Source organism: Urocitellus parryii, unplaced genomic scaffold (assembly GCF_045843805.1).
Source record: "Urocitellus parryii isolate mUroPar1 unplaced genomic scaffold, mUroPar1.hap1 Scaffold_91, whole genome shotgun sequence".
In the NCBI taxonomy this organism is placed as follows: domain Eukaryota; kingdom Metazoa; phylum Chordata; class Mammalia; order Rodentia; family Sciuridae; genus Urocitellus; species Urocitellus parryii.
In genome coordinates this window covers 464,424-536,512 of record NW_027554225.1, presented here as the reverse complement: position 1 = coordinate 536,512, position 72,089 = coordinate 464,424, and the positions used below count along the sequence as shown (strand labels likewise).

General features: G+C 46.0%; 1 pseudogene; it reads right to left on the bottom strand.

Moving 5' to 3' along the window:
- Nucleotides 1–25,780: 25,780 nt before the first annotated feature.
- Nucleotides 25,781–61,605, bottom strand: LOC144253087 (ankyrin repeat domain-containing protein 60-like; annotated as a pseudogene).
- Between the last annotated feature and the right edge of the window lie 10,484 nt (nt 61,606–72,089).

Here is a 72,089-nt window from a genome sequence, read left to right as displayed (position 1 = left end):
GAGTCACAGCAGGTGACTGGGCCCATTGTCCCAAGACCTCAGCCAGAGACCCTGCTTCTCGGCCGGCCGTGAGCCAGGAGGGAGCGGCAGGGAGGACGCGGCCCACTGCGGACGCACGCACGGTCCCACGCCGCCCCCTGCCGGGCACGCGCGGCGTGCAGGGAGAGCGCGGGGCGCCCTGGCTCCGGCCCAGCCATCCTGCCCGCAGCCTCCGGCAGCCGCCCCAGGCCGCCCAAGTGGGTGGGAAATTCAAGGAGGTGCGGAAGACTATCCGTATTCAGAGAAATAGTATTTTCAAAATACGAAATCACTGCAAGACTTATCCACGATGCACTAAATATTGAACCTTTAAATGGAGACAGGATCAGTATTACCGATTTCCCTCACCTGGCTCAGCACAGCACCGTGGCTTATCTGTCTTTATTTAAAACTTTAATATTTGTTATCATGGAGTTTTTTATTTTGGTTTGGTTTGGGTTTTGTGTGTTTGTTTGTTTGTTTGTTTGTTTTTTGTGCCAGGGATTGAAGCCAGGAGCGCTTAACCATTGAGCAACATCCTCAACCCTTTTTATGTTCTATCTTGAGACAGAGTCTCAGTAAGTGGCTTAGGGCCTCGCTGAGACTGAGGCTGCCTTTGAATTTGCCATCCTCCTGCCTGAGCCTCCTGAGCCACTGGGATTGCAGGTGTGCACCACCATGCCGGGCTATCATGAATTTTTTTGCATTGATTTTAATTTTTTTTTTCAATTGCAGTTAAATGTCATTTATCTTAATTACAGGTGTGTTTGTTTTGGTTTTGGCATCCCCTGATATTTTGTATGCAAGACACATAGAGGCTCCCCTGGAGCTCTCGAACTTTGAACCCCCCAGTTTCCTGCTCCCAGGAAGTTCCACCTCCTCTCTTCCGGGCCTCTGGCATATAGAGAAGGTAGGGAAAGGGACTCTTCCTGAGAGCCTCCATGTGGGACTCAGCCTTCTGAAACCTTGATCTAGCTGGACCTGAGTCACAGTGCTGACCTGCAGAACTTGTCTGAAGGATGAGCCGTTGAGTCTATGACAGCAGCCACTGACGCAGTGACCTCCAGTGTCCTTACATAGCCCCAGGACCCCTGATTTGGCTCCAGCAAGGAAGGGGCGGGCAGGCAGGGGAGCAGGTGCCTCAACTTTTGTAAGGGTCACATTAGTCCCCTGTGGCTGCTGTGACAATCACCACAGGCTGGGTGGCTTAAAGCAGCAGAACCCAATTCTCCCACAGTCTGGAGGCAGAGCCTCACTGCCTCTCAGGCTCTCCAGCTTCTGGTGGCCCTGGACGTCTGTCACGTTCAGGGATCCACAGTCTGCCCCAGTCCCACCACCCTCCCCTCTCCTGTGTCTCAAGTCCTTCTACCTCCCTCGTGGAAGGACACTTGCAATGGCGTTGGACCCATCCAGATGGTATAGGAGACCCACTGTCTCAAGACCCTTCTCGTAAGCACTTGACCTTTTCCCAAGTAAGATCACGTGTTCAGGTTCAGGGACTGGAATCTGGGATCTCTGAAGCCACTGCTCAGCCTCCCACGGCCCTGTGACATGCCCACTGCTCTCTGGGCTAGGACAGCCCCTGACCCCGCGGTTGGCACTTCAGCTGCAGACAGACCAGCTGCACCCTACCTACTGGGCCCTTGAGCCAGGAGCACTGGCCCGTTGACCTCAGGGCCCACCCTGTGGGTTATGTGTCGGGAGGCCACAGGCAGGCGTGGCAGAGCCTCTGCACCAGCAAGGCCCCAGGTGGACCTTGGACAACACCATCATCTTCCTCGAGTGTGCACCCTGCTGCCCCCCGGAGGAGGTCATCCCAGGGGTGGGGCGGGACCGGGGCAGCCTCTCTCCTCCAGCCCAGTTCCCAGCTCCCCACAGCCCCAGACACCACCCCATTGTTCAGACAGGAGACAGAGTCCAAGTTCACATGGTCCCATCGTTCCATGGGACCTCTGGTGACAGGAGCCACCCCCACAGGGCTGCCGCATGCTCGGTGGCTGATCCCTCCAGATGAACTGCAGCTTTAACATGGATAACTGGCCGCACGTAATTTATTTATATTTATTGTTATTGCTAGTCTTACAGGGCAACCCTTGTCACGTAGGGAAGCACACAGATCATCTCTAAGTCACGGCGTAGAGCTGATTTCAGAGTTGACACACAGACCCCGCTCGGGGGATTTCATACGCATGTGTACCACCCACAGAAACACATGCATGTTTACATGTTTATCACACACGTACCCACACATATCACTCACATGTGTGTCCAGCTACACAGCTACAAACACATATAGCGTATTTACATTTTCTGTCACCATCTCCAGTCTCCCAGGATCTAGGAGTGTATCTTCAAGGGAAGATTATGAAGGACAGTTTGAATGTCAACTTGTTGAGGCTACGGTCCCAGTTAGTCAACCAAACAATAATTTAGATGTCACCACGGAGGCATTTTGTAGCTGTGATTCAAGTCCACAGTCAGCTTTAAGGAAAGGAGACTGACTGGGTGATCAGGGTGGGCCTGGCTCAATCAAGTGAAGATCTTAAGATCAGGGTTGACCAGAATGGGAGAAAATCCTCACCACATACACCTCAGATAGAGCACTAATCTCCAGGATATGTAAAGAATTCAAAAAACTTAACACACACACACACACACACACACACACACACACAAAAAAAAAAAAGCCAGTCGGTAAATGGACTAAAGAACTAAACAGACACTTCACAGAAGAAGAAATACAGTTGATCAACAAATATATGAAAAAATGTTCAACATCTCTAGCAATTAGAGAAATGCAAAATAAAACTACTCTAAGATTTCATCTTACTCCAGTCAGAATGGCAATTATCTAAAATACAAGCAACAATATATATTAGCAAGGATGTGGGGAAAAGGCACGCTCATACATTGCTGGTGGGACTACAAATTGGAGCAACCACTCTGGAAAGCAGTATGGAGATTCCTCAGAAAACTTGGAAAGGAACCACCATTTGACCCAGCTATCCCACTCCTCAGTTTATATCCAAAGGACTTGAAATCAGCAAACTACAGTAATGTAGCCACATCAATGTTTATAGCAGCTCAATTCACAATAGTTAAACTATGGAATTAACCTAAGTGCTCTTCAACAGATGAAGAAGCTGTGGTATATATACACAATGGAATACTACTCAGCCTTAAAGAAGAATGAAATTATGACATTTGCTGATAAATGGATGGAGCTGGAGACTATCATGCTAAGCAAAATAAGCCAATCCCAAAAAAACCAAAAGCTGAATGTTTTCTCTGATATGTGGATATTAATTCACAATAGGGTTAGGGTTAGGGATGAATAGAGTTACTTTGGATTAGATAGAGGGGAGTGAAGGGAAGGGCGAGGGTGTGGGGATAGGAAGGATATTAGAATGACTCAGACATTATTACCCTATGTACATGTATAACTATACCACTGGTGGGATTCCACATCATGTGCCACCAGAAGAATGAGAAGTTATACTCCATTCTACATGATGTGTCAAAGTGCATTCTACTTTGTGTATAACTAATTAAAACAAATAATAAAGATTTACAAAAGAGAGAGAGAGATCAGGGTTGCGTCTCCCTGAAGGAGGAGGAGTCTGCCTGTGGACACAGCCTCAATCATGCCAGGACCAGCCTGTGCCCAGGACCTGCCCCGGGGTGCCAGACCTGCCCTGCCAGACTCCACTGTCACCTAAGCCAACTCCTTGAGTTAACACAGACCTCCCCACCTGCTCTGGTTGCCCGACTGATAAAGGGCCCTGGAACATTCCCCCTCATAAAACCAGGCTGGGTGCTACTAGGCCAAGCTCTGGTACAAAACATTTTAAATGGAATTACTGAGTCCTCAGGGCCAGTGCGCCCTTCTAGTCCAGGGCAATCCCAGAGAGAGGCACAAAGGCCAGCAGCCTCCTGAAACATGTGCAAGGACCTTGGGCACACCCTCTGGGTGGGAAACGGAGGCACAGACAGGGCACAAATCTCCCAGAGACCACAGGGCTGCCCACTGACAGCTGGTGATTGCTCTACAGCCTGCGGGTCCCTCGAGACTCCCACCCCCCAGTTTGCTCTCCTGCAAAGACCCCGAGAAGGTCCCCACCCACTGGGAAGTCTGGAGGAGGGGACAGCCACACTAGAGCAGGTGGAGGGCGCAGTATAAGAAAGCCACCCCTCCCTGCCACCACAGGCTTGGGACGGCCTGGAAACACTCTCCTACCTGGGTGGAAAGGGAGGCGCTGGCCAAGAGCCCGGGGCAGCCATGCCCTGCTACCAAGGCTGAGCGTGAGATGCCCACAGAGACCGTCCTGCTAGGAATGAGGCAGATGAGAGCTTCCTGAATCAGAAGCCAGGTGGAGGGCCTGAGCCCAGGAGCCCGCTGGCAGGACCTAGCAGAAGCAACTGGGCAGGGCTGCCCCTCAGATACCCGGGGACATGAGAGGACAGCCACAAGGGCCCTGTGCAAGGTCAGTGACAAAACATCTCTGTCACTTGGCCAGGCCTGGCACAAGGTAGGCCCAGCACTCAGAGGCTGAGGCGGGAGAACACTAGAGGCCAGAAGCTTGAGCCTGGGCAGCCAGCAAGGCCGTCTCTTGAAACAGACATGGCAGCCCCTTCACCAGGGGCCCTCACGGGCCACTGTGATATAGAGCCATGGCAGGAGTCTCCACCTGCGTCCTTCCCCGGGTCTCCTGGGCCCACCTGTGGCCCTTGCTGTCCTCTGCAGATGCACCTCATGCAGTCACTTGGCCTTAGAGCAGCAGCAACCAGAGCCAGGCCAGCCAAGTGGACCCTGCAGCCGCCACTTGACCTTGCTGGGCGCTGAGGACAGGCGCTGCTGCCTGGACCTGGAGGGAGCCAAGGAGCCGCGCAAACCAGCCCCACTGGGGTATAGACGAGGAGCCATGGGATGGACTGAGGACTCGGGGGGCTGCAACGACAGGGTTCAGAGGGCCCGTGATGGGCGCCAGGCCAGGGCCCTCACTGTGAAACAAGAGGCAGGTGGCTGTGAGGGACAGGCAGGGCCCTGGCACCATCTGCCCCCTGAAGGAAGGGCAGCCCTAAGAAGGCCTCTCTGATCTGCTCCACACCTGGCTTCCCGCTGTGACACCTCAGCAGGTGGCCTGGAAGGCCCTGGGCCAGGAAGACCAGCACAGGGGAGGTACTGGACTGGATCCTCAGCACCACATGAAAACAAATAAATAAAATAGAGGAAGGGTGACCATCTACTACTAAATATATATATATATATATATATATATATATATATATATATATATATATATATATAGTATTTGTCAGCTTTCTGCCACTACAGTGAGATACCTGCGCTGCTGACTCACAAAGAGAAAAGGCTTTTTGAGCTCACATGTTGGAATTTCCAAGTCCAAGATCCCGCAACCCAATTGGCTTGTCCTCTGGTGACCTCAGCAGAGTGGGTAGGGGTCAGAGGGGAAAGCCCACCACCGTGGCATAAAGAAGGAGCAGGCCACGTCCCAGCTCAGGTGCAAGAGGAAAAGGCCAAGGCAGGAGGTCAGGGGTAGGATTCCCCCTCGGGTGCTCAAAGCACACCACCTTGTTCCCCAAAAAAACTCTGTAGAAGCTGCCAGCCAGAGTGTAGCCATCACCAGGGTGAAAACACAAACCCAAAACAAGGCTCCGTCTCACTTAAATAGCTGCGTCACACAAACCACGGCCGCCAGGGTAAGACTCCACCATTCGTGTAATTAATCATGACCATCCTGTTCGGAGTCCTCCTCCCAAACCTAGGCTGAGAGGGTTCCAGAGGGGACGGCGGGGCAAAGTGATGCTCAGGGCCACCCTCCCGCTCAGGCTCCCACCCCACGGACACTGGGACCAGGCATGCTGGGGCAAGGCCGCAGCCCCCCCAGGGCCATCAGTTCCACATCTCCTACCTGGTTCCTGCTGGTGGCATCTTGCCAGGTGGCCCTCACATCTGGGCCCTGTACCCCTCACCGAGGGGATCCTGGAGGGCAAAATCTCCAAGCCTGAGGACCCTGCACGGCCAGCTCCCGCACAGGCAGGATGAGCAGGCTCCCTCCCCTCCTCTCAGGGTGGGTGGGTCCCGCCTGGTGTTCCCCCCCAGGGACAGGGACCAGCACACATCCACTAGGAAAGAGGAGCCCGTCCCCCATCTTGGCAGCCACGGGAGCCTCCTGTGCTCCTCCTGTGTTTCCTCCCCACAGGGTTTGGGGAGAGGGCTACCAGGGTGGAATCCTGAGAGAGAAGGGAATGGCCTGAGACTGGAAGGTGCCAGGACATCACGCACCCTCACAGACACCCGCTGTGAGCCACTGAGCTGAGTTCCAGGAGGCAGCAATCTGAGGGGAGGCCTGCCCTCTGTCAAGAGCTGCAGAGGAGGAAGAGCCCCCCAGGGAGGCAGCAGCTGGGGCTTCCACCGGGGAGATTATGGGTGCCCACTGTGAATAGGGGCAGCAGGCAGGGTCTGAAGGTGATCCTGCCCACTGGTGTCCAGTCCTCTGTCCCTTCCTTGGAATGAGTGGACCTGGGACTCACTTCCCAGGTGGAGCAAGATTGTGTTACAGTCCACAACAAGGTGAAGGGGCTCTGCAGGTGTCATTGAGGTCCCTAATCAGTTGGTGCTAAGGTACTCAAGAGGGAGCTTATCCTTTGTGGGCCTGCCCCCATCGTGGAGCCTATCAAAGCGTTTAGGAAGGAGTCCCCCTTGTCTCTGGCTGTCCGCCTCCTGCTGGCCTCGTGAAGGCCAGTGGCCCTGAGGAAGGTAACACCCCAGCCACCCAAGGGAGCCAGCAGTTCATCCCCTTCCTAGCCTCCGGATGAGAACACAGCCCTACTGACACTTCATTTCAGCCTCTGCGACCCTGGAAGGGAGCCCAGATGAGCCATGCCCAGACTTCTGACCCAAGAACTGTGGGATAATAAATGATGTTGTTTTAAGCTCCTAATTTTTCGCTCATTTGTTCCACAGCAGTAGAAACTGATATAATGAGCCTATTAAACTCTCTTTAAAATGCAATCAAGTAGGTGATTACACTGTGAGCATCACTGACTAACACCTACAGGACAAATGGGGAACTGTCCTGACATCAGGCAAACGCAGCCGAGGATAAATGTTCAGGGACCGCCTCCTGGAGCCACCTGAACAGCGCTGCACTCCCACAGCTTGGATGCGGGGCAGGTGCCGGGCTGTGGAGAACAGCACTCAGACCCTCGAAGAGCTGGCGAGGACCAAGACCCTGGAGGGGCCCAGGGAAGGGGTGATATGTAGTTGGACCTTGACATCTGCAAGAGATGGGAACAGCTATATTTCCACTTCTGCCCCTCGGGCTATGTACTCCATGACCCCTGACGGCTGGGTGACACACACAGGCCGGCGTTCTACGGCCCCATCCGAGTCTCTGTGTCCAGGCCTTATTAGGAGAGCGGGGAGCCCCTCCCTGTGCTCTGGGAAGTCATGACATCTGTTGTCGAGACAGGAGGCAGAGTCACAAGGCCCTGAAGCAGGGGACCGAGAGAGACAGCCATCACATATCACCAGTGACCCCCTTTCACAGCTATGCCACACCAACATGGACAGGGCCACTGTGGAGGCCAGAGAGCGGGCCAGGGGTCCTCCTGTAGAATCCCAGGTGGCCTCCAGTAGCCAGGCCTCCCTCAGGTCCCCACAAACTTGCCACTTTAGGCCCCAAACTCACATTTCTCCCCCAATGCCTACCTGAAACTCACCTCCCAAAGATAATAACTTGGCTTTCAGGGCAGTTGCAATTGTGTTACTGGACAAAAAATAACCTGCACTAAGGCTCCTTATGACCAGTCACCGAGCTCGCTGTCCCCAGGCCACGGGGAACGGATCTTGTCCATTTACCGTCTCCAGTGATATTCAGGGTAATGTGTCCCAGGGACATGATTTCCGGACGCTAATGGTGGCGAGAACCCATTTGGGGCCACATTTTGAGTTAATACTATACACTCATTTAGCGCACGGCCAGCTAAAAGCTGAAATGCAGCAGTTGGGAAATTACTCTCCATTTCTACCTTTTTTTTTTGTTTTATTTTGTTTTGCTCTAAGTGCCTCAGAGTACATGAACTGTGAAAGTTCTCAAAGTTAGATTAAAAAGTTACAGGTCAACTTTGGTTTCTAAACTAGGTCAATGTAGGAGAAGAGAAGTTGTGTTTGTTAATTAGAAAAGAGTATGAAGAAAAGAAATCTACAGCCTTCTGCTCCACACTGTTTCCTTCTAGAAACCACCTCCCCGTGATTCCCAGTCACATGTCAATCATTTGCCCTACCCCCTAATGGCTTGTACAGGGGTGGGCCATAAGCCAGGCCACCAATAAGAATACTCCATCCTACTGGGCCACAGGGCATGTGACCCAAACAGACGAATCAAGGACTTCCCTGAGATTTGATGCCTGAAAAGAGTTTCTCCTTCTCTCTGGGGTCTTGACCTATGAAGGCCCCATAAGCTGGGTGTCCTGCCACCCTTGCTCCCAGACCCATGTAAAGACCAATCTGCAGGTAAAGAGAATGAGGCAAACAGAAAGAGACACAGATATGAGGGAGGGTCAGGACAGCCCTGTGATATCATTTCACTCCCTTGAGCCCCAAACCCAGTAACACCTCTGAACACTTCAGTTTCATGAGCCAGCGATGTCCTCTTTGGACTTAAGCCAGATTAAATCAATTTTCTGCCAGTCACACCCCAAAATGTCCTGAGTGATACATAGAATTCCTGCCACTCATTCATTTCCTCAAACGAGTCAGACAGCCCCGTATCCACAGAGAACAGAGCTGAGCAGACACGACAGACACTAGACCAATAATTGCGCAGAGAGGCAGTCGGGCTGCTCTGCGCACCACGGGGGACGCGGGTGTGTAGGGACATGCACAGGGGACCTGACCCCGCTGGGGAAGTGAACTTGGGGCTTTTTCCCCGGACAGTCCCGTGAGCAGCCCCCGACACCCTGGCTTTGCTCTCAGGGATCGTCTGCCATTCTCTCCTGAGAAACCTTTGCCCCCTCTGGCATGGAGACAGACGTGTCTCTTACTGGTGGCCACAGCAGCCCAGGGGACCAACTACTGTGAGGCAACTGGGAGGGGCTCCTTTAGTCCTGTGGGACCCACCTCATCTGCCCCCTCCCCAGCACCCACCAGGGTCTTCTAGCAGGACAAGGAGGTCCCAGTTAGCAAGCAGAGAGCTCCTGGCAGCTTCTGGAGCAGCCAGCCTTACAAGGCCCCAGTGCCAGCCAGGAACTGCCTGGAGAACCCCCAGGAGGTCAGCCTGAGGGTCTGAGTGCCTGAAGACGCACCTGAGAGCTGGGGAGCAGATGCCGCTCAGGAAGCACCCCAAGGAAGAGGGTCTACTGCCTGCCCCAAGCAGCCACCCAAGCCCATGGGAGCTCCACCACCCAGCCCCAGGCCCTGCATCCCTGCAGCCCTGCACCCACCAGGGGCTGCCTGGCCCTGGACACCCTATGACAAGTGGCTTGCACTCCTGCCTCTGCCTGGGCCTGGCGCCCCCTCTGCAGCTCACTCCTGAACAGGGGGACATTGCTCCTTGGTGAACCTGTGCACGATGCCAATCTGCCACCTCCTCAGTTCTCTGCCATGCAGACACACACACACACAGAGACACACACATGTGTGCATATTACAAGCCGCACTAGACTCACAACCATGAGCACACGCACAGACACACAGAAGCACACCATGCACAGACATGCACATGCCAGCACACGCACAGGCACACGTAGGACACACAGACATGAGCATGACAGGGGGGTTGTCTGGGGCTAGAGGGAGTGGGGAGAAGCAAGCCCGATGTGTGTCTTCCTGGTGGCCATGTCAAGCCCCCTCTGGGACGGCATCACAGCCCCTCCCTGCCTCGACAACTGACACATCAGATTCAAATCCTGGCTCCTCCCTGAGTCACCCTAACCCTGCGGGGACTCCTCCTGTCAAGAGCTGGTGCAGCAGTGCAGGCCTGTGATCCCAGCAACTCAGGAGGCTGAGGCAGGAGGATGGCAAGTTAAAGGCCAGCCTGGACTTCTTAGCTAGACCTTGTTTCAAAATAATATTTTTAAAAGGGCTGGGGATTGGCTCAGGGGTAAAGAGCTTGTCTAACTTGCATGAGGCTCTGGGTTCAGTCCCCAAGACCACAAAATTAATAAATAGTGGAGATGGCAGTGCCCCAGCAGACAGCGTGAGCACTCCATGAAATGCCGGGGTGGAGGTGCCAGCCCAGCACTGACCCAGCAAGGAGCAGGCCACCATTGCTGGAGTAAGTGACAATGACAAGGACAATCATGCTGGGAGCAGAGAGGACAAGTTGCAGGGAGTGCACCCCCACCAGAGCTCTCAGGCAGGGGAACACAGCACTGCTGGGCCCCCAGCTCCCCTGGGGTCTGGGGTCTCTCCTCCCCTCCCAGCAAGACAGTGAGTGGCCACTGAGGAGCACCCAGGGACACCAGCAGAGGGCAGTGGTGACCAACACACAGACCCTCTCTGAGCACATGTGTGACAAATGGGAGCCCCTAGGAATCCATGGTGGAGGGACGTGGGGGCTTGCGGAGACCCCAGCACAGCTAGTGACAAGGGCAATGCCCGATGGTACTGGGTGGTCAGCACGGCCCTGTTTGTGCCCCTGGGGGGTGAGAAGCGGGAGCTGGCTCCTGCTGACAGCATTCCCAATTCCTCTCTTCAGAAGAAAAACGTGGATCCAGAGAGGCATCTGCTTGTGTGGGGCCTCCCATCCCGAGTGTGCCTGTGCAAGAGCAGCTCCCCACAGCCACGGCAGGGCCCTCGGTGGCCAGGACCTGACTCGGCCACTCCTGACACCCCACCCTGCCCAGCCTGACCACGTGGGTCAGGAGTGCAGTGGGTCCAGCAGGGCAAGGGGAGGACAGGCCACCCTGTCCAGGTCCAGACCTGGAGTCCCCGGAAACTCCAGGCAAGAGGAGAGCATGAACCAGGTCCTGTCTGCACCCAGTCACTGTCCAGGCCACTCCCACACCTGTGAGAGGTGGACGGGTCCCCACCAGGCTTCTGTGTTTCAGCGCACAACCTCCCACCCAAGGCCACTGGCCACCAGTTAGATTCAGGTCAGACAGGAAGCCAGGAGCAGGATTCCTCTGCCAGTCCCCAAACGACCCCCGGACCTCTGGCCAGAGCAGAAGCAGAGCCCAGACCTGGCCTTGGGGACAATGACAAGCTCTCCTCCCAGCTGCAGTGTCTGGCAGCCAGCCCTACCTGTGCTCCTAACACTGTCTCTCCGAGCCTCCAATGCTGTAGTGATGATGCAGCTGCAGGACAGAATAGAGTGGGACTTACATCTGGACACATCCGTGTTCATATAGGAAAATGCCTGGAAATACACAGACTATCAGTTAGGAAGCTCTTGACCAAAAATAGCATAAGAATCCACTAATGGGGCTTTACAAAAAATTGATTTCTTTTTCCTCATGTTAGGAAAAGGTAGCTGGCAGCTACTAGAGGCAGCTCCGTGGAATAAGAGCTGGAGTCTCTGCAATTTCCTTGGTCTTAAAAGTTGCAATGTGGCTGCCTTGTATCCAGCCATCACATCGAAGTACAAAACATGGTGGGATCCAGCTGAAAAGACAAAAAGAAAGGCTGCAGAACAGGAAGGTGACTTGGGATCAGCCTGACAAGGAGACGCAGAAGGAACCTAGGCATCAGATCAGCAAGAGCTCATACAGAGGATCTAATATAGGAAGGAAAAGCAAGGAGGCCACCCTCCTGAGCCCCAGACTCCCAAAAGGAGTCTGGCCCAGAACAAAATCTGCAAAGAAGTCTGTGTGGCTCAGAGAGCCTAAAGGCCTGGGGCTGGGAATTCTGATTTCACCAGAAGGACAGTGGGGAGCCACAGAGGGTTCAAAATAGACATGTGACTTGGGAAAGATCCTTCTGGTGACTTAGAGGGGAGCCGAGGGGAGCAGAAGATATGTCCCCAAGAGCCAGGTGACAGCACCAGTGAGTGGTGGGAGGGCTGGAGGCAGGCAGGACATGGAGTGAGGGAGGACTGGCTGGGCAGGGCCCTATCCTGAGATGGGGCAGGAGGGAGTTGGGTCAGTATTGGGTGTGATTTAGAGCCCAACCTAAATGATGACTTTCAGACCCCGAACCGTGACCTAGCGCAGCTCAGCAGAGGACTTGCCCAGGCCTCTCATCAGCTACATCCACTTCACCCCGAGAGTTCGGAGCTCCCCTGGCCTGCACCTCCACACAGCTGCACCTGGCTTGCCACACCCTCCCCAGCTGGTGCCACGGGGACCTCGCATTCGGCTCCCACACGCTCTCTGTGAGCAGGTGCTCTGTGCTCGTCCAACTCCCTAGGGATCCTCCCACCCGGTTTATCACCGGGGCTCGCGTCCACCAATCCTGGCTGGGCTGCGTCCACAGAGGTAGATGGATGTGGCAAATGCTTCTGGTGTCGTTGGAGGGTCCACTCTTTCACATAGAGCCCCCAACCCCCAAACTCATGAGTCGGGTTCCCTGCAAACAAAGCCAGCACCCACGGTTAAGTGACCGAGCCACAGAGCACCCTCTGGCTCCCAGGGGCCCGCGTAGGTGGGACCTGACCTCAGGGCTCCCTGGAAAGAAAAGTCTCCCAGACGAGGTCGGCTCCACATTCCACTGGCCATCGGGCTCTGGGAGGAGGGAAGGCAGGTCTGCCCGGCATGAAGGGGTCCCGGGGCACTCCGTGGGTCTAAATCAGGTCCTTATCTTTTGCTCAGGACATATGAAAAGAGGATGTTGAGATGTCTTGCTCCCAAGGATTCAGCAAGACTACATCCATCCATCATGTGTCCTGTATGCACATGTCATATATCACACACAGACGTAACGATGCCAGACCCGATGGCAGGGTCTGAGACGGAATCAAAGGGGTCAAGGTCTTCCCCCTTGGACTCACTACGGTAGAGGCACCGTGGAGTCATATTCTCTGGTTCTAATTCTAAACTTCCTGGGGGAGGAACTGCAAGGGGCCCTCTCAGCCTATAGCCTTTCCCAAAATAAATCACCAACCATTGGCGGCAGCAGGAGTTGTGGGAATGTTAAATCACTTCTGCCCTGTGTTCTTTGCCCACCCGGCCCCTAGGCAGGCCTAGTGGTGCCCCGAGTGGTAAGAAAACCCAAGCCATCTTTCTAGCGGTCACAGACTCTGGGGACCAGGCAAGCCCTGCAAGTGGGTGGGACTGGGGAAAAGCCAGGAGGGTGTGGTGGGGACTGGGGCAGCTGCTACCTACCCCAGCCAGTCACTGCCCAGGGGCACCCCAGACACTGGGGGTCTTGCCCTTGCAAAAGACTCTTGGGACCCCAAAATGGGCACATACATCCTGGTGCCATCAGGCCAGGGAAGGACCGAGCGTGCCCAGGACACTGGGCTCTCATCTGATGAGAGGGGCAGAGCCCATAGGTCTTAACAATTTACTGCCTGCCCCAGGGATGAAACTCCAAGGCAATCATATTTGTATCAAATCATACATTTCCCCCTTCTTGGCTCCTCGGTCCCTCTGCTAGTGGGGGAAACAAGCATCACGCTGTTACTCCAGAAGACACCGAGAGTTGGTTCTGGGCTCTGGGGTTCCCCAAGGCTCATGCTCAGAGGGGAGGAGGGTGCAGGGGGCTCTGGGGGAAGGTCTGGGGAAGTAAGAACATGGGCCACTCCCCGGGTGCACTTCCCCCTCCCAGGTGAGCAGAGGCTGCAGAGCAGGGACTCTCCCAGAATGGCCTAACACCACCACAGAAAGGCCCAGAAGGCCTCAGCAGTGTCACCAAGGGTGTCCACAGGGCGTGAGCGCTGGAGAAAGGGTGGATGCTGCCTCCCTGGGGGCTTCTGGAACATTCTCTGCCGTGGGTAGATGAATAGGCACTGTTCCCATCTCAAAGTCAGAGAGTGACGTTCTTCACACTGAACTGCGATGACGATGGCAAGAGTGCTGAAAATTGTTGAGTAGCACCTCAGAGGGCATCAGAACCCGCTGACCCACTGCGGGATTATCCGGGCATCAGTAATAACTGGCAGGTGGAATCCCGCCACCCCAAACAGAAACAGCCACACCCCTAAGGCCAGAGAGCCATGTCCCCTGCCCCTTCAGTCGGAACGCACTTGGCTCCAGACAGTGAAGCCAGCTCCCTGCAAGGATATGGGGAAGGAACTGCAGGAGCGGCAGTCAGGAGGTGGAGCCCACCGCTCTGCAGCTCCGGGAAGCAGCTGGCCCCTCAGGAACAGCAGCTGGCTCAAAGGTGGACACAGGAGGTGAGGTGAGGGGACGCTCGGTTCAAAAGACAGGACAGCGCAGATGACAACGCTAGAAACCCAGGCTGAACGCAAAGTCAGAGGAGGTAATGGACTCTGGTTTGGAAAACAGCTCAGCAGGTGCCCAAAAGGTGACCACCCAGGGGCTGCAGGCCCCTCCACCCCACTCTAGGTATGCACCCAAGATGGCCTGAGCTGTGCGTCCACATGGAGAGCAGGCGCCCCCAGCTCAGGGCAGCACTGTTGAGAGAGCTGAGGAGGGGAGGGCAGAGGACCATCTCCAGACAGACTCAGAGAGAGGAGGCGTGGTCCTGTGGAGGGGCCACTCCACCATGAAACGCAGGAAATGACCTCAAAGACACTCTGCTAAGTGAAAGAGGCCAAACGTAGCCACCTATTGTGTGATTCCGCGGATCTGAAATGCTTGGAACAGGTGAATCCATAGCAACCTAGTCAGTGGTTGCCAGGGGAGTGGTTACCAGGGTCTCCTTGGACAGGAAGTGACTGCTTCCTTCATGAGTGCAGGGTGTCCTTGGACAACACGAACGTTTGGGATTGGTGGAGCGGCCAGCCGCATAGCACACTGAACCCTGCACTCCACCTGGTGGACGGGGACAAACAGGGGATGCGTCAGCACTCAAGGGGGTCCTAGGGTACCCCAAGTCACAGGTAGGAAGTTCCATGGCGAGTGCCAGGGGCTGGGGAAAAGGAGGGATGGGCACTCGTGGACAGTGGGTTTAGAGTTGCATTTGGGAAGACAACAGAGTTCTTGGATGCGGGCAGCTGCCTTCCCAACATAACATGTGTGAATTAGACGCCACTAAACTGCACAAGGAGTTACAAGGGCAAATGCCCTGCGGTGTGTTTTACCACAGGAATGAAAGGTCGAGTAGAACTGGGCCATGCCCACAATTGCTCTGACCCCAGGGGGCTGGGCACAGAGCCTTCCACAGGAGGGGCAGCGGTCAGTGGCTCAGTCCCTGCTGCAGGAACACCCTGGGAGGTGCACCCATCACCCACTAAGAGGCCTGGTGGAAAACGGCCACCCTGAGTCTGAGGTCACCTGTGGAGTCCACGTCCAGATCACCAGAAATCAGGGAAAAGGAAACTGGCGAAGGACCCATGGGAATCACAGGCGCTTGGGATGCGGGTATCACACAGGACTCCGAAACTGGCCTTCCCGACAGGCCAGTGTCACGAAAACAGGGGCCGAGGTGAGTCTCTTCCAGGTTAGACACTCCAGGGACCTCACAGCCAAGGGCAATGGCTCAGCAAGGGGACGCGCCGGGAAACAGCAGCTGGAACGGACATTTGGGGACACCTGGGGAGACGCTACTGAGACTGACCATTAGATGCTTTGGTCTGAGACGTGGCCCCAGAACCTGTGTCACCATGCATGGCAGAGGGAGGCTGCAGGTGCAGCCAGGGATCCTGAGCTGGGGAGACGCCTGGCCCCACTGGTCACAGGGTCTTTACGTGAGGGAGGATGGGCAGGCAGACGCAGGGCAGGCCACCGTGACGCTGCTGACTTTGAAGAGGAGGAAGGAGCAGGAGCTGAGTGGCACCCCAGAGACTGGCAGGCCAGGTGTGGCTCTTGCCCGGAGCCTCCACAGCGGCTGGCCCTGCTGGGTTGGGCCCATGAGCCCCAGTTCAGATTTCTGGTCCCCAGAACTGTGAGATCACAAATCTCACACTACAACTGTGCCCACTGTCACAGCGGCCATAGAGACTCACACAGAGGCTCCCTGGGAACCACCTGACATTCTGGGCTATGTTCAGGAGGAGAAGGCCCTGGGGTGACAGGTCACCTGCTTGGGCAAAGCAGCTAGATAGGGAATCAGAAGTTAGCAACTGCTGGTCAGCCTGGATGATTCTCTGGTTCCACCTTCCTAATGTGTCAGAGTGAAAGGCTTATAAAGCCTCATGAGGAAACCTGGTCTGGACCAGGAAGCCGGGCCATGGGAGGGGATGGGGGTGTCCCATCTTCAAGGGTGCCCCCTGCACCCCACCACGGCTCTCGCAGGACCTCCAGGGGCCTCGAGCTGGCCCTCCCTCCTCCATCATTGGCTGCTCCCTCCTGGCCAGGCTTCCCATTGGCACAGGCGTGGACTGCCCTGTCCCCTGTCCTTCAAGCCACAGTCCCCTCTGGCTCCACGGGGCAGGCAGGTCCTCAGGGGAGTCTCCCCACTTGTAGTCTCATTTCTCTGGCTCTCCAACATGCTCTTCAATCCCCTTCAATAAGACGCCTGTCCCCAGTGTCCCTCAGAAACTGTCCCTGGCAAAGTGGACGGTCACACCTGCCTGCTGTGGCTCAGTGTCTCTGCACCTCCTCGTATGGGCTGCTGCCCCTCTGCACCGAAGCCTCTCCTCTCCTCTCCTATGTGCCGGCTCCCCTTTACCTGGGCTCTAAGTAAAGGAGACCCTGGGGCCTGGGCATGGGCTGTCCTCTATCAAAGCCCTCTGCCCTAGGTCACTGTTTGCTGACATCCTCCAAACATACACACATAGTGAGCGCCTTCCCGTGAGCCCCAGCCAGGTGTGCCCAGCAGGTGTGCCCTGAGGGCTTCTGCTCATCTGCTTGATGGGCGGTAGACATTGCAGATGTAATGGCTGCAGCGGGCAGAAAGGTGGTCCCCAGAGACATGTCCACCCAGAACCTGTAAAGCACAGCTTATCTGGAAACAAGGTCGCTGCAGATGTGACTAAGTGAGGGCCTGAGATGAGACCGTCCAGGATTGGGGTGAACCCTGAACTCAATGGCTCGGAAACAAGACACACGGCACCACGAAGAAGAGGTCACGTGAAGGCCGAGTCAGAGAGTAGTGTCACAGCCACAAGCCCAGGGACAGAAGCCCCTGATGCTGGAGGAGCAGAAGGCTCCCGCCCCAAACCCTTCAAGGAGGGTAGCGCAGCCCTGCGGTCACCTCCATGCAGACCGTGAGAAAGGAAGCTTGCTGTTGAAGTCACGGAATTCATATGATTTGTGACGGGCCACAGGAGACAGAGAAGGCTTGGTTCACCCCCATCTTCCGCTTCTCCCTTCTCAGTAAGCGGCACACCATCCCAAGCTGCTCCAAGGACACGTCTTTCCCAGCCCAGCTTCACCTGCCCCCTCCCCATACCTCTGGCCTCCGTCCCTCTGCCCATCCCCCACCCCACCCCACTCCTGGCCTGGTCATCGTCCTCTCCCCGCTGGACCGCAGCAATCTCCTGTAGTTGGCCTAAAGGTTCCCACTCTTGCCTCCTGCTGACTATTTTTTCTTTATGTTTTTTACTATGGTTTCTTTGTTGACTCATAAGTTTTTTTCTTAATGTTTATTTTATTTATTTATTTTTATGTGGTGCTGAGGATCGAACCCAGCACCTTTGGGTGCTAGGTGAGCGCTGTACCGCTGAGCCCCAGCCCCACCCCCGCTCCTGCTGACTATTGTCTGTAAAACACAGCTTGTAATGCCAGTGACTTGGGAGGCCGAGGCAGGAGGATGCAAGTTCCTCTCTGGCCAGGCCAGCCTTCTCACCCCTCTGTCCTCCACCCCTGCCACCACTCCGCAAAGCTGACCTTCACCTTGGGCTTGGCCTCTGACTTGCTGGACCACTGATCTGCATCCAGAGAAAGAGTGAGTAGTTCTGAGCCTGCTCTGCACGTCCCCCTTGCCCAGAAGGTGCCCACCCACTTGCCCTTGCAAGGACACTGAGAGGCATAGGAGGAGACACACCAGCTGTGCCCACCCTGGCTACAGATGTCCAAGTGGAAAGTGGTCCTTGTTGGTCCGGCCAGGGACTGTTACACAGCACTGCCTGGCCATGGCCACTGCTGCAGCCTCGGGGCTCAGTGGACCTGCCTCACCGTCCTGCCTTACCCACCTTTAACCTCTGCTTCCTCCTTTGGGAACTAAGCTGTCACATGCCAGTGGCTTCTGGAAATTTCTAGGGCTGCCCAGGGTCCTCCGGCTCCTCAGGTTTCAGCTCCATCTCATCTGCTCTGGACAGCCACCTGGCCCTGTCCCCTGCAGCACTGCCCACTGTGGCTCTCTGCCCATCGCTGTGGGTCCTTCCCATAGAGCCCAGCTTCGTTATCCTCCCAGGACTGTCCCATCATTGCCCCAAGCCATCAGCTCTGTGAGGGCTGCTCTCTGGGGACTTTAACTGATGTCCACAGTAAGGACATAGGGATGTGTCCCCACCTTCTAAAGAGAGGGTCTGCCACTCAGGTAACAAGTGGAGCGGGCTGGGGAGGGCGCAGAGGGGTCAGCCCCTTGGCCCTGCAGGGCAGCCCTGAGCAGGGAGGGCCCCCTGAGAGGGAAACACTGGGTTCTTCTGGGCTTTTGAGAACTGTAGAGGAGACTGTCGGATCTGGCACCCTCAGAGGCAGAGGGGAAGCTCGAGCCAGGGCATGGGCATGGGCATGGGCATGGGCAGAGGCGGGGAGAGGGTGAAACCATTTCCTGGTGGGACCCACCCGAGGACCTGGCCTGGAGGAGAGTGGGGGGCTCCGGTGGGTCACCCTGCTGAGAAAACTCCACCCCTGCCCAGGGACAGGGCTCCCCACAGCAGTCCCTATTCGTCTCCTTATCAAAGCTGGGTAGGGGCCTTGGTTCCCCCAGCCCCAGCCCCATCTGTGAGGTGGGAAACACAAAATCTCAAGGGGTATTACAGAACCAATTAAAGAATCGAACACTTCATAGCACAGACATAACCAGGCCTGTACATGTCTTCATTCCTCCCCTGCAATTCTCAAGCCCCACCTGAGGGGAGCCAGGTACAAAAGGTACTGCCATTCGCAGGAAGTTGGAGATACATCATGAATTGCTTGAAGGAAAAATTTGGTAAAAACCGTAATTCCGAGGTGTGCTCCTTTTATATCTCAGTCCTTCTGCCCGTACATGGCTGGGACATTGCTGGAGAGGAATAAGGCTGAGGGTTGTGAACTTCAGAATTCCTAAGACAGTGCTCTTCCTTCTCACCTTCCTTGGTCACCCCTTCTGGGTGGCAGAGACATTAATTAAAATGCTCATTAGAAGTAAAAGAAAGAGCACAGATTTTTCCCCGCCATGGAGGGGGGTGAGAAATAGAATTTGCCCCTAAAACTTACTAGCTCTTGCCCCACAGGCCTGTAGTCTCTGCTTCCAGGGAGGCTGAAGCAGGAGGATCACAATTTCAAGACCAACCTGGATAACTTAGCCAGACCCTGTCTCAAAATAAAAATAAAAAAGGCTAGGGGTACAGTCCAGTGAAACCCTGGGTTCAGTCCCCAGTGTGGAAGGGGAGCGGGAAAGAGCTGGCTAGCTCTCACCCCGGGCCCTGGAGGAGGACTTTGGAGTCAATTGGAGAACCCAGTGCCCAAGTTTTTAGACTACCAGTTTTATGTGGAAATACTACTCACATAAAGCTTTATATAAACATTATAAGCTTTTTATAAACATTATAAACTATGAAAATATCCAGAGAGCAGAAGAGAATCAAGAGTGGGAAGCTCTTGGGGCACAAGTGTCCAAATCGGAGGAGAAAAGCGACGCAGGACCTTCAAGTCAGGTTAATAGCAAGTTTCCGGCTCCGTGAGTCATTTGTGGTCTCGTTGCGCCACCTGGCGGCCGCCAGGGCCGACGCATCCCCCACCTGTGGCAGCGGCGAGCAACAGCGCCACCTATCGGGAGCCGGTAGCTAGTCGGCCCGGGAGGGGTTTCCTTCCAAATCCAGGATCAAGAGAGAAAAAAGGTGTTCCCTAGTGGTGGCTGTGTTCCCTAATGGTGGCTGTCTTCCCTCAGGATCCGGAAGAAGTGTCTATGGGGCCTGAGCACCTGCCCATAGGTCCTGAATCCTGCACTCCCCACTGGTGCCCAGCCAGGACTCTGGCCGGGCACTTCCTCCATGCTTTGAAAATAAGTGTCAGCATTTTCTGAATGTACAAGTGGGAAAGGGGGCTCAGAGGAGAAAGCAGGGCCAGGAAGACCCACCAGCAATATCCAGCCTATCCTCCAGAGGGGTGTGGGACAGAGTTCACCAGCCCCATAGAGAAGGGGCAGTGCTGTGAGCTGGCACAGTTAATGCGGGGTCAGTGACCTCTTGAACAAACCCTCTCTAGGTTCGGTTGCAGACGGTCTGCTTTCCAGGGTTGTTGAAAAGAATGAACGAGAGAATGAGGTGGACACCTGGGAAAGTGTTGGGTGGGGCGTGCTGTGGCTTGCCAACTTGGCAGAGCCGGAGCAAGGGGTTTCTTTGTCCTTCCTTTCCTTTTTGACATCAATTTTTTTAAGAGTGAAAGGGAGATACGTTGTTAGAATCGCCATGACAATTCCCCTCCTAGGTGATCACCTGAAAGAGCTGAAAGCTGGAACGAGCCATCAGTAGTGGACATCACGCTCACCGCAGCTCTACTCCTAGTAGCCAAAAGGTGGAAGCAACTGAATGTTCCCCAGCTGATGAATGCATGAATAAAATGGGGATCATAAAGGGGAACAAAATACTAAGCTGTGATGCAATGTAGGTGAACCCCCAGGACACTATGCTAACCTCAGATACAAAAGGCCTCCCTGGTGTGATTGATTCACTAGAAATATCCCAAACATGAAAATCCATTCAGGCAGAAGTGGACTGGCGGTTGCTGAGGGCTGCAAGGAGCCTTCAAGGTGTGGCTGGAATATTCTGGAATATTTTCTGCTCCCCAGGGTGGTGCCGCAATGCTTGCACCACATGTGGTGCACTGAAGGCCATCAATGGTAAATTTTGTGTGTGTTGACACAGTAGAGAGAAGAGATACCATCTTTCACAATTCACAAGTCTCTATCCCAGGATTTCCCTGAAGCAAGTGACGCTGGGGTTCAGGGCGCATCTTGCACACATCAGCCTTCATGATCCACCCAACGTGCACAGGCGTTGGGTTGGCCTCTCTTTAAAACTGCAGCTCAGTGCACACACACATTTCCTGGGCAACTAGTTCTCTTAATGACACGTCACAGATGCCCCTCCTGCCTTGGCCTATACATACACAGCAGCTGCTAAATGTGCCCCCACGTCCCCCTGGTGGGCATTTGGAGTGTTTCCAGGCCTTGCTGCCAGAACAGCTGTTATGAGCACTCACAAACATGCCCCTTATGTACAAAGGCCTGGTCTCTGTAGGATGATTGACACATGAGGGGTGGCTCGGCCCACTTGCCAGGTTCTAAACATATTGACTGATCGTGATCCTGCAAGGATGTAGGACCTGACCTGCTCCCCCCGTTCGGGGTCAGGACACTTCCAGGCATGCTCACACCCACCACAGCCCAGGCATAACCAGTATTAACCATATTTCAACTGTAAATTTGGAATGCACACCCACCAAATGGGTCGAGAGTGACATCGCGGTGACACGTTGGGGTGTTCTCTTTGGCAGGTGGTGTGGTAGAGCTTCTTGTTACCCTGGGTGGGCTTACTGATTCCTTTGGGATGTCATGAGAGCTGTGTGTGTGATATGTGTGTATTCCCCCTCTGGACAGTTTTGTGGTTCAGGCAGAAATATGTGGCTGCCATCCCCCCATGTGATCCCACCTTTGAGTTTTCAAAGTGGCGCAGACTGCAGCATCTCTGACATTTGCAATGAACACAAACACCGGTGTTTTTCTAAATGTTAATGAGTGTCTGTGTCCCCTGCTGGAGGCTGCCGTAGTTGGTGCGCACTGCGGAGGCAGAGCTCAGCGACTGGAATTTTCCTCTCGCCTTAGAGATTATTTTCCTCTCCTGCAGAACTGGTCCTGGAGTTTCAAGTTCAGAGCGCAGTCTGCAAGTCGCTGACGAAGGCCTCCACTTCATATCAAAATCAGCAAGTCGGAGGGAAATTATTCATCTCCCACTTTGGGAATGATTAGTTCCGGATGGAGACTCTCATTGTATAAGGTTTGCTGAAAATGTATGAGGCTCTCTGGAAACAGAGAGTGTATTGATTCCCAGTGAGTAAACATTTTAAGCAAATTAAGTGGCAGTAGTAATAATAATAATGGCTGACATTTTTCAATTGTCTGCTCTATGCCAAGCATCTAATCCCTCCAGTGACAACAGGAGACAGGTGTCATTACCTCAAAGTAAAGATGAGGAAACCGAGGCTCTGACAGGTGATACTGCCTGGCCCAGAGCCACACGGTAGGAGGCAGAGGGACATTCTAACCAGATCTACCAGGCCACAACCCCTGGTGCTTCCTATGGCACTGCAAGACCAAGGGTCAGACCAGGGGTCTGAGAACACAGTCCACACTGGTCATTTCACCAGCAACACCAGGTTGGGAAGGAGCAGGTGACGTTCACTCCCAAGGCCACACAAGTAGGAAGAGGGAGAGAGGAATGGAAACCTGGCCTACAACACACGGAATACATGGCAATGGTACCAGGTGCCACAGAGCAGCATTGCCCATGGGAGAGCCTGGTCAACCGTTCATCTGAAAGGGTCTAGCCAGGGCCAAGTGCCAAAGAGCAGGTGATGTCCAAGAGACCCAGGGTGCTCAAAGGTCTAGCGGGTCAGCAGGGTAGAATAGCACCTCTGTAGTGATACCTGGAATGGAGGCCACATGGAGGCCAAGTGGGAAGGATATTTAGGTCACTGTCTAAGACCTAGAGTCTGCTCACTGCTTTTTAATTTCCATCACACTTTCACAAGGAGGCAACTTGCAATTACACACGACATAGAGGGAGGTTACATGGAGGGGGAAAGGCCAGGGGGCAGGTGTGCTCCAGGTGGACACTGGCCTTGGTGGAGCATCCCAGCCGCCAAGGAGATGGAAACAGAACAGTGATGCACCCGCCTCCTCATCCTCTTGCAGCCCATGTCCAGCTCTGCTCAGGGCTACAGGTGAGCAGCGTTACTGGCAGTGATGAGACGAGGGGAACCCTCCTGTGCCTCCAAGAGAGGCCAGGTCAGGCAGCCACATCTCCCGGGGTGCTGAGCTGAGTCCAATTCCAGTGGTCACAACTTGAGAGCCCAGGAGAGGCCCTGATGGGTCTCCTCTCTTCTCTCAGACTCCAGCCAGGTTCCCAGTTATGCTCTCGGACAGCAGTGGCATCCAGCACCCTCATGGACCACGAACAAAGATCTCCTCCACACTTCTCTATAGGAGACCCTTGTCTCAGAGCAGCGGGGCCCACCATGGCAGAACTGGCCAGATGCCACCTGAGGCCTGCGCTGGCCCAGCCGCGCAGGTGGCCCCTCCTGCTGGAGATTGAAAGGCCAGCACTCCATGTGCAAAGGTGCATGGGAGCTCCTCTCCAAGGAGCTCCACTTCCTCTGCACATAGAGGGGTGGCCCAGCTGGCCCATGCAGACCACAGCTGCTCCGCCCTCTCCAGGGCCTGGACCTACAAGGATTTTAAGGTCCCACCAAAGTGTTCAGGATCAACTCTCCCCCAATTGTTGTTTGCTCCCTAAGCATGAAAACACACAAAAAATTAACATTTAATGAATTAACTACAAGATGCAACATATAGACGAGTTGCAGCTTTAAATTTTGTGATTATGAACGTATTTCTTATGCTACACGATTCGGGCTTGTTCCCAGGTGAGATGCAGGGGTTGGTTTGGGTTTTTGGGTTTTTTTTTTGTTTTTTGTTTTTGTTTTTTTTTTTTCTTTTTGGTGCTGGGGACTGAACCCAGATCCCTGCACAGACTGAGCTGCACCCCAGCTCCAACACAGGGTGTTAGATTGCCTACAGAGAGGAGCTCTCCCCAGGCCCCAAGTGTGCAAATGACCCTGCCACAGACTGAGCAAACTGGCACCGCAGAGAGTGAGTGTGCAACTTGCCCTACACCTGGCCAAGCACCTAATTGAATTGGGGGCAAGTGAAGCTACAGCACTTCCTCCCAGAACTGTGGGTTCAGGTGCCAGGCAGCTGTCTCTCCCAACAACCAGGACAGCCGAGCAAAGCTACTGCCAGACGCGGACCTGGAGTGACGCCACCTTTTAAGTTAAAAGGCGCACGAGTCACACCTCCGCACACCTCATTAGCTAAGTGCACTGACCCGTTGGATTGGGGTGACTTAATATCTGCCTATTGACTTTAGGGAACGTCTGCCAAACACAAGATCTCAGCTTGGACGTGGCTGACGCGAAGCTATTTCTTCCTGACTCTTATTTGTCAAACAGGTTGCTGAGCTGGGCAGGCCACGTAGAGGAGTACAAGACCCCAGCGTCAACAAGACCTTGCTTGCTGTGACAGCAGGAAATGTGGCCCATTAATTTAAAAGCCAAATCCGGTTTCTGGGATGTAAGTGGGAAGGAAGGGCAGCCAGGACACACAGTCATTTTCCATCACCGCAAAGATAGCCCCTCGATTGTCAGGAGACCTTGGCCACAAGTTCGGATACTGGAGGTGGTGCTGGAATATAGGGCTTCAGGAAAACGTAAACAGCCACGGGTGGGTGGGGCAGCAGGTGCATGACACGTGGCACCTTGTGAGCATCCTGGCCGTTCCCTGGCAGTGGCTCAGAGCTATGCATGGTCCCACGGGTCCTTAGGTTGGTTCCCAGGAGGAGCAGATGAGCTGGACAGCACACAGGGTGTGTGGGTGCCTCAAATCTTCTCACTCTTTCTGTACCATGCCGTCTTCCCCCAAAATTCAAGCCAACATTTAAAAACCAGAAGTTATCTTTTCAAAAAGTCAGGTTTCTGCCCTAGAAAGCTCTAGAACCACCGAGCAGCCTTGGGCTTGAATTTCTACTGTTGCTGGGTCCCGGTGCCCTCTGCAGACCTTCTCTGTTTACTTCCAAGCCCAGGCCCCCATCTGCAGGGCAGGCGCGGCTGCTGCAGGCCCACTCCCAGCCTGACCGAGGTGGCCTGAGTCGGGCGCAGACACTCAGGGTGTCTGCCTGCCTGCAGGGAGGCTGTGGGGCTGGCACTGGCCACAGCAGAAACCAGGCTCTGTCCTGTGTGAGCTCACTCGTCTCCCACCACCCTCCACCGCACCTTGCTGAGGTCCTGAGGCAGCCACGTGGGAGAACCAAGCTCCCCCCTGCTTGGCTTCTGTCCCTCAAACATGGCTTGGCCACGCTTCCTGAACACCCCTAGCCAGGGAGCGCCCAGCTGCAAGGATCTCACGCACTGAACCCTCGCGACCTCCCGACAGTGGCGGGCACTTGCTTTGCAGAGTGACAGTCGCGCTCATTACTGTGATCCGTCCTGGACAGCGCTGCCCTGAACAGCCTGGGTGGGGGGTCTGTTCCTGTCACCCCCTGCCTCAGCATGACGGGACACGAGGCGCAAACAGCTTAGAATTAAAGGCCGTGCGGGCCTGTGGGTCTGTAATGGGTCAGAACATGCGCAGGAACACGCGGCCCCGCCACCCCCTCCCCAAGTCACCCTCCCTCCAGCAGGACGGTGAACTCCGCGTCTGAGTCTGGCTCATCTCCCCTTCCCCACCCTGGCGAGCACTGCCGGGGTCCCACGGGGTGACCTCTGCCCAGGCGCCGGGGTCAGCTTTGGTGTGCAGACATCTCCAGGGGAGCTAACTTGAGGTCTTCCTGGAGCCCAAGCTGGAGCACATCCTCTGGAAGACCTGCCTCAGGATCAGGTCCTTGATGTGCATCTTCCCCGTCCCCTTGGCCAGCCAGTAGAGCAGGAACAGGCGTTGCTCCCCGTCAGCTTGTGGTTCATGCAGCGGGCAATGGAGATGGGGGTCTCCCCCTTGGCGTCCTTCTCCTGGATGGGGGCCCCGTGCTCCAGCAGGAGTTTCATACAGTCCAGCCGGCCCATGGCCACGGCCACGTGCAGGGGAGTCCTGCCCAGGGGCGTGCTATCCAGGAAGTTGGTACCTGTAAAATGAGAAAGCCGGGTCAGCGAGGGCCACTCTCCCTTAGAGACAGTTGGCACCAGGAACACAAAAGGGGCAGGACCGGGCACTGCTGCCCTTCCAGCACCCCTCAGCACCAGCCTGTCCCCTCCTGACAGCCAATGTCTTTCCACAGTGCCATGTCATCTCCCACTTAGACCTCATCATGGCAATCCCCCTGCTGTGGGGTCAATGTCTTGATCTTTGCTGCTCTCTCACCCGTAATCCCCCAATCAGTGCAGCACCAGCCCCCCACATTCTTCCTCCATGACCCTGCCCACAGTGGAGGGTCTAATTTCACCTACCTTCTGTCTTTACCCTTAAACCCTGCTCTGCATCCTGCCCCCGGCCCTTTGTACAAACTGTTCCTGTCACAAACAAAACTCTTGCCTGTTTTCCCCCAGTCCTGGGACAACTCTTATCCTTCTTAAGTGTTCCATTCACCTTCCTGGGAAGCCCTCCTCAGCTCCCCTTCCCCACAGCACCCCTTCATGAATTCAGCAGACATCTGCCACCTTTAAAATACCCCCATGTGACTGACCATGGAATTAATTATTTGTAATCTGATAACTTCCCCAGTGAGCTCCATGAGGGTAGAAGATACTCATTTTGATCACTGCTGTTTTCACCCCAGGCACGTAGCTCGGGCCTGGAGGAGACAGGCACTGGGAAGTGACGGACGACCAGCAGCCTGACTCATGGACAGATCTCCCTTCGATTGAATGTCTCACTGTCTCCCGAAGATGGACGGGCTAATGGCAGGTGTCCAGTGTGGACTTGTTGAATCGAATCAAATTCTGGGTAACAAATATCATGACACAGAAAACAAGGCAATTCAATTAAACTCGGCTGACATTTCCGGGGCCTGTTTTCATGAGCTATGGCTGGCTGGTGAGGTGAAGTCTCCATCAGACTCTGGATGGTGGAGTCCACCCCACATGCCTCCTCCCAGCAGCGTCTGCAGAGGACAAAAAACTTTGCAAAGCCAGCTGTCATTTTTTTAACTGGTGCCCTCAAATACATCACGGTTCCATCAGAGTGAAAATGACTTTTCATGAGCTTAAAGGACTGCTGGGCTGTGAGAAGCCATATTTCATTCTTCAACAGGAAAGAGGCAGTGGAGGAAGGCAGAGGGCACAGTCGCCAACCCTTGCCCAGCTCAGAGGTTCATGTGCCCGACACGCAGCCCAGTCATCTTGCCCAGGAAACCCGGGCTGCTCTCCACCATGCTTGGTGGAGTGGGGATAATAGAGGAGCTGAGAGGAGGGGTCTGACATGGAGCCTGCCCGTCAAGCCCACGCGGCCTCGCCAGCCTCCTCTCCCCAGGGCCCTGCAGCTCTTGCCTACAGGATTCCAATCTTCTGCATCTCAATCATGAGCACGCCCCCCCACACAAAATACCCTGTGTCAGAGGAGGATAAAGAGTACTGCTGCAGAATCTCAAGCAAAACCCTTCAGTTCAGAGGAAATGCGGGCTCCCTGGGGACAGACAGAACAATGGTCACCCCTAAGTGGAGACAAGAGTGAGAAGAGTCTGGGGAGAATGTCACCAGAGGAAGTAACTGCAAGACTTGCAGAAAGAAGGCAGGGCCCGTCCGAGGACCACCCGTGGGCCAGGCCACCTGGGATGTTCCAACTGCAGGTGGGACTAGAATTGTGCAGACAGTGTGGCCATGTCCCCAGCAGTGTTCTGGTTGGTCTCCCTGCAACAGCAGCATCTTCCAGGGTCTGGCCTCGACAGCCTCTGCCTGGCATGAACTGAGACACTCCCAGACACCCATGGAGGCCTGGCACGGACCCAGCTCTGTGAGTGACAGGAATCAGACCCAGAGAATCAGCACTTGAAGGATCCAGGAAGACCAAGATGTGGTCCCCCGAGACTCTCCAAAGTACCATGCTTTCTGCCCAGATTACCTTGTTCTAGAAGGTACTACACCACGTCACAGTGACCTCTGTGGGAGGCAATGTACAAGGCCACAAATGCTCTCTGGGATGTCCACCACTTCCACTTCTCACCCTCCAAGTAGCGTGAATTTGCTGTTCGGTAGAAGGAATCTTCAGTGATTCTGAGACAGGACAGCTGGGGGAGAGAACACAGACTGTTACTCTGGGAAGTGCAGTAGGTGCAGTCAGAGGCTGAGGGTGGCTCAGGAAAGGTCTGTCTGCTTGACCCACACCAAGGTGCATGACGGGAAAGGAGAGGGCAAGAAATGGTAGGAAGCCAGGGAAGGGTGGTGGGGGACACTCTTCAACGCCCCGTGGGTGTTCCCTAGACAAAATCACCATCCATCAACTTGGGGAGGCAGGAACATCCCAGTCGATGTTTTAACGAGAGCAAATAGCTTTTTTGGTGGCCAGAGGAAGGTAGTTGTGGCCTTAACAAAGACACCAACCAGACGGCAGCCCAAGGGGGAAGTCTCCTCGAGACGGCCCGAATTCTGTCCTCCTGTCCACTTTGGTGCCCAGTGCCTCTGTGGAGTACTCTGAACCCCTCTCACAGGGGCCCTGTCATATGGTCACCTCATGGAACATGGGAGGAAGGCTGCAGGATCCACAGGAAGGACTCTGCCCCAGACATCAGGGCCAGGTAGGGAACAGCACAGGAGACAGAAGTGACAGACATAAGGACATGGGTCTGCCGCAGTTCTGACTCGAAACCCCAAACAGGAGAGAGAGAACCCTACATCGTGGCGAGAGCCAGAAAGCTGAGCCCAGACCAAACTGCTGGCAGCAGAAGAAAGGCCCAGGGATGGGGATGCTGGGACACAGAAGGGACAGCAGCAAGGACGGGTCTGGAGGAGGATTGCAATGACCGGGATGGGCCACCCTTCCTGCCAGGGCCTGCGGCCGGCCCTTGCTTGGCCACAGCCCTGCGAGGGAACTGCACCCTCTCCCCCTGAATCTGATCCACAGGAAAACATCCACCAACCCCCGTGTCAGCGATTCATCTTCTCTGATGGGTAAACATCCTGGTCTTTGTCCTTCCCTCCCACCCAGAGTCAGCTGAGTGCCCCACGGGGGAGGCCTGGCAAACAGTGGGTCCTGCTGCCATCCAGGGTGCTGTGGGTGCCCCCCGGAACTGGGTCACCTCCCGCTCACCTGGGCACGGCTGCAGCAGGCAGGCAAGGCCCAGAGCTCTGGAGCCCTCCACCAGGGTCAAGTGACTCTCAACCTCAGAAGGCAAATGGACGTATGCGCTGCCTTGATTGTGGGGGGTGAGGGATGAGTGGGTCCCTAAGCCATAAATAAGTAAAGGCCGTGGAACTGTGCTCCCCGAGAGTGAGGGGAAGCTCCTGAAACAGTGTGCCATCATGGGGACCAAGGTCCTCATCTTTCTTCCTTTCTCTGAAGCCTCCACTCAAACCCGCACAATAAAGATTGTCGCTCTGTGCAACACCCCTGGAAAGAAGCGGGAAGCACCTTACTGAGGTCCCCTTCCATGGCTGCCAAAACCAGTTCTATCCAGCCATTATAATGCCAAATGCTCAGGGAAATCACTCCTCCGGGCATGACGTCATGGAACTTGAGGGTGCCGTCATCTATCATATCTCCTGTGGGGAGCAATGTTTCCTTTTAAAAAAACTGGGCATTAAAGAAAACTTATTACATTGGCTAGGAGATTATCTGACCTTGGGAATCGCAAAGATAATTTTAGAATCTTGAACAAAGATCTCATTTGATGATTCCGCATGAGCCTGTTGTCGTTAATGCTTTTTAGAAAATTAATTTGGCTCAGCTAGGATTGAAGCTGGACCAAAAACACAATGGCAACCATTTATAAAATTCTGCAATTATAGCTTGTCCTGTTGTGAAAAAATACATGAGTCAGTAAAGATGTTTTATGAGGCAAACTCTTACAAAGAGAACTACTTAAACTTGAGACAACTATGTATTGCGGTAAAATGCACTTACACAAGTTACATACATTTAACTAAAAGACCAGCTCTGGTCAATGTTGTCATTTGCTAACCAAAGAGGTGACAGTGAACAAAAATTGTTGGATTCACATGACGACCCTGGGCAGGGTTTCTCCATGCTGGCACACCTGCCATTTTGAATTTGAGTGCTCTCTGCCCTGTGCACTTAAGGACGTGAGGCAGACTCCCTGGTCTCTACCCAAGGGGATCAGGAGCCCCTGCACCTGGTTCCCATAGTCAAAAACGTCTTCAGGTGTTGCCAATGGCCCCGGGGGACAAGATCATCTCAAGGCAGTCCCATGGCCACATAAGGAGCAAATATTGACTTTCACTGTGCTGGGTCTTGGCGTGTTTGAGCTCCTAAGCCTGTCATCACCTGGCACAGAGGCTTATCCACGTGAAGGACACAGGGTGGGTCTGTTCTAAGTTCACAGATCCAGGCTCTGGGGAAGACCATCGGCAGTGGTAACATGAATATTAATAGAGAGCATTTTTTAGATGGTTCAAGTTGTATTTGGTTGACCTTTTCAAATGCATGCGTTTTCTCGCGTTGACCATCTACAGTCTCAAGAATGACAAGTGTGCCTCGGGTCTGCCCATGCCAGGCCGACGCACATTCCCAGGGAGTGGAGCTCGCTGGTCTGCTGGGATCGGGTGGCAGGGACCCCTGTGGGCCTGTGTGTTCAGTCCTTCAAAGTGAGTGCCTTGTGCCTGCACTAAGTTCTTTGATCCTCTCGACAACCTCTTAAGACAGGTGCACATCTGTCTGCTAGGAGCACACAGAGGCTCCCCTGGCTGGAATGGGCAAAGCCATCTGCTAACAGACTGGAGCTTTGTGGGCTTTAGGGGCACCATTTGATCACTAGAAATTCCAAAGAGTGGATGGAAGTGGAGGATAGTGACTAACCAATCTGTTCATCGGGGTCCTGTCTGTGGCTGGAACACAGAGGATCTTTAGCAATCAGTCTAAGACAACTCGACATCCAGACAGCTCTGAGACACTGAGGAAAGCTGTGCTCCCTGGCAAAGGCGGGCAGGTGACACATGCAGAGCACGCCCCTTGACAGGCAGACGGCCGGGCCTTAGGCACTATCGCCAGCTAAGTCAATCAGCAGAGTTGCCCAAGGATAGGAAGGGCGCCCCTCGCCTCACTCGCTGACTCCCTGACCACTTGCTTGGATGGGATGCTCACACACGATCTCATTCGCTCTTCCCTCTTCCTCCTTCGCAGTGGGCAAGAGTAGCATCCCCAGATTATAGACAGTAGCCCAAATTTCTCATAACACTGAAGTAGTACCATCTTCTCTCTCGTTTGCCATCTACAGGAAGGACCACGCAACAGAGAGAGGTCATGCTCCGTAGCAGTTGCTAAGTGGCTGCTGAGTAACAGCTCTGTGACATCAGTGTTAACTCACCCCATCTCTCTCTTTCCCTCTTAACTCTCTTGAATTTATTGCTCAGCAGGGCTCATCCGTGAAAATAAATGAACAGAAGGGGTCCAGACATTTGTAGTTGGAGATACATAATTTTCAAATTACTTGTGGGGGACCCTTAATCAGTCCTTCAATGATTCACCGTCGTTCTTAACATGTGAGGTACACTCTAGGCTCGAGACACTCTTCCTGCTAAATAAGGCCTTGAAAATGCCCAAGAACATCTTTTGAATGTTCCTGCAGAAAAATAAATATGCCATGGAAAAATGTTGAACCTACTTTAAAGAGTGCAAAAGCGTCCGTTTGGAGTTTCCTGAGTCATTCCTGTCCATGGGGGAACAGCACGGAGAATTCCAGAGCTAATGGGGCTCTGCTTTACGGATTAGGAAACTGAGCCCAGAAGGGCAGTCCAGGAGCTGGCTGGTGGAGACAGGCTGCTCTCAGGTCTCGTCTCCATCGCCTCCCGGCCCTGCAGTACAGCTGCAGTCTCTCTGCAATATTGGCTCCTCACATCTCTGTGCAGCAGCCCAGAGATTTTTTTTTAATATCTTCATTTTCTTGAAGTGTTTTGCGTTGATTTCAACCAGGTGGGGAGATGATGGATCTCAGGGGCTTTGATCCTGTTCTCATATTCTAAATACTGTAGGGAATCGGGATAGGGAAACCACTTCCTCAGGTTGAGGGAAGGAGATGAGTGGAGGGAGACCTGAGCCGTGGGGTCTTTGGCCTCCCCCAGGTACCTACCTTCCACATGGGATCTGTATGGACAAAGGGTCTTTGGGGGTCCTGCTTTAAGCATGGTGAGCTTCGGATACTGAATTCTGATTCCGGTTGGGCTAGCTTTGAGCTCCTAGGCAAGAACACAGCTCAGAATTCAGGATTCTGATACAGACTGGGTTAGAGCCAGTACTGGGGTTCAAATGTGGACATGGTTTGCTTTGAGTTTTGGGGTCCTGATAAGGATAGAATTTGCTCTGGATTTGGGATTCTGATGCAAACAAGTTTTGCTGTTTGTTTAGGAGTCCTGGTTTGGGAAGGGTCTTTTGTATGGTATTTGGAGTCCTTGTATGTCCAGGACTTGTTTTGGGATTCGGGGTTCTCATGAAGCCCGTATAGTGTGGAAACTGTAGGTTAGGAAATCAGGCAGGTGTACACTGAGATTTGGGGTCTTGGTGATAGGATCTGCTCCAAGATTTAGGGTTCTGACTGAATTTGTCAGGGTTTGGTCTATAATTGGGGATCCTGGTATGGGTGGGTTTAGCTAAAAGAATCTGAGTTTCAAATATAAGCATAGTTTGCTTTTGAGTTTTGGGGTCCTCATACAGGCAAAGCTTGTTTTGAACCTTGACTTCCTGACATGGACATGGTTGACTTCAACCTTGGAGAGTTGGGGTAGCTGTGATTTCATGGAGGTTTGTGGGTTCAGTACGGGGATATTTCACTTGAGTTTTGGGGTCCTGTTGTAGGCAGGATTTGTCTCATTCTTGGAAATCTTCTGAGGACACTTTGCCTGGATTGGGGTTCCGATGCGGTCATGGTAACCTCAGGGACTAGCTTTAAGATGTGGGCACAGCTGGCTTTGGGTTTGGGGGTCTGGATGAGGACAGGGTTTGTCTGGGGCTTTGACAAAAGTTGTTGATGGTCTGGGGTGTGGAGATAGAGATGGCTTGCTGGAGACGGGATTTAGAATCCAGAGTTTTGGGTAGAGTCTGCTCTGGGATTTAGGATTTCTTGGACACCAGGGCAGCTCCAGGATCTGAGGGGCAAATGTGACAGTGCTTGCAGAGAGATCATGGGATCCTGAGGGAGCAGAGTTCTTCTCCAAGTTTGGCACCCTGGTGTGGACACGGCTGTTGGAGGACTCAGGTTCTGAAGGTCACATGACTCTCTTGGGGAATTGGGGCTCAAGATCTGGCCAAGTTTGACCTTGGTTTTGGGGTCCTGAGGTGGGTAGGGTTTGTACTGAGCTCCAACATCCTTGTGTAGACATGGTTGCCAGAGGACTCCAGGTTCTGAGGTAGTACTCCAGTGTGGGGATCTGGGATTCGGTTCTTGGTTGGGGTACTGAGGTGGTCCAGGTTGGTTTGAATTTTGGCATCTTTGTGTGGACCCAGTTGCTGGAGGAGTCAGGGTTCTGAGGTAATGGTCATTACCTGAAGACTTGGGGTTCAAATTTGGCCATTTGTTCTGGGTCTTGGGGTCCTGGGATGGGTAACGCTTCACTTAGTCCTTGTGTGGACACCATTGATGGAAGTTTTGGGGTTCTGAGGTAGCAATGGTTAGCTTGGAGGTTTGGGGTTGAGTCTTGGGCATGTATGCTCTGTTTTGGGGTCCTAGTGTGGGCAGGGCTTTTTTGAGTTTTGACATCCTTGCATGGACATGGCTGATGGGAGTTTGGGGGTTCTAACATAAGGATGGTTAGCCTGGAACTGGGGCTCAGTCTTGGGCAGGTCTGCTCTGAGCTGGGGTCCCAACGTGGGCATTCAAGCTGTGGCATGCTTGCATGGACACAGTTGCTCGAGGACTCCAGTTGTGAGGTAGTCATCATTAGCCTGGGGGATTGGGGTTTCAAATTTGGCAAGGTTTTTTCTGAGCTTAGGGGTCTTGTGGGGGAAGGGTTGGAATTTTAGCTTCCTTGGACAGACCCAGCTGGTGAAGGATCTGGGGTTTGAGGCTATATTGTTTAGCTTGGAGATTTGGGGTTCAGTCATGGGCAGTTCTGTTCCGGACTGGGGTCCTGAGATCAACAGGGTTTGTCTCAGGCTTTGTGAGCTTGTGAGAACATGGCTGGCTAGGGGACTTGGGGTTCCAATGTTCACAAGTATGACATGAGGACTTGGGTTTGATTGGAGTTTGGGGTTCTGACAGGCAGATTGTCCTGGGTTTGGGGGTACTTCTGAGGATAGGGGGTTTTTTGTTTGTTCGGTTTATGGTCTTGTGTGGACACAGCTGGCTTTGGGGCATAGTTCCCTTATGAAGACATGGGGAACTTGAGGGTCTGGGCTTCTGGGGTACCTTGCTGTGGTGTGGAGATCTGGGGTCCTCCTATGAGCTGGACTTACTAGAGGTTGGCAGATGTAGTCTGACCCAGGCAGGATTTCTGTGGACTAGGGGGCCTGCTGTGAGGTCTGCCTTGAGTTTGGGTCTGTTGTGAATCCAGTGTTTGGGGCTGAAAAGTCCCTATGTGGCTAAGACCCCCAGTGGCTCTTCCATCTGGGGTTTAAAGGTGGCCAGTGTGTGTTAACACCCGGGGTACCCTCGCAGGCAGGCCTCCCTTTATAACTCAGGCAGGAGGAGTACCAGGTACCCCTCACCAGAGCTCAAGGGATGTGGGGAGGGCAGGGGCCACCTTGGTCCAAGTAGTGGAGCCCCTGGAGGTTGAAGGAGATGCCGACAATCAGGTCCAGGTCCTCTCTAAGCTCCCGCACGGTTGTGTCACCACGGCAGTTTGACACTCGGAACACCTCCCCAGTGTCCTCTAGCCACACCAACAAGAAGAAGACCTCAGGGTCCGAGTCCACCGGCTCACCCGCCTGCTGCTTGCTCTGGCTGCGGGCGCGGGCCCTGGGCGGCAAAGAGGCCTGGCTCGGGGCGCCCCCCAGCGGCCGCTCCGGTAGCGCACCGCCCGCCCCTGCCGCCCGCCGCTTGGCCCGGCCGCGCGTCCTCCCTGCTGGAGCTCAGTGGCCACGCGTCATTGCCGCCCGCCCCCGCGCGCCCCGGGCCCACGCCCCCGCCCGACTATGACGACGGGCGGCAGCGGCCAGGCACCGGGAAGGACAATGCCTGGCCTCCAAGGGCCTGAGCTACCTGACCAGGGGCTGGCCTCCGCTCGCCCCCGCCCCTGTCACCCTGGATAACAGTGTGTGTGTGTGTGGGGGGGGTGTTGCTCCTGCTGGGAAACTGTTCCCTCTCCGGGTCTGTTTAAAATACAACCTTGGCGTAATTCAGGGCAAGCCACATGGAGGAATTACGCGTGAGAAAGTCTCCACGTTGTTCAGGGGGCAGCCAGGTGCAGACCTTGGCCAGGGACCGGTCAGCATGGCAGAAACGACGTGGGCTCCCCTGAGGCCTCCAAGGAAATTCGCAAAACGACACTAAACCTCACCAACTTTGAAAATGTCCTTGAGCGCATGGAGGGAGAAAGGTGTTTCCATCAATTCACCCAGCTTTCAAGTAAACAGGAAGTTTATCTGTGGGCTCAAGTCACACTCAGCAAGGAGCCCAGGAGCAATTAACACCTACAAACAGGGGCTGGAGGGGGGCAGGGCAGAGGCAGGCAGAGGAGAGAGGAGAGCCAATAACCACCTTGGAAAATTCTGTTGTTACAAAAAAGAATCAAACCTAAGCTTTGAGATACTTTCTGAAAAGAAACTGCAGCCAGGAGAAATCTTTGCTTTGGAAAGGCATTCACATAGACAATTTTAACATACAAATTGAATTGTAAATAAAGGTTAACTATTTACAGAGTCCCTAAGGGCTTCACAGGCACCTTGTGGTTCAGCATGCAAATTCTACACCTCACAACACGTGTAGAAGCTCATTTTTTGCCTTAATGGTAAATTAATCTCTGTATATAATACAAGATTGCACTTGAATAACTGTATTTGATACTAGATTAACAGATTTTAACAACATGACAGTCTCACTTTCTGAGCAATAAAAAAAAATTAAAGATTGCTTGTTACCAAAGAAAAACAGTATCTCCAAGACTTTTTTTTTTTTTTAATGTGGCTTCTGATTGTGATTAACTCATTCTGTCAAATTGCCTAAATGTCACCCTGGATTACAAACTAAAATCTCATACGTCTTATTTTCTTTGGCATGGTAGGTATGGATTCCTTCTGTTTTTCTCAGAGAACCAGTTCAATAGAATTTGGGGATTGGGAAGGGGGTATCCTTTATATCAGGAAATTCAATGTGTAGCTTCAGAAATTTTATTTAAAAAAAAGAAGAAAAAGACATACAAAAAAAAAAAAAAGATCAGAGAGGAAAAGAGGGCCCTTGGCAGCTGGTTCCTAAATCCCCAGTGGGCTACTCTTCCTTCTTCTCTGGGCCCATTGTTGAGAAGATAAACAGAAAAACAAGAACAATGACATATGCATGCAGAGTTTAATCAAATGTTTACAGAACCTTGAATTATTAACTAATGAAAAAACTGTTTAAATTCTAAAGCATTTGAGTCTAAATTTTAAAAGCATGAAATCTAAGTTTGGTGTACTTACATCAATTTGAAGAGTACATGATTTAACCCCCCAGAATCGCTGGTATTTGTGGGCAAGTTCTGATCAGAACTATGGTTTCCTATCTTTTAGTATTCTAAAGCATGAAAGTTGATATCCATGCATCTCAGTTATCTACTTCCCTCTCAAGTTCTTAAACGTCGACAATATATCTGTACAAAAATGAAAAATCCTTCAGCTTTACACCAATAACATCTTTGTGAGGAGAGTTCCCGGGAGAAGCAGAGGGTGAGTGCTTAAGAAGTCCCACCCACAGTAGTAGAAAGCCTGCCATAAATCATTCTTAGTAGCTTTGTCACATTTTTCAAAAGTAAACAAACTGGGCTATGTTTGCAGCAACTCAGATTGCAGCATAAATTTCAATGATATATTTGTTCAGTTCACTGATAGGAAGCTAATATTACATTCATATATTTTCTTCCTGTCAAGAGCTATTTACAAGCTGGGCATGGCAGTGCACAAAGCCTGTAATCCCGGCTGCTTGGGAGGCTGAGGCAGATGGGTCCCAAGTTCAAGGCCAGCTTGAGCAACTTAGTGAGCTCTCATCTAAAAATAAAAAAATGATATTTACATATGTACAGTATCTCAGTTAAAAATAAATATAACACCATAAACTATATTTTATATAAAAGCAAAAGGGAAACAAATATGCAAGTCTAGTAAAGATTTCAGAGCTTCTAATAAGCGATTGGGAGGGGAGACTTGAATACAGTCTGTCTTGAACAAAACAAGTTGCTGGCCGGCCTGCACCCTGTCCACAAGGTGTCCTGGGTCAGGCCTGTGGGGCTGGGGAATGTGGCACAGGCCTAGCCATCTGCACTTAAGTCCCCACCGAGATTCAGTCTGGGAGCCTTAGACAGGAAAGGGGTCTGTCATTTGGGTGCACTATGCGGAAGTTTCAGAAATCTTTTCTTCTTCACCAGATAAAATAAAATCAGTTCCCCTTCAGGTCACAAGCCAAAGGTGCCAGGCATGAAACAACCTTCCCAGAGGAGTCCATCCTGTTTTCCTGGTGCAGTAGGGTCCAGAAGACTCTGTCGCTTGGTTCTAGGGTGGCAAAAAGGAAACATCTTGGTCCTGGTCAGATTGCAAAGCCAAGATGGTCTCTCCAGCAACTTCAAGATGAGGGTTACTTGCATTTCTAAAATACCCTGAGGAGAGAAATCACAAGTTCGTATCACATGTGCCATGAACTGTGTCTTAACACATCCTCTAGTTGCTGCTGCTGTTGTTAAACCACATCAGGATAACAAGTCATTTTAATAGAATAGTCATATGGACGTCCTTTCAAATGACAAAATGCCTTCATTAGTAAGTATCTAACTTTTAAAGATGGACTCCCAATAGTTTTGCATATTTAAAAAATTATAGTAAGTAAAAAAAATTAATATTACTTGTTTTCCCTGAAATATAAAAGAACTGGCACCAAGTGGAAGACAGGAGGAGGGCAGTTGCTCATGGGTGGGGCAGAGGTACAGGTACAGGGAAGGATATAACCTCTCCCTATATTGGGGTGTAGAAATAAACCATTCAAAGAACACACAGATTTTATTAACTTAGTCTTGCTCAGACCCTCTAAAATATAATACAACCCCACATCCAATTCCCCCACTAACAATTAATCCTAAACCCACATAAATAGGAGAAGGCTTTGAAGAAAATCCTACAAAACCTAAAACAAAGAGTATACTCAATAAATACGTTACATACGTCATTATTTTTACATGGAGTCTAACCATGACTAATGACATAAAAAATCATCGTTGTTATTCAACTATAAAAACACTAATGACAAACACTCGCAAAACTCACCCTTTAATCAAAATCATCAATCATTCTTTTATTGATTTACCTGCACCTTCCAATATTTCCGCATGATGAAACTTTGGATCCTTATTAGGCCTCTACCTAGCTATCCAAATCCTCACGGGGCTATTTCTAGCAATGCATTACACATCTGATACTATAACAGCCTTTTCATCAGTCACTCATTTCTGTCGAGATGTAAATTCCGGCTGACTTATCCGCTATATACATGCTAACGGTGCATCTATGTTCTTCATCTGCCTCTTTCTTCATGTAGGCCGAGGATTATACTACGGCTCATATACTTACTTTGAATCATGAAACATTGGAGTCATTCTTCTATTCGCAGTAATAGCCACAGCTTTTATGGGCTATGTCCTCCCCTGAGGCCAAATATCATTCTGAGGAGCAACCGTAATCACTAATCTTTTATCTGCCATCCCATACATCGGTACAACCTTAGTAGAATGAATTTGAGGTGGTTTCTCAGTAGACAAAGCTACTCTAACACAATTTTTCGCATTCCACTTTGTTCTTCCATTCATCATTGCAGCTCTAGTCATAGTCCACCTTCTTTTCCTCCATGAAACCGGATCAAACAACCCCTCAGGCCTTATTTCTGATTCAGACAAAATTCCTTTTCACCCATATTACACTATTAAAGATGTCCTCGGAGTCCTTCTTCTCATTCTAGCTCTGATAACTCTAGTTCTATTTTCACCTGACCTTCTAGGAGACCCTGACAATTACACACCCGCAAACCCCCTAAGCACTCCACCTCATATTAAACCAGAATGATATTTCTTGTTTGCCTATGCTATCCTACGATCTATCCCCAACAAACTAGGAGGTGTCTTAGCTCTAGTTTTTTCAATCCTTATTCTAACACTTTTTCCACTACTCCATCTATCTAAACAAAGCAGTATAATATTTCGACCATTAAGTCAATGCATATTCTGAATTCTAGTAGCAGACCTATTTACGATAACCTGAATCAGAGGCCAACCTGTTGAATATCCGTTTATCATTATTGGTCAATTAGCATCAATCCTCTACTTCACCATCATTCTCTTAATCTTACCAACCGTTAGCCTAATTGAAAACAAACTTCTTAAATGAAGAGCCCTAATAGTATAAACATTACTTTGGTCTTGTAAACCAAAAATGAAGCTATAGACTTCTTAGAGCAGCCCATCAGGGAAGAAAATACACTTTTCACCTTCAACTCCCAAAGCTGATATTTCTTACTTAAACTATTCCCTGCACTCGACCAGTTACTTAAATCTTGACTTTTATGTCACTATTAACTTTCATCCAACAATTCACTTCCATGTATATCGTGCATTACTTGCTCTTCCCCATTAGACTACTATTAATCCATGTACATAGGACATTATATGTTTAACCAACATTAATAACACTCTCCCCATGCATATAAGCACGTTCATAATACTAACATAGTACATAATACAGTATATTATCCCTTCACATTAAATGCTCGTCAATACGACAGTGATCTACCATATAGCCATCGTTCAAAGTGCATAGCACATTAAAATCACTGGCGATACATACCACATTTAGTCATAAACCCTTCTCGCTCCAAATGACTATCCCCTACCAACTTTGGTCTCATAATCTACCAACCTCCGTGAAACCATCTACTCGCCCACTCAGTGTCCCTCTTCTTGCTCTGATCCCATTTTAACTTGGGGGGTAGCTAATAGTGATCTTTATCTGGCATCTGGTTCCTACCTCAGGGCCATGAACTGCATAATCGCCCACTTGTTCCCCTTAAATAAGACATCACGATGGATTAATTCCATTCTAGCCTGTGACCCAACATAACTGCACTGTCATGCCTTTAGTGGTTTTATTTTTTGGGGGATGCGACTCATCTAGAAATAGATGAATATATGCATAGACCTCCACACATTGGATTACAGAATAAGGTCTTTGAATAGTAATTTCAGTTAAAAAAAAAAAAAAACTAGAACCCAATATTTAAATATCCACCTTACCACCCATGTCCTGATATAACCTAATTCTTCCATTGAAGGTGCCCCTCAATTACTTCCCCCCCCCACATACAGAAGGGGAATGTCAAAAAACTTACCAGCTGTGATCCCAGATGAGGACTTGTCTGGATTGGTCTTCTCTAAACTTCTCTCTTTTACCCATAAATGCCTTCTGATAAATAGTCATAGGTCCTGATGTGAAGGCTGAGCCAATGTGCAAATGTGGTTTGGACATATTTGTGCCTAGAACCCTGAAAGGTTTGAATATGTCATGAAAACATCTCTTTATCTTGTGCATCTCCCTTTATATGAGATGAATAATGCACCCTCTATGGAATGTGTGTGCCTGGTTACCAGAGTTCTAAGTTCTATTTGGATCTAATGCTAAAAAATTGAGGTTGATTTGAACCTGGGCCACTTCCTATAATAAGACTATCACAAAGCATTCTTTGGAGTGCTGACATTTCATCTTTTATATATTTAAACATATGCAAATGAATATGGTCTTTCAGTTTGTTAAAAAGTTGTCAATACATCTTGTAAAAGTACTGGAAGGCCAGTAGAATTGACTGCTACATGGGCTACCTGGGGCAGGTAGCTAAAACAAAAACAGTAGAAACAGAAAAGAAATATTCAGTGCCAAATAAACACATTGCCTTTTGCCCACATTGGTGAGTGCTTCCAGCAGGCTTGACAGGTGCCCTGTAGTAGACTTGGATGTGGATGTCAGAATTAGAGCCTGGTTTTTCTCTAAGTGGTTTATTCTGGAGGCAGAATAAGAAGATTAGCACAGAAGAGACATCAGAGAGCACAGACATATAAAATCCAGCTGTCCCTGGGCTCCCTTGGTCACTGGTGAGACATTTTTTGAAAGAAATACCTATGGTGGCCACATGATGGCAGATTTCCACAGAACAAGGCAAACCTGGGCAATCTTTCTGCCTCCTGCCACTCACCTTGATTCTGGGACCTGGGTGCTCACCTGCCTTCCTACAACAGTCAAAAAAGCCTTGCCAAGGGGTGCATCCTTAATTGCAGCTGGACACTCTGCACTTTACAAAGAAAAAAAAACAGCATTACTTACTTCTCACCTCTGCCTGCTTGTTTTGATAAGATTCAAAAGAGAGATCTGTATCTTGCTCCCTAAACATCAGGGGTGCAAAAAGTCATATAATACAGATGAGACTTAGTGTTAAAAGAGGGTCAAGGATCTCTTTCTTCAAGGAAAAAACATTTGGCTTTCATTTGTAAATCCAGGAAAACTAATTTCAGATTTTTATAATTCTATATATATCTCCATGTATGTGCCATTAAATAAATATATAATCAAGCACCTTGCTCCTCTCTGCCCTAGTTAAACATGGGGGACCTTGAGATTATCTTCTCATTTGGATCCCTTCACCTGTATATCAATGCAGCAGAGGTGCAGTCCCTTCGTCTTCTCTTTGCAGCATCCTGAACTTCTACCTTTCTTTCAGGCCTGAATAACTTTGGCAGACTCCACATAGGGAGAGATTCAGAAAATTCTGAAATGAACCTAAAGACATTTAATCATCAGACTTTTATTCTATCAATTTTGTTTCATGTTCCTATTTCCTAGTTTTAACTTTATTTTAGTTGTTATTCATAAGTTTACATGGCATAGAATCCATTTTGATAAAATTATACAAGCATAGAAACTCTTATTTATAATTCATAATTTTTCGAGCTGGGAATATAGTACATTGGTAAAGTGCTTGCCTCACATGTAAAGATCTGGTTCAATCCTCAGCACCATAAAAATAAATAATTATATCTTGTCCAGTTAAAACAATAATTCATAATTATTCTAATTATTCATTTTAATGTCTTTCCTATTCCTATCTATTCTATCTTTCTTGAAGGCTTCTTTGGATTATCTACTGAACTTCTCCCCTTTTCCTCTCTCATTTATTGTGGTTTAGCCTCCAATTATCAGCAAAAACATTCCACCTATGTTTTTTTTTTTTTCTCGTTTTGCTCACAATGAGTCTTCATATCCATTTAATTACTGGGATTTGTAATAGAGTCATTCTTCTTTATGGGTGAGTAATATTTTATTGTTTATATATACAACAATTTTTCTATTCATTTATTAGTTGATGAGCATCTAGCTTTGTCCCATAGCTCAACTCTTGTGAATTGTTTTGCTATAAATATTGATGTGACTTTGTAACACTGTATTATGCTGATACCAAGTCATATATATATATATATATATATTTTTTTTTTTTTTTAAGAATGTGATATATGGTTCAAAGTCGGAGGGTTAAATACTAGATATTTGTTTTTTTGTAACTATTTATTAGTTCGAAAGAATACCTTTATTTTATTGATTTATATGTGGTGCTGAGAATCAAACTCAGGTCCTTACACATGCTAGGAAAATAATCTACGACTGAGTGTCCCTTCCTTACCTTGAAAATATAGTTTTATTGGAATGTCATCAGGTATTCAATTATTATATATTGCAGATTTTATGCTATGACCACAGAGAAATTCTGGTTCACAAAGCCTAAAGTTTTCATGATGTGGTCTTCTGAAGAAATATTTTGCAAATTCCATTGATATGATTTAATGTCACCAAATATATTGACAGGTTGGTGGGACAGGTATCCCTATGTGCAATCCACCTACAGAATTAAGGTTAATTTGAGAGTCAAATATTTGAGCATTTATCCACTGGTAATGAAAATTAAAATCTAATGATGAATACAATTTCCGTAAGCAGGTAGAGTGCCAGTGTGGCAGGCAGCTTCTTTCCTCAACTTATCAAGTTGTTAGAAGTATTAGAAGTGAACTTAAGATGTGTTAAGAAACTAAGTGTTTTAAATATGCTTTATATTTCAAATAATACATACTCTATAAATTTCACATTTTTAAAAATGATAACATACTACATTATTTTACAGATAAAATCCAGAATTCTGAAAGAGTATTTAGACTATTTCTAATTCATAAGAAAATTCTATAATAAAGATTCTTTACATATGTACGTATAATTTTTCAGTATACATCTTTAAATAGGAATATATATATATATATATATATATATATATACAAAATCAGAATATATACAAAAGACCCTTCTTTATTTTTTTTTTATATGAAATGTACACATTTTGGCCTGGGATTGTGGCTCAGTGGCAGAGCGCTTAACTAGTATGTGTTAGGCACTAGGTTTGATTCTCAGCACTGTGCATTAAAAAATAAAATAAAGGGACATTGACAACTGAAAAACTATTAAAAAGAAAAAATACACATTTTTATATTATATATATGATAAATGTCCTTAACATGAAAACCCCAAAAGTAATAATGACAACCATCACAAATACTTGTCAGCTATTTTTCCTCTAAGAGAAAACAGAGCTACTAGAAAAAAAAATGATAATTCCAGCTCTATAACAAGAAAATAAATGATGTGCTTGAAACATCTTGTTGTGCAAGAAAGTCAAAAGCACTCCAGGATGAATAGGAACACATAAAAAATCGGTGCAATCAGCTTGAAATGGCAGTTACTGTCCATATCTGGGGCATGTGAGTACCAAAATGATAAGCTTTTTCTTCTTGCTCACTTTTGTTTGGTTTTGCTATATTTGTTAATGTAGAATCAATGAAAAAAATTGTCATTTGGCTACCATAATAGTAATAATTTGACACAAGGAGGAATCATCAAGGAAATATATTAATTCTAGTGGGTGAAATCTTAAGGACCAAGCAGATATTTACAAACTCCCAAAGTATCTCCACATAAAATATTTATAAATTATAAACACAAATAAATACTATGATTATCATGGACCAAACTGGCAGATACTACTTACCCAAATAATTAGTCAACAATAACCAGTGATGGAGACACTGTATACTTCCATAGTTTCTTGGGCTTATGTGAATGAGACCCCAGATATTTGTTTACTCTTAAGTGGAGGCTAAGTCTAAATCTGGGAGGATATGTCCACCATTACTAGAGGCTAATCATAATTTGTAATCATGTCTGTCAGTGCTGCCAGAATACAATCTAGTGTAAGAACTAGGCATTGTATGCATGATGGTCTTCCTCTAATGGCATAACCTGAATCCACTTACGAGAAAACATATGATTCAAACTGAAGGAAAATCTACAGAACTACTACTGACATACATCATTCAAAAATCATAGGTGTTATGAATAGTCCAGAGATACTCAGGAACAATCCCAGTTATAAAAAATAATTAATACTAAAAATTTCCCAAAATTGAATTTATTTTTGTTTAAAGACAATTGTTGAAATAACTGATGAATTTTGAAAAAGATTTACAGACTATATAGTTATACTTTTCCTATTTTGATCATTGCACCATAGTTATAGAAGATAATTTCTCATTTTTAGAAAATATGAGTATTTAGGAATAAAAATACATTGTGTGCACTGATGTGGATCACAAAAACACTTCTGAGCAGATCCTGCCAGATTTGGTTCATCCCATTCCATACACTCTGTGTGGAGCCTCAGGCCCACTTGAGGGTCATCACAGATCATGAAGCCTTGGGCTTCTGCTCCTTAGTTTTTATAAAACATGTGTCATAATCTTCGTATTCCTCTCTCATCAGTTAGGAATGTACAAGACCAGGTCTACAGTAATAATCAAGCCATTTTTCTGTCATCTTTGTGACCAGGGGTTGATGTAGGCAAAGAGAGCCTTTCTGCAGAGCAACCAGAATTGTGTCTGTGGCCATGCAGCCCCGCCAGTCTCTGAGCAGTCTTTCTTGCTGTTCCTCATCACCTTGCCCAGTATCCTCAAGAGCACTTAATTCCATGTTCTTACAGTGTGCACATCCCAATGTGAGCTCTTTCAGAGAGACAGCTGGGCTTCTATTCCAGCTTCTTTCCTCCTCTCTGTCCCCCCTGCTCCTCACTGTCCACCTTGCTCCAGCATAGCCTGCAGGTAGCCCAGTGCAAGGCTTGGTGTCCCTTGGTGAACCTGTCATGGCCCTCTGCTTTCTCTGCTCTCACACCTCAGTCAGGTCATGGTCTCCATCTCTGCACCTGCTCCATCCACCTGACTACCCGTGCTGAGGTAAGAAAAGGGGTTGGAGCAGAGACTGGTAGGGCAGAGATCACAGTAAAATAAAACATAAAGACATGGCTCTATTTTCTCAAACACAGGCTTTTAAAATTATTTATACAGTAAATTACTGGTAACTACACACTCAGCTAGTTGTCTATTATATTATGAAAACTTATTAAATAAAATCAAATTATCCAATCAAGGGCTAGGTTGAGTGCTTACTTCACATGCACAAGGCCTTGAGTTCAATCCACAGCACCCACAAGAAAATTAAAAGAATCCAAACTAATATATAATTCAAGATATGTGCCTCTTCTTTTACATGTTTATGTGAAGTCATGACACATATGTAAATTATATATATTCTGTCACTACATTTTGTGTGTGCCTTCTAAGAATATGATCACTGGAATAAAAAAAACAGTCTATATAAATTTAATGGCTGAATTTTCTTAAAAGAGTGACTTTGTGTAAAAATATAATATATTGCAATGGCAATTTGGCTACTTGTGTCTGAATCACCACTCCCAAAGAAGTGTCTTTAATTTGTTTCTATGCCTATCCTTTAGCACTGATAGATTCAAATATTTGTTACTGTGACCAGTAGTCAAAAAAATATAAATAGGGTTGGTAATCACAATAAATGAAACCTCCCAACAGAAGTGTTTAATAGAAAATAAATGTTCACCTCCTCTTGCTGCTCTGAAGGAAGTGGTGTGAGGAGAGCAACATGGATGGCAGCCCAGGTGCTTTCTTATAAAAAATAATTTATGTTTTAAAAATCACAAGGAATTACTAGATGCTGTAACTCTTGAATGGTTCAAGACTCAATTGATTCGCACCCACTCAGGGACACTGCCCGGTCATTTGGGGAGGGGGGATAGGAAGGGGATAGGAAGGGCAGCATAATACAACAGACACTAGTATGGCAGTATGTATAAATGTGGCTGTATAATCAATGTGGTCCTGTAATGTGTACTCATGGGAATGATAAGAATTCATACCCCATTTGAAACAAATGTATGATATATTATATGTCAAGATCAATGTAATGTTTTGAGCAACAATAAGTTTCTGATGTTTAATAAATAAATAAATTTTAAAGTAAAAAAAAGCCTTGAAACAAAAATGACCACTTAAATTTTGGAGACCTAATGTACAGCATGGGGACTATAATTAATACTACATATTGTTAATAGACATAGTTAACAATGCATATTTGAAATTTGCAAAGAGTATTAAGTTATCTTAATAGATATTAATTATATATTAAATGATCTTCCCATTAAAAAGAAAGTTAACTGTGAGATAATGAGTATGTTGCCTTATCAGTTTTAGCAATCATTTCATGTATAAGGATATGAAAACATCACATTCTATAGCTTGAATATATCATTTTTATTTGTCAACGACACCTTAATAAGTCAGGGGAAAAACCTCAATTGAATTTTATTCAATTGAATGTGATTTTATTATCAATCTAACTAGCCAAAAAGGTCATAATAACTAAAAGATTTAGAGAACTGCAGATGGAACTCAGTAGAAGCATTAAGAATGCACTGGGCTAAACTCCCAGCACATAAAAGGAAAACAAATGGCCTTATTTGTATAATCAAATAAAATAATAATAATCGCTGCTTTTAGGAAAACATGTTGGACCTGAAATACAGTTGATATTATCAGAATCAAAATACTTTCCTCTCATTAAATTGCATAGCTAGACTATGAGAAACTTTCAGTTTAACATTGTAAGTATGTTTACATTAAACACACCACCAAAACAACCAAAAAAGCTTTATTTTTTTTACTTTTGGGAAATTAAAAAAAATGGGCATAGTATAGCTTAAAAATTATTAATATACTGGAAACATGATACTGACATAAATACTCCAGGACACACCAGAAACTTTGACACTAGCCTGTCATCCCAGATACTTGGGAAGCTAAGGAATTAGGATTACAAATTTGAGACCTACCTGGTAATTTAGAAATACTTTGTCTCAAAATACACTTTATAAGAGGGAGGGGGATATTTGTACTTCAGTGCTTGCCCTGCATGTGTAAACCGAAGGTCCAATCAACAGTGCAAAAAATTCTCAAGCTCATATATCTGATCACAGACAATCATAGAAGAAGTAGAATAGGGCAGAAGCCACTATGTAAACTTACAAAAAATATTAAACTATACCTGAACTCACAATACTAACATGTCTAAACTCTGCTTTCAATGATTCAAAAAGATAACGTTTTAAATATTATAAAAAGTATATGTTGTGGCTTGGGTTTTGGCTTAGTGGTAGAAAACTCACGTCGAATCTGTGAGGTGTTGCGTTCAATCCTCAACAACTAATAAAAATGAATAAATAAAATAAAATTATTGTGTCCATCTATAACTATTAAAAAAGAGAAGTGTGTGTGCTTTTCTAATGAATCCACCAAATACTATGAATGTACACTTGACTCTGCTCTAAAAGCTACCTTATAAGCACATGGAGGCACCAACATTAAGATAAAATATTATCATGGAACTTTCACAAGAAATAACCCTAATAAACAAACAATCTCAAAGAAAAAAAATTCAAACTTCTAACACCAAAATCACAATTGGTGCATTTTAAATGATATTTTGAAGAGGAGTGAAGCATAATAGAGTTCTACAACAATTATTCCTGATATCAATAAAGTTTGATGTTTATCAGAAAGCCTGTCCTTTTACTAGCAACCAATAAATAATTAACTTTCTGGTGAATGTATATTTTAATAAGATATAAGGATATGCTTTCTAAATTTTAAAATTATAAAAAATAATTATAAATAGATATAATAAATAGATTATTTAGAAAATGTATTTAAATTACAAAATGCAGCTCATGACTTATCTCTTACATATTGTAATAGTTTGAGTCCTGAGAAATTTTAATCTATAGTGGTTTTAAGTATTATGCATTATAATAGTTGATATGAAAAATATCACCATCCTAGGTCAGAAAGTTGGTGGAATTAGGCGGATATCATTAACCTAGGTACATGTATAATTTCATGAATGGCATGACCATACCTTGTGTACAACCATAGAAGTGAAAAAGGAAGCTCCATTTGTGTACAATAAATTGAAAAGGATTCTGCTGTCATGTATAACTGATTAGAACAAGTACCTAAAAATTAAAAAAAAGTTAAATTAAAACACACCATCCTGCTTCTATCTTCTAAAACTGATTTTAAAAAATTTGCTTAGAATAATTTCATCCAAATAAGAAAGATGTATTGTGGATTATGAGCACATATATGTATAAGCACATGATCTTTTTAACCATATCTCTGGATACCTCTTATGTTTGAGTCCTTTCAAAGACATCTTCTGTGTGGATGTGTGGTGATGGGATCAAACCCAGGACCTCTCACATGCTAGGCAAGTGCTTTGCCATGAGCTTCATGCCCAGCCCTCAAAGATGTCTAAATAAGCTCAACTTAATTAAAATAAATCAATAGTACCAAAAGAATCTCCAAAAAGATAAGTCTTTTAATCAAAAATAAAGTAAATTAAAAGCATGTTTTTAAAATATTGTTGATAAAAAACAGCAAAAGTTCACAAGATTCTGTTGTAAACTAGAAAAAGAAGAAAACAAATGCTGAACTAGAAGACAGTTGGACATGGGGGATTTCTGAGTACATACAGACATTATAAAATGACTCTAAAATAAGGAAACTATAAACTGACCAATAAACATAGAAAACATGGACTGATGCTAAGAGATCTTTCACTGAAAAAGACCACAGAATCAGAATCATCAGGGATCAGCATTGGCTGTTAATTAACCTTTGACAAATTATGATTTTATTTTTGTAAAATATATATATTAGCTGTTGATCGACTTTTATTTTATTTATTCATTTTTATTGCAATACTGAGAATTGAACTCAGTGCCTCACACATGCTAGGCAAGCGCTCCACCTCTGAGTCACAACCCCAGCTGATTTTATTTTAATGTCTGTGATTAACCAAGTTGCTTGACAAATCAGGAGGAGGAGAATCAGGAATTAAAAGCCAGCCTCATCTACTTAGCAAGACCTTGTCTTAAAATTAAATAAATTAATAAGTAAAAAAGCACTGAGTCAGGAGCTCAGTGGATAGAAACCCCTGGTTTTGATCACTGGCACATAAATAAATAAATAAATAAATAAATAAATAAATAGATAGATAGATAGATAGATAGATAAATATTTAAAAAAGAAGGAGGGGAATTTTTTTAAAATTTGGTTTAACGCATATGAAAACCTGAGGTACTTCATCCACTGCAGGAGAGATGTCTATAAAATAGGCATTATTTTATGTACCACTGCAAAAACTGCCAATTAGCACACTGAGGAAACACAGTGTGTAGCTGCTCCACCTTGCCCAGCAGGTGGTGCCAGGAGAGAGGTGGGAGGGATCTGGAGGGAAGGCAGAGACAGGAGGACTGTGGGTCTGGAGGAGAGGTGGGCCTGGGATGGGGTGGATTCTGGAGGGGGCTAGGATTTGGTGGAGTGAGAACAGGGGTGCATCTGGAGGAGAGGTTGGGTCTCTAGAATGGCCAGGGCCTGGAAAAGGGTGGGGTCTGAAGTAAGGGCAGAGTCTCCAGGAGGGCAAGGCATGGGAGAGTTGGAGTCTTTAGGAAGGGACATGTCCAGAGGAAGGGTTAGGTTATACAGAAATAGGTTCAATCTGGGTGGGATCTGGAGGTCGGTATCTGGAAAAGGGCTTGATCCTGAAACAGAGAACTTCTCTGAAGTAGGTGTACGGACTTGAGGAGGGCTGGATACTGGGAGAGGGGCAGGGACTGCAAATTTGACAGGATCACAGTAAAAAGTGGACATGGAAGAGTTGGGGGAATCAGGAGAAGGGATGGTGTGTAAAGAAGTGTTAGGGTCTGGAGGATGCGGGTGGGGTCTGGAGGAAGAACAGGATATGGAGAAAGGTGAATATTTGGAGAGGGTATCTGGAGGATGAAGAAAGGCATTATGAGGATGTGAGGTCTGGAGAAGGTTCTGAGGGCCTGGAGCTGGGAGCAGGAGGGGGCAGGAGGTGATGAGGAGTAGAGGCCTTGGTGGTCACTAACTTTCAGAGGATCTAAATCTTTAAACTTTCTTCCTGAAATCCCAATCTAGGTTATGCTGAGGCTGAGCTGAGCAGAGGCAGTGAGAGTCTGCCATACTCACCACCTTCCATAGTACTAGGTGTCTGCAGACACACTGAATCCAGGGACAGTTTTCCTTGGACCACCAATTAAAACTACCTATACTGTTCTAGGTGTCTAAAGATGCTAAGGAAGTGACAGGTGTTCATTGCATAATGTTAACAGGAGAAGTTGCAGACATGGTGACAAATGCCTATTATCCACCTAAGAGGGAGGGTGAGACAGGAATATTTCAAGTTTGAGACAAGCATTGAAACCTTAGCAAGAGTGTGTCTCCAAATAAAAAAAGAACTGGGGATATTGTTCAGTAGATAAGCACCTACCTAGGATACATGAGGTCCTGGACTCACTCCCCTGTACTAAAAATGAATGAATGAATGAATGAATGAATGAATAAAAGGAAAAGAGAAAAAGGGAGAGGAATGCATGGCTATTTTAAAGTCATTTTCTTTTTTTCAGCCTTCTTTTTCTTTATTCTTTGCATATATTTTAATACTTATGGACAATGAACTATATGGCAGAAGCTGAAGAGCATTTGAAAAGCAAAATGTAAAGTGTTATTTATTCTGTGTGATTCAATTCAAAATAATGGTGTTCTAAAATAAACATGAAAGTCCGTGGAAAAGGCCATATTGGGGTCGTAGAAAACTGATTCTTCAATATATTTTCAAGGCTCCAACTTCCTTGAAAATACCCATAAATTTCAAACAATAAAATTAAGAATAAATAAGTGTCATGAATTTGAAGTAAAAGCTTTTGCTCATCAAAAGAAACAGAAGTATAAATAAAGTCTACAGAATTGGAGATCTTTGGCAGCTTCTCTTCCAACCACATATTAATATCCAGATAAAAGAACTCAAAACACTTAACATCAGTAACAAAAAAACTCAATGAAAATTGGCAAAATAAATTAATAGGCATTTCTCAAAAGAATAAATAAAAATGGCCAAGAAATACATTTAAAAAGTTTAGTTAAAAAGGTAAATGAAAATTGAAACTACACTGAAATTTTATCTCAGTTCAGTTATAATGGCAAACATAAAGAATACAAATAATACTAGATGCTGGTGAGAATTGGGGGAGGTACACTTATATGTTGTTGGTAGAAATGCAAATAAGCACAACTCTGGAAAGCTGTATTGAGATTTGTAAAAAAAATAAAATAAATATATAAATAAATAAAAGCTAGGAATGCAGGCTGGGCTTATCCCGGCCCTCAGATCTGAGGGAAACCTAGCTTGATCCCAGCTCTCTCCTTCACTATTTTGTACAGTATCACTGAAAATAAGTACCGTTTCTTGAGACTGTGCCTCTCATCATTTAACACTGTGACCTCACTGTTTTCTGTGAACCTGGCAGGGAATAAGCAGGAATGCTGATAGAGATTCCTGAGCGTGAGGGGATGGGTCCCAAGTGCAATTAATTACTTGTTTTCTTTGATGTATTAATGTTTTTTTTTTCAGTGTTAAAGTATTAAAAAAAATATTGAAAAATTGAAAAGTGTGTTAAGACCACTAAGTTATTTGTTACCTTGTGATGACAAAACAGACCTGGTTGGAAAATGAAATTGTAAAAATACTATGGTAAGAAACCTACTCCTAGGTAAGGTGTCAATTCCATTGCCATCTCTCAGTCTTTCTCCAGGAAGCCTGATTGACTGTGGGTCCCTACAACTTGGATTGTAGAGAACTTCTCTTGAGAGTCTGACCACTCCCCTTTGAAGTATAAATGCACCTGTGCAGGCTTCAGGCCCAAGAACAGATGTTTATCAAAGGTATGGTAAGAATGGCCAGTTATTCCCCTAATCTGTAAACAAGTTTCCCATTAAAAACTCTGTGCAGAATCATATATGGGGTAGACTAGAAAATTTATGAGGCTTGATAGCCAATAAATGTTGTGAGAAAGTGTGAATGGGTGCACAGAAATTGGAGTTTTGTTGTCTTTTGGGATCCTCTAGAGTACAATATAATTTGGAGTTCTTCTCCTCACTAGTGCTCCTTGCTGCTCGTTTCTCAACCAATCTTTCCCCCTATGCCCCCCCAATACTATCATTCTTAATAAAATCAGCATTTATTAAAAACTTATTCCATAATTTTTTGGAACTAAACACATCAATTACATTTTTATTTGGTTGAGAAATTCTCAGTTTAATTGGCAGTGTATATATATTTTTCCTCATTTTAAATGTTTTATTAGAGGACTTTATTATACATAATAGTGGGGTCCATTTTGACATGGGTACATGCATGGGATATAATTTGCTACATTTTATTCCCAGTACTTTTATTTTGCTTTTTTTCTCCTTCCTCTACTCCATGCCCCTTATTTGTCTTCCTTCCATTTAATTATTGTTTAATAAAATGGTGCTTTATAGATATACATGAAGGTGGAATTTACTGAGGTCTATTCATATACGTACATACATCATTTGGTCAATCTTGTACCTCAGTTCCTCCCTTTTCCATCCCTCCTCACTCCTTTGTAATTATGCTGCACCCTATTTTGCCAAGGACATGGTATGACTGGTACTGTCACTGATTTACTGACCAACATTGAAAATGTTATAAAATCAAGACTTGAGGTATTAAGTACAACTGGCATGGGAGTCTCCCTGCGAATCATCTTTATTCTGCCATGAGTTCACATGCTCCTACTTGATAATTGTTTTTAACATTTATTTTTAGTTGTAGGTGGACACACAGTATCTTTGTTTTATTTTTATGTTGTGCTGAGAATCAAACCCAGTGCCTCACACATGCTAGGTGAGTACTCTACCACTGAGCCCAAAAAACCCAGTCTTAGTGGGTAATTCTTCCGATTCTATGTGTCATAGCTGACTGTGAGTACCTGGGAAAAATAATATGGACTAACTGTACTCGTAAATTTGAGATTTCAACAGACAAATGTGTATATAAATCCACGTCATTAAGTCTAAATCCATAATGAAATATGGCCAAGACTAAAATACATCTTTCTGCACAGTCTCATTTGCTATTCTGCAATGAAAAATAAGTTGACTATCTATCAGTCATATAAAAGCAATTATATTTAATTTGTTCTCTAATTCAGTTTATGATATATAGTATGAATAATTGTGATAAGCCCTTGAATTAAGTGATATATAAAAAAATTCTGATTTATTTACAGGAAGGGATAGAGGCGTTATAATAAGCATCAAAATAATGTGATCTCACTTTTTATCAGAATTATATTTCTATAAATTGGATTCATATTCTTATAACTTACATAATGTTTATAAAGTCTGTGTATCATACTAGTTCATTTATAACTTATCCAAAACAGACATGATTCTCACCAAAACAAAAATGTAGTTACTCCATTAATGTACAGAAGAACAAAGATGATTATTCAAATACTGAGATTTGAGAAAAATTAACTATATTATTTATTAAACTCTAGAAATCCTTCAAGTGGGTGCTGGAGACCAAGACAGTATGTTCTGGCAAGTGTGATGTCTGTATGTTTGTGTTTCTGGTATCATAAGTTCTGCATTTTTTATTTTTCTGCTTTGAGAGCAAACACATAGCCATATATTCCCAATAACCCAACATGTACAAGTTTAGGAAGTATTTTCTAGCAATCATCTTTAACCTAATAACAGTCAAAGTACAGATATAATACCAAAAATAAAGTCAACATTTAGAATTGGAGACAAACATAATCTTTAGTGATAAGAATCCCTTAATTTTATACTTTAAAAATAATAACAACCTGTCACAGGGGGGCAAAATTGTGACTTATGAAGTCAAGGGAGAAATAAAGAATGTCCACACGCTTCTGCCCCTTTCAATGCTTTATTCATTCAAATTACTCAATATAATTTTACTCTATAGGTTCTTAATCAAGAAAACAGAAATCCTTATTGGTAGGCACTGCAATAGACATAATCAATTCACAGCAAACAATTCTAGATTAATACTAAGAATTGCAAAGCACACTTAGTCATGAGAGGCTAGTGACAGAAATTCTCTCTGCATGCTAAATTCAAAAGTCTCAAGTCTTAGGTATTATGTCTAGCATATGCATACTCACTCAAATCACAGTGATCAGGTCTGGAACCAAGGCAGGCTTTTCCCAGCATAGAGTGGATGATCAGTTGAGGAGAGGGTCATAGGGAGATGTTAAGTCTCTCAACAAGGTCCAGACAAGGCTGTAGAATTTGAGATTGATGAGGATCACACAGAGGATCAGGAGAATGATGACAAGTGCTGGAAGTTCAGGTCCTCATCAGGCTCTCCAGCTCAAGTGCACCCTTGTTTTTATTGGCTGAATCCCTGTCCATTAGCTCTATATTTTACACTATATTTTGAGGCTTTTTGACCTTCCCCTAGCAATCCTTATCAGCTACCACTGGATTTCTCCATGGCATCCCTTATCCTGGGGTCAGAAACATCTGGTCTGGTTGTCATTAAAACATCTGTCAAATTCTGATAAATGGTCTCACTTTTTATTGTTCCCAGCTTCTCTTAAATCCTAAATATCTTAATTTTCTAGTGAATCTGTTAGGAATTATCTGCCACAGCAGCTCAACTAAGGTGTGTCTATATAGTACTCCAAAGTTTTTAAGCACACAGCAAAGTCTTAACCCTAAATTTAAGAATACTTATAACAATTTTGCAAGAATCATTAGGTTGTTACAACCAATATATGTCAAAATGTTAGCATCAAATGGAAGGCAGAAGTAATTTTCAATCAATGTCATAAAATGGTATTTTCAGTTTCCCAGTCTGTTTCTCAGGAAATCCAGGTGGGTGTTAACACAGATAACTGGGTCCAACAATATCCAAGTGTGCTGTAAAGTGCAGGTGTTATTCATATATGTTACATCCACTTCTCCTTATTCAGAGGTGACTGCAGAGTGGTCCCATAGCCATCTAATATTACCTACATGTGTTTTAAGTTCTTTGTGTCTTGTTTTAATTTTTTTATTCCATTTAGCATGCATATTAAAAATTTTAAGGCTATCATGAATATGCATATTAGCAGTGCATAGTGGAGAATTTCTTTTATGTCCTGGAACCATTTTGGAATGTGCCAGCATACTGTGTCAAACTTGAGGAGCTTATAGAGTTAATCTGCCCAAGAGCATCATAATCTATTGACTACATTATGTTTGTATGATAAATAATCTGTTTTTATTACATGTACTACTGGTGAGACAATGTGATTTCTGTTATTAAGGTGTGCTATATCCAATATTATTTGGGCATCCTGTCTTTGTAGTTGTTGTATAATATGTTAAGTCTGGTTTTGAAGTTGCTTCATACATTCCAATTGTATGTCTGGTTTATCCTCTAATTTTCTTCAAATACCATATTAGTTTGTAATGTGTGTTTTATCTGTATCTGTTGATTTGAGAAAGCTGTTATACATTTACCTGATTTAGTGTATAATGTCAACTTCCATGTGCTTCATGGGTTGTTTTACATTTACCAAAACATATATTGGTGTCAGAATATTCAGAGTAATAATAATAATAATCCTCACTGTGGGAGTTGCTGTCAGATGTGTTTTGTGTGGTTGTAATTGTTTGTGTTTAGGGTATATGTGTTTACATGGATAGTTATGCTAAAGGTATTAGGTGAACAGACAGCAAAAAGATTATTTCTGAATCGTATTACTTCTTCACAATTATAGTGACCTTAGATACATGTAACTCATGATGGTTTATATGATGGTTTATGTATAGGTAAGTTAATGTGTCAATTGGTATCACTGAAACTTCCAGTAAAATTGTTCCATTGAGGCTAATTTCTGATATTAGTGGTTTTATGTGTTTATTTATTTCATTCTCTTATCCATTTTCTGTATAAAAGCATCATAATATTCTTTATGGGCTGTTAGTGTCTGAACTATAGTTCACCTCTGTAGTTCAGCTTGATGTATGATATCTGTGATTGTATATAAAGATCTGGAAATTATTTTTAGTCCATGAATTTCTGTCTCTAATGTGTTCCAGGACTGTAATTCTAACATCCATGTCCTCTATGTTTTGCACTAAAGATTTATTCTAATGCTATAGCTGTCCAGCTATAGCTATCTATTCTAAAATCTCCCTTGTTTTTCTAATGTGTTGTCTTTGTATTGTTGGAATATGCATTTCTTTTTTTATGGCATCTCCTATATAGCTCCTTAGCATATAGTGTTGTGTCAATAGTTAATGTTATCCTCTGAATTATGGGATTTACAATTATTTGTGAAGGAATTTGTATATTTGGTATTACATAAGGTGATTGTTGTTAGCCTTGGACTTTCTCTATAGAATTTCATTCATGATGGGTAATGTGCTGTAAATAGTTTATGTGTGGCATTAATACCTCTTCTATCAATTATACATGGTTGGTGTTGGTCCCTGATGTAACATCTTTCAGAGGACATGGATAATACAAATAAATACATGTTCCTGTTTCTGCCATGATCTTTTAGCAATTAAAGTTCTTTTTAAACAGAGCTGTTGAGCCACAAAATAATTTTGACTTAATTCCCATGGCTTATTCCATTTTTGTAGTAGCATGTAGAAATCATAGAGCATATTATGATCTACTCTATATATTTTGATACTCAATCAAAATTCATGCCTGCTGTTTCCACCATGATTAAGGCCTTTTGTCTGCTGCTTTTATCTTATACCTGGGGTAGAAGTAGGTGTATTGAATTTTACATTGACTCCAGTGCAGCAATCCTATCAGTATGTCTGGTGTTACATAATCATCTATCCATACAGCACTACTTATGTTAAGTTTAGGGTCTTATCCTTTATCTGGTTATGGTATTATGTATATTTGGTTGTCTGTTTTTATATATAAGGAAATTTCAAAGTCTAATCTGTTGTCCATGTGTATTGCACCTACTTGGTCACCCAAAAAGAATACAGATAATATGGATGTACATTTGTTGTCATCTATACTATGAGATGTATTCATAAATCTTGTTACTCTCATTAGTTCTTATAGAGACATGACCAACATTTTGTTATATGTCTGGGTTTCTGTTTGGAGATCATATTGTGGACTATATGGTGTTATGAATGATGCAATAGGAAGTGCTCTATAGTCAAATAATGCCACTAGACTCTTTTCTAGAAGTATGAAATGTGGCTTAGTTGAGTTCCAATGTGTCACACTGTGTGTTCATGTGTGTTTCCAATTCCATGAAACATTATAAGTGTTCTCCTATTGTATGGTTTATTAAGTTGAATTTTATTCATGCTGATTCTAGTGTATAGTTTTCCTTCTTATTGTTGCAAGATATGATTTATTAGTATAATGAGTGAAATTATTGAAATGTGTGAAGGTGGTATTTTCTGCTATTTTTTCTTGAGAATTTATATTTGGTGTCAATAGCTTCAAGCACATCTCCAACGTTGTTTGTTTTTATGTTCCTATACATAGTTAATTTTTTATGATGGTAGTTAATGCAAGAGTATTCTAAGAATGCTTGTGAGGTTTCTCTTGTATAAGGTTGTACACCAGGGGTTCCTGAGTGTAGAAATTGTGCAGTGTACTTGTCAATGAACATTGTTTTGAAGCAGAGGTATTTCCAATGTAGGCTGTGACAAATGAAAGATGCATATTATAATCATTAGAGGTAAAAAGTCAAGCCTCTCCAAGTTCAAGGTGATCCACTGGTAACTTACCTGCCTGCTAGACTAAAAAATCAGTACTCTTCAATGAAGACAACAGAATATAATATTTCTACAATGTAGTATCCACAATATTCAGTATGCAGTTAAAGTTTATTGGCTATGAAAAGAAACAGGAAAATGTGATTCAGAGTCAAAGAGAAAAATCATTTAATTGAAAGTGGTTCCCAAATGAGTCAAATGTTGGAATTCAGAAAAGCATTAGGATTAGGGACAGGGATGTAGTTCAGTGGTAGTGCACTTGGTCCTGGGTTCTATCTCTAGCACTGGGGGAAAAAAAAGAAAGAAAAGAATTTTAAAGCTGCTATTATAACTACATTCAAAGAGTTAAAGGAAATGAACAAATGAAATGGAAATGTCTTTCTTTCTCTTTCTCCTGTGTGAGTGTGCATGTATGTGTGCGTGCGCGCACACTCACACACACACACACACACACACAATCTAAAATGAAAAAAATCACTGGATAGGCCTTATAGAAGAAGTAAGAATTGGTGAATTTAATGAAGGACAATATAAGTTATACAACACGTAGAATATAAGGATAAAAATACAAACAATGAAAAGAACTTCAGTAACCCATAGAATAATATCAAACAGCATAATAACATACACATTTACAAAAGTCCCAAACAGAGAAAAAAGAGATAAAATAGGGCAGAAAGGGTATTTTAACATTGACTGTAAATTGCTCAAATTTGATCAAAAACTTACCAATCAATTTATAGGTCCTAGAAATTCAGCAGACCTAAGCAGGATAAATGTAGAAAATCATATCCAGAAACATCAGTCAAATTTCTGAAAACCAAAGATAAATAGAAAATCTTCAAGGCACCCAGAGGGGAAAAAAAGGGATGCAATACATGCAGGGGAATGTCCATAAGAATTACTGCTTACCTTTAATCAGAAGCATGGAATGACAATGAATGACATTCTTAAAGGGCTGGCAGAAAAATAACTGCCAACCAAGAATCCTACATCTAATTAAACCATTCCTCAAACCCAAAAGTGAAATAAAGACATTTTCAGATAAGCAGAATCTGAAAGTATATGTTGTAAAGAAACCCTCACTATAAAAAATGCTATGTGAACTTCTTTAGGCAGTTCTTCAGGAAACAATCTAGTTGGACATTTGGCACAATAGGGAAAAAAATGAACAGTCTCAGAAATGTTAAAACTGGGTATAGGGCCTGGGGTGGTGGCTCAGTGGTAGAGCACTCACCAAGCACTTGCAAGGCCCTGGATTCAATTCTCAGCATCACATAAAATGAATGAATAAATAAAATAAGGGTATTGTGTCCATCTACAACTAAAAAAATAAATATTATAAAAAACTAGGTATATACAAAACACTGAATTTTTTTCTCTTTTCATGGAAAGATGACAGATTGTTTAAAGTAAAATTGATAAAATTGTATTGTGGGCCTGTTATGGTTTAGATATGAGGTGTACCCCCCAAAGATCATGTATGAGCCAATGCAAGAACATTTAGTAGTGAAATGGTTAGAGTATTAAAGTTGTAACCTAATCAGGGGATTGATCCACTGATATGGATTAACTGGGAGGTAATAGGCAAGTGGGGTGTGGCTGGCAGAGGTAGGTCACTGGGGCATGGCTTTGGGGTTTATATTTTGTTCTTGGTGAGCAAAGCCCTCTCTATGTGCTTCCAGATTACAATGTCTTGAGCTGATTTCTTCTGCCATGCCCTTTGTCCATGATGTTCTGCATCACCTTGGGCCAGAGCTATGGAGTTGGCCATCTATGGTCTGAGACATCTGAAACTGTGACCCATCACCAAATAAATTTTCCATTCTTTATGCTATTCCTGTTAGGTATTTTGGTCTCAGCATCAAAAAAGCTAGCTAAAACAGGATCTTATAATGTATATACACATAAAGTATATTCAAATATTAGCCTAAAGGTGAGAGAGAAAATGGAATTGAACTGTTGCAAACTTACATTTTAGGTGAAGTAGTACAATATTAACACTAATTATCCCATAGTAAGTTAAATATGCATATTGTAATCATTAGAACAAAAACCCAATAGAAGAATGATATTAAATACTAAAAATTATTCAATTAATAAGAGAGGATGGGAGAGATGGAGGAATGAGAAACAGAATAACGGAAAACTGACCCATAAAAGGCAACATGGAATGAAGAAAACGTATGCTAAGCCAAACACAAAAGAGTTCTATGTACAAAAATATTCGAGATCAGTCAAAACTAATCTATGGTGATAGACATCAGAACAGTGGTTTCTTATGAGGAGTAGGGACCGACTGCCTGCCTAAAGAGGCAGGAAAGAATTTTCTGGAGTGATGGAAACTGATATCTTAATTGGGGTAGTGGATTATACAAGAGTATAAAATTTATAAAAATGAGCATACATTTATAAAAACGCACAGAATTATGCGTTTAAAATTTTTGCATTTCACTGCGTTTACATTTTTAAACGCTTCAAATCATTTGTGGAGCCTCCAGTTATAGACTTTTATCAACAGAGGGCTCTCCGAACCCATAAAACACAATCTGGGGCCCCAGATACTTTGGGATGCAAATCAGATAAGCTCCCGGCTCATCAGTCTCCATGGTGGATCGCGCAGCTCCCCATTTGCTCCCCCTCCACATCCCACCTTCCCACCCGCGTCTTCACCAGCTCGTCCATTTCACCTGGCCACACGCTGCTTTCCGGCTGATAAGCAGCCCATACCTAATGGCAACAATACTTTCCGCTGCACCTATATGGAATACAGATTCGGCTGGAGCTGGCCTGTGCTGCCTGGAGGTGTTCCTATTCCCCCTAAGGTTCTCTACTGATATGATCGCTTTTAAATTGTTAGTAGGAACGTAATGGAAACTTCCACACTGTTCTCAACATCTTTATTTTGCCCTTCTTACCTCGCCTTGGTATCTGTGACATATTCCCAGGCAAAGGCTGCAGCCCGGGGGTGTAGGGGGAATGGCAGCACCAGAGAGGACAAGAAAGATTTTTTCCCCCAGGAAAGTGGGGTGGGGGGCGTTGCCCAGAGTTCCAGTACCCCCAATTTTTCTCTTCCTGCCCCCTCCTGCCTCACCCATATCTCAGAACCAAGCCCCCGACTGGAAAGCCCTAGAAGTCCTTTGCTCCCTCACCTACCTCCAGACCCGGTCTCTCCTGGGAGCTTGGGGATGCCATTACACCTCACGTGATCCCAGCGCTGGGCTGGTCCTTCAGGAGGTGTCTCTCAGGGTGTTAATTAAAGGTCACAACAAAATAGACCTGCTGGCTCACCAGAAGAAATGTCCTCCAGAGAAATTAAAAATGACACCCCAGAGCAGCCACGTGTGGAGCCTGACACATGCCGGCTTCCTGCGCCTCTGGGCACTGTGTGAGGGGCGGGTGGAGGGGGAGCGGTTATAGGGGAGGGGGCGTTGACTGGGTGCTCTGGAAACCCCACAGATCCCGGATGTGGGAAGAAAAGCGTGGAAGTAGGGTGAGGGGACCGACCCCGGGCAAGGAGAGGCCAAGGCCACTTCGGGCCACGCCTCCTCTTCAGGCCCGCGCGGTACGGGTGCTCCTGAGCAGCACAGCGAATCCCTCAGTTTCCCTTGCTCTCCAGCACCCCGCTAGGTCCTCGGCTCACCATGGCCGGTTTAGTACTTCACAGATTAGGGTGCAGCCGGCGGGCGGGGCCGAAGGTCCCCAGTCCTCTGGCTGTGGTTCCGAGGGAGGCTCCCTGGCTTGTCCTGGGGTGGTAGGGCAATTCTAGACAAGGTTTGCTGGGCAGGTCTTGGAGAACAAAGGGCGGGGAGAGGACCCGGCATGTTTGCGGACTGTTTGTGACTCAATCCGTTTTACACAGAGTTTCAAAGGCAGACCTGCAAGCCTTACCAGGAAGAGAAAGAACTTGGGCGGGGGAAGGCTCAGGCGCAGCATTTCCATCCAACCATGCTCGCTCAGCGCTTCTCCTCAGCTCCAGGCTCCGCAGCGTTGTTTCATTAGAGCCCTGGACACAGGCCACTCGCCAGTAACTTCTCGGTCAGCAGCCGGGCCCTCAGCCTCGCAAAATCAGGCAGGAGCGCCACACCTTAAAATGGATCCCGGCCTGCGCTGCAGTCTCCAACCGGGCAAGAAATACGGGGTAAGTTGTGACGGGTTCAGACGCCTTACCAGACCCATCTCTGCCGGGGTTCTTTCCTTCTCCGGAAAGGGTGGCTCTGGCAGAGTTATCCCCAGGAGCCAGCGGCCAGCGCGCCGGATCTGAGCTCTCCTCGCGCTGCAGGGACATCTCTGCTGTGTGCGGAGGCGAGTCTGTTGCGAGGACACCCGCACACTCACTTCAATCTCAGATTTTTTTCAGTCCGTTTAATCCTTTATTTTCCCTGGACCCATAACTTTTGCCTTATTCCTGGACTTCTAGGCAGATTTAAGCCGTAAAACATGTTTCCCATGAATTCTCTGCCTTTGGTAGAACGGATCCTTTCCCAGAATCTAGGAGATCTCTTCATTTTACCGGCAGGATCTGGTGGGCTGTTCCCCGAATGAATAAAAACCCATAAGTCACAGGACCCTCAGAATAGAGTCTGCTAGCATCTTGTAACTGGGTTCTTTCTGAGTGGTGGGTGCCAGGTCCAAAAGCACTGGGGCGCTGAATCTGTGGGTACCCCCTGCAGAAACCGTTGAAAAACCCTTCAAGTAAACCTTTCTCCTGACCTCAGGCACCCAGAAACCGGCACCCAGAAACCGGAGCAGAAGTCAGGGAGGCGGGGAATCAACTTAGGACAATTAACGAGATAGATGGAGAGCAACTTAGCTGCAGGGCTTGCAGCAGCCCGGAACCAGAGCCCATGGGCTTTCAGCCAGGCCTCAGTGGCATGCGGATGCCCCGGCGGGTGGGCAAAACGGCGCCCCCAGGCCGGCCCAGCTCCAGAGAGCGGGAGTCCACTGCTTCTCGGCCCCTGACAGCCTGCAGGTGAATGAGGTCTGCTCGCCCACCAAGCCCGTGGCTCCCTTCTCCCCTGAGAGCTGGTACAGGAAAGCATAGGAGGAATCGCTCTGGGAGCTGGCCTACCCCTGTGGGCGCAGGCTCGGCGCCAGGCTCGTTGGGACCCCGTTCCCCGGCTCGGGCACTTCGTCCCCGAGCTCCTTCACCGGATCCCCGGTCCCGCCTCTCCGGGCATCAGCACTAGCTCGCCGGGCTCCCTGGGCGGCTCGCCGGGCTTTGGCACCTGTTCCCCGGGCGCTGGCAGCGGCGGCGGCTCCTCCCCCGGCTGGGACCTCAGCGTCTGGTGCTAGAACTGCAACGCCAGCCTGGTGGAGCTGAAGAGGCAGGCTCTCAAGGTGCTCCTCCCGGGGGCCCTTCCCGGGCAAGGTGAGCGGCGCGACAGGACAGCCAGGAGGGCGACCCAGGATGGGGGATGTCCCGGGAGGGCAGTGGCCAGGACAACTACGGGGAGTAGTAGCTGCCCCACCCATCGTGAACCTGAGCAGCGCCGCCACCTGAGGGGTCTTGGCTATTTAGGGGGCTGCTTTACACACTATGGGGCGCAGATGGCGGCCCTGGGGAGGACCCTTACCTAGGCCCCATGGGGCAGGGGAACTAGCTCAGGAGTGTGTTGGCGCACCCGCAGCTTCAGGCCTCATGGTCCACCCGGGATGCCCCAGGTGGATGCCCCAGGTGGTTTGTCTGGCTGTGCCGCCACTCGGGACTCCAGACTGCTTATGAAATCTTTCTTCCCATCCCCACATGGGATCCTTTACAAGAATGTCAATGGGAGCAGTAACAGCAAGCTGATATTTGGGTGTTGTCGTTTCCCATCGCATATTTGTGGTTCTTCCTCCCCAGGATTACAGAAACAGAAACACATTCAAAGGCCAGCCCTTTTTCTGCCTGTGTGTGTGTGTGTGTGTGTGTGTGTGTGTGTGTGTGTGTGTATCTGAGGAAGATTAAGAAGAGGTGGATAGCTCCTAAGAGCAGTACCACATCCTGGCCTACTATTGCGCTAAGGCACATTGGTTCTTCCATAGCAACCCTGCTGCTTTGTGTGACCTGCAGGGGAGCCCCCCAGAGTGTAACACAATGCAATTGTATTTGCATTGTTGGGTCCAAGTACTATCAAATGATAATATTTACTTTTCCACTTCAAAGAGTTTTTATCAGTAGTTAGAGAGAAATATCAAGAAAACGGTGGGTTGCTGTGGAGGTTTCTGTCACCCTTCAATGACATTTTCTGGTTTATATTTCCATGAAATGAAATATTGTGATTTCGAGTAGTGGAGTTTAGGAATAACTGCATCTGCTTGCCTCATCTGTTTACCCAAACAACACTTTGATGTTTTTATATACAAGGGTTAAATTAAACAAATCCCCACAGACTGTTATAAAATTCAAAATATGGAAAATTCACCACCAGAATTGGTCTTCTGAATCCATAACCTTTCTCAAGAATAATTAACTCATGGATTGTTGTAAGTTTGCCATTTTTATAGGTTGTTAATAAATCTTCCAGGACACTCTAAGAATAAATCCCAGGAAGTCTGAAAACTTATTTCACCTTTGCATTGCTAGACCCTCCAATATAACACCATTTTTTCACTCACAGATTTATTTGCTCTTATGATGATTTGCCAGTATTCATTGATTTCCTTTCCCATTGAATGCAAAGTGTCAGGAACAGCAGAGAAAATGACAGAAACATACAGTCCTTGTTTATATAGAGATTGTATTCTAATGGAGGATACAGACATTAACTACAAGTTGCAGTTCATAATTTATTTATTCACTTGTGTTGAGTGCTAGGAAGGAGGGAGTGTGGCATTCTGTGAGGTTATGTAATGGGACTAGACCATCTGATAAAGATTTAAAGAACCTTGGTCTTGGTTCTTGAAGACATATAGCATTTGATATTTGGCAATCTTAGTAAGTTGCAGCCTACCAAATTATTTTAGAATATTCTAGAGAACCCATTCTTATAATAAATTCTTTGTGTTGTAGTTTGAGTGCTCTTCAGTCGCAAAAGTAAATCAAAACAGATTCTTTTCATAACAATGGAAGAGGGGAAGGAAAACTTACATGAAGAAGAAACAAACATTGAAACTTAAATGCATCCATTATGATTTGTGAGGTCATGTGACAAATTGGATTTTTGTTTTTGATGAAACTTCCTGGAAATGTCATTCAGTGTTAAAGGAGGTAGCTCAATATATTTGCCAACTTTATTGATGTTGGGAAACTGATAATATTGTCAGAGCAAGGTGATAGCTCCAGAAGCAGCATTGGATGGGCTGAACCTCAGTGCTGCACACTGTCTCACAGTGATCCAGGCATGCATCTAGGGAAGAGCTGTCATCACAGGGGTAGTCATCAGGATCACTATGAGTGCATATATGAGTATAACACAACCATAGTTGCCTGAGTTTAGATGTGAAGTAGCTCAGTGAAGCATGACATTAGATACAAGGGATGTAGCCAGTAATGAGGGTGCTTTTGGTTAAGCTCATGATTAGTAATGAGATATGGGACCTCAATTTTAACTACCAATATTTTATATGTCTCTAGGAATAATAATTTTAGGTGTGTGTGTGTGTGTGTGTGTGTGTAAGTATTTCTACTTTCTCATTAGGTCCAATTTCCATTATACCTTTTAATGTTCACAACTTTTTTTAGGACACTGGGGATTTAACTCCACCACTGAGCTACATCCCCAGTCTTATTTTGCAATTTATTTAGAGATAGGGTCTCACTGAGTTGCCTAGCACCTCACTTTTGCTGAGGCTGGCTTTGAATTTGTGATCCTCCTGCCTCAGTCTCCCCAGCAGCTGGGATTACAGAAGTGTGCCACCTCTTGTGGCTATTCATAACATTTTAATAAAACAATTGCCATGTTCTGGGAACCATGAATGGTGGGCAATAAATCCTCATGGGCAGGATTTATGAGCAAACTGTGGACCTCTGAAGCCCTCAGGCACCAAAGGAGTTAAGTTTCATTAGAACAAAGAGATGTCATTGTACTCCAGCAAGTAATTCACCCTGGAGATTTAGAGGCTGGAAGATAAAGATATGTTTTTGAGCGATATTAGTAAAAATAATCTTTGTAATTTGCTTAAGATACTTAAATGTATTTGGGGAATATATTCCTTAATAGAGTATTAAATTCTGCTAGTTATCATTACAAGTCTCATAGGTAAGTAGTTAAACATTAAAGGCAGAATAGTATACCCAGGAGCCCTATTATTTTAGGATGGATTTGGCTATGGTTCTTTCTCCACCACTGGTTTATTTTCTGACATTGAATAAATCAGTTTTCCTCTCTATTTTTTAACTTTCCCATTACATTTCTAATAAAAAAGATTCAAACTGTTAGAATGTTGTAAGAATTATCCAAGGTAAAGCTCAAAAAGTACTTCCATTCTTCAGTGTAAACTGTGCTGGTTGATATTTATTAACTAGAAACGATTTTGTTAGATTCATGTTATAGAATTTATTTCCTAAAAAAATTAGCAACTTTCAGGTTCTAATTTCATTAGTATATTTCCCAAATATCACACTGCCATATTAATTCTCACACTATGTCAATTTGTAGGTAGCAAGCCCTGATCCCTTAGTTTTATCTTTGGGATAGTTGGGTAAGGAGAGGAGATGAGGTTATGGAAGGTCCCTGCAGGGTATCTGGTTGGTCCCTCAAATTATTAAATTGCTATGGTGATCTGAGAGTTACTGCTCTACTCTGAGCACTATTAGGAATTATGTGGCCCCATGGATGACAGGGTTTCATGATAGAAGGTGACATGACTTGGATGTTACTGGGTAGCGAGGTTGGTGGTGATGGTGCTGACTGAGACTGAAAATGGTGATGATAGGAGACCCAGATCTGGATAGAGCACAGAGAGGAGGATGATAATGGATTTGAGTTCATATGGATGGAATTTGAGTTTTCTGGAAAGAAATGGAAAATGGAGGAAGATTTGATCTTAAAACAGTTTGTTGTTGGCTATTTCAAGATTCTGCAATGTTGAAATGACAAGGGTGAGCTCACATAACTGTTTAATGATTCTCTGAATTCATCTTTCCAATAGCAATTTACCTGAGTAAGGAGAGATTTGTGCCTGTTGGCAGATTGTAAAACATTTGTACTGACTTTTATTACCTTAGTCAATAAAAAGGGCATACTCAGTTTATATCATTTCTCTTCTAGTGCTGGTAAGTGGTAGTGGTCAGATAAAACAAAAGAATGTGGATGTGTGCTAGGAGCCACAGCAAAAATATTGATACAGGCACCTTTGGGTTTAGTGACTGCCAGCCAGCCATTCAGATTATGATTATGTTAAGTTACATTATGGTAATTGTCTCCTGCTGTTTACCTGGGCCAGTTTCGGGACTCAGGTTACTCATGTCACTCTTGTAATGGGAGAGTTCCCATTGGTTGGGAAAGGATGGTAGGAGGGTGTTCCGGGGGAAGTGGAGCCCCCCCCCTCAGGTAGAACACACGTGGTGGACCCACTTGTTAGGGGACACACACGGCCTCTCACAAAAGAAAACTTTGTCTCAGTTTGACTGGCTTGTGTTTTTGTGCCCAACCGGGTTGCAAGATTGCAAGCCGGGCGTGCACTGACAGCCCAGCAGGGAAGCACTCAGCAGGGGTGCGGCAGGCAGTGCTCGGCAACAGCAGCGGCAAGAGCGGAGCTCAGCTAGCCTGCTCGACCCGGGGCCAAGCAGCCTGCAGCAGATGTGTTAAGTGTTGGGTTTCTAAGTGAGGACAGTTATTTTACCCACTACAGTGTTCCACTGTGTAAATATAAAATTATTTAATGTCCAGTGGTGAGAGTGTCTTTTCTGCTTTCTGGATGATGGTTAAGACACCAAGCCAGAAGAGGCCAAGGAATGAGTTTCTTATTTTTGAGTTAGCTCAGATCATTCTATTATTGGGTGATAGAACTTTTGAAATGACTGTGTAAGTTCTGCAAAACATCAGTCCAAAGAAATTCCATAAAGTACAAAGAAATGTTTCAGGTTGGCCAAAGGTTATCAGGCATCTGTTCATTTCTATATCAATAAAAGAAAATCTTCTTTTATATAGAGAAGGTCCAGAACTATGTTCCTTTTGCAGCCAAATATTCTGAGCCCATTTATGCCCCAGAAATATGAGCAAGATTAGCCAGACACCCTGAGAAGGGAAGCCAGGAATCACAGAGATGAAAGAAAGGAATGTGTCCTAGGGGTTAAAAACACCAAACATGGACTCTAAATAGCCAGGGCCCAGAGAAGTCTAGACTTGGGGAGATATAAATACATATTTCTGCATTTTACTGGCTCCAAAAGAGGGGTATGGAAAATAACCCTATGTATAAGGTCCCCTCAAAGCCATCATAAACACTTTATAAATAGAAAAAGTAGAGATTGCATTTTAAGTATTCATTAATCATAAAGGAATTATAGTTGAAATCTCCTTCTAAGAAAACATGGTTATTTTCTAAAAGCTTCATTAGAATTTCTCATTTTGGAAGTACTGTAGACAGAGGAGTAGTTATTTGATAACATCAATAATGAAAACGTCCTGCAGCATTTATCGTGAAATAATTTCTGAAACATTGTAGGAGTTTATAACAACATTCCCAGTACAGCCATGAGAGTTGTAATTTCTTCTTTAAGGCTTAGCAAGCTATGGAATAATGACATTTCATTCTCCTAGACTTTTAATTGTGGAAACAACATGGTCAGTTTTTGTAGTAACTTAATTCACTTTGCAAAAATCCCTGGCCTATAATCAATTCTTCCACACTCATTGTAGATAGGATTATTGCCTTAGATATGGGACTTTTAAGGGGCTGAGGCTGGTAGTTTGTTAGCATTTGGAAGGATTTAGTCAATTAAAATTTAGTCCACCCCTCAGTTGCTGTTTGGCATCATATCATAATTTGTGCTATTAATCAGCTAATAATGTGATGGTAATAATGATGGTTACGAATGGCTAACACTTATTGACATTATGTGTTGGGTGCTGTACCAAGACACACAATCTCACATAGCAAAGAGATGAGCATGATATCTTTTCCTCACCCTGGAATTCCAGACGCTTGAGATAATTATTTAGGTCACAAAAAGAAGGAAAAAGTTAGATAAGGAACATAAATCCAAGCATGCTTTGTCTCCCAAAGCTTTTGGGGGGTCACTGTTAATGCAGTATAAGTGATTCCAAGACCCCTGCCTGAGAAGGTTATAATTATCTGGGCTCACGGATGGTAATTTCACTTTTGGGGGGCAGAGAGGTTGGGGAAAATATGCAAGAGTGTCAAGACTGAATTGACTAGATTCTCTTGGCTTGTGGTGGGGGTGGGAAGGGAACTTCCTTGTTTCTGAATGCATTCAGCTGAGATGCTGTTGTCAGTACTTTTCCAACAGAAAACCCTGCCTGAGGGCCCTGTCCTGACCTTCTGAGAGGAAGAGCCCTGCAGCTGAACATTCAGTGGTACTTCAGCAGGACTGCTGGACTTCTAGGCTGTTCTGTCTTTGAAAAGATTGTAAATTGGTCAGTGTGTGTGAGGGTCCCCTGTCTCTTTTCAGGAATACAAAACTAAGCCACTTTCAAGTCACAAGCTTCATAAGCATCTTTTCTTTCCTTTTTGAAAACTTTCTCTATTTTCTTACTATGACAAAGGAACATTGTTTAGACTGGTTTCTCAATTGACCTTTCATACTTATATGCACCAATCTGAAATATCTAAGTTTACTTGTATAGGTACAAAAAGATCCCTAAATTACTCTTGGGATAATTATCAGAATACCAGATTAGTTTGTATTTATCATCCTGTTTTGCCTTTGGACCTGATCTGGAACTCATCTGAGAAAATTGGATTTTGAATCATGGCTAAAAGTGGGTCTGTCCACTATTTCTAGGTATGATAGGAATTTACCATGCTTGCTTTCTTATATGGAGTGGCCTTTTTAGTATTTAGATTTCTGATCCATTGGGAGATTATTTGGAGGTATCACAAAGGTAGAGATCAATTTTATCTTTTTCTAAATATGTATCCATTGCCCCCAAACCCTTTATTAATACATCCATCTTTCCCCTATTGAGATTTAAGATTCCACCATTATCATAAAACAAAATTCCAGTTATATTTGGATCTTTTACTGGATTTTCTATTCTGTTTATTTGTTGGTCTCCTTGTGCACCAATTCCATACCATTTTAGAAACTTTATAGCACCTTTTAATGTTTGGTAGGACTAGCTCTCTCTGACCCAAACAATCCCCTACTTCTCTAGGAATCATTGGTTATTCTTCCTGATTATTTTCCCTTATGAACTTTAGAATAAACTTGCCTAACTCCAGAAAAAAAAAATTTCACTGGGACCATGTTACACTTGCATGTTAATCTGGGGAGATAGTTGGCTTCTTTATGATGCTGAGACTTTCCCAAGAACCTGAAATGGCTTTCTTTTCAACAATTTTACATTTCAACAATTCCTAAGAGTTTCCTCATGTAGGTTTTGCACATTTCTCCTCAAATTTCTTAGGTGTTATCTTTTGTTACTATTATGAATGAAGTCTTTACCTCCATTATCTCTTCTAAGTGATAGTTATATTCATGAGGAATACTGATTTACATATTAGTATAATCCTAATGCTTTATTAAATTCTACTAACACGTTCATTTAAAAAAATTAATACTCATGAGTATAAAAAATGATGTTCAAATATAGATGTCGTAACTCTCTTTGTTGGATGTATGTCTGTTTTATCTTGATTATTATATTGGTTAATATTTCTAACATGATATTAAATAGTAGTGTCTATAGTTTTTTCCTGACTTAATGTAAGATTTTGGCTTTCGGTCTGAGATCTACCTACAGTTATACAAGTTAAGGCAGTATCTATCAATTACTATTTTATTTAGGATAGCTGTTGTTTCCCAAGTATCTTTTCAGTATTTAGAGAGATAATCATGTGAATTTTTTCTTTACATCTATTAATATTTAAAATTATTATTATTATTATTATTTGTGGTGCTGGGGATTGAACCCAGGGCCTTGAGCATGTAAGGCAAGCACTCCACTGATTGAATTATATCCCCAGCCCAATACTGCAAATTATTATCTTTTATTTCCTAACAGCAAACCATTCTTGAATTCCCATAATAAATCCTACTTGGTCTCAGTGCATTAAAAAATGCTGCTAGATTCAGTTGGTTAATATTTTATTTATTGTTTTGCTTGATATTCATATGCCACTGATTATTTCAGATTCTCATTTAGGTACCAATTGCTACTGTAACTGTGCCACATTATAACCAAAATATGAAACAGACTAAAATCCCTGCTTTGGAGCCACTCAGTCTAGTATTAGACAGATATAGAATATAAGAGTTGGAACAGTGTTTCAAGTGCTACAATAGGACTGCAACAGAATGCAGACAGGGGAGCCTGCAACTGGCTTTGGAAGGCTGGGTAGGATATGAATATGGAGAAGCCTAGATATTCCAGTCAGAGGAAATGGCAGGTGGAAGCACAAGAGGGCTATGTATGCTCAGTACACTAGGGGAATTGACATAGTGCATTGAATGAATGATAAGGTGGGAAGGTGGTAGGGAAAGGTTGAAGGGTCTTGTGGGCAAAAATCTGGACTTATCTGTAGGCAATGGGCAGCTATTAGAGGATGTACAGGAAGGGACTGAAATG